Source organism: Aquarana catesbeiana, linkage group LG04 (genome assembly GCF_042186555.1).
Source record: "Aquarana catesbeiana isolate 2022-GZ linkage group LG04, ASM4218655v1, whole genome shotgun sequence".
Lineage (NCBI taxonomy): Eukaryota > Metazoa > Chordata > Amphibia > Anura > Ranidae > Aquarana > Aquarana catesbeiana.
Genome location: NC_133327.1, coordinates 122383060 through 122455148, shown reverse-complemented (window position 1 = coordinate 122455148; position 72089 = coordinate 122383060). Strand labels below are relative to the sequence as shown.

The window sequence follows — 72089 nt, the reverse complement described above, 5'->3', positions numbered from 1 at the left end:
CTTTCCAAAACTCATTAAATAAAGCTTGAAGAAAAGATGTACAATGATACAATATATAGATGTTCAATCTAAAAACTGCTAATGGGGAATGCTTATTTTTTAAACCTGTACTAAGTGAAATGCATAAGCTTTAATTGCTGCTCTGACAATGCAACATTTCTGTCTGTCTCTACTTTTATTACTTTGAATAACTAAAGTAAAGCATGCATGCAGCATATATGGTCAACAAGAATCCAAAAATCCTGACGTGCATATTTGTACCAGAAAAGTGATTCAGAAGAGAAAAAGGCAACTGGATCATCATGGTAACCAGGTAACCATGATTTTCAATGGGAGAGATCAGCAGCGAAAGGCTACTTATTCTCTAGGGCAGATTTCATTGAAAGAGAAAAATTCTTTGGAAAGAGAAAATTAGAGAGAAAAAAAAATCCCCTCTTTGGCCCAAGCTGATTTAACAACTCGCATAAACAACAAAGGTTTTTTTTCTTGTTGTCTGAAATGTTTTGTGGACTGAAGTCCAACCATTTGTTTGTTTTTTTTTGCCATTTGGCAGTGTTTTTCAAATCTGACCCACCAACAGTTTATGCTTTTGAGATATTCAGGTAAGGAGATAAATTGCAATACAAACAATCATAGGGACAGTTGAAGGATCCAGCAGTCTCAGATAAGAGATAGAATGTGAAGGGGGGGAGGCACTTCCTGTGCATGAAGGATGGGGGGGGGTGGGAGTGATTTGGGCTGCTGATTGGGTGTGACCAAGAGGCATGTGATCACTGAGCAGTGCACACTGATGGCATCCTAGGTACTGATGCTCCTGACGGTGCTTGAAATTGAAAAACCGCTCTGGGAAATTTATTGTTTGTGACTCTGCGTGTCAAGTGGTGTTTCAGCTCCTTCCTATACCAAAATTATGGATGCATACAAGATTGATAAAAACTCAACATGTTTTATGGATATTTCTAAGTATGCAGGGTATTATTATAAAATCAATAAAACATGCTATGTTATAATAATGTACACAGGAATTACTGTCGTTGTTTCCAGCTGTCAATCCTCTGGATGCAAGTCCAACTTTTTTTCACCTTTTTCATAAATTTGATGACACATGGAAACAAAATAAATAATCAAGTCTGTGCAGTGCATTATTATTCTGTCTAGCTTAGCCTATATAATTTCTTGAAGCATCTATTCTGTTCAGCAGATATTATGTGCATTTGCTGCTTATTTCCATGGAAATCTAGGCACATTGGGATTTTTGTCAATGTGAATACTCCAAAATCAGTGGATGAGGTTCTCCAAAATGAGGTTCTCATTTATCTAGGTCATAGTATAGCTAGCAGTAGCTGCCAAAGATCTTCATAATTACAGAACAAGACTGGTTCAATGTGAAAAATTACTACTAGCTACTCCATACTCAACTGCACACAATTCACAGATATTTGTCACTGTGCAAATTCAAATATCTAATTTTTATACACAACCGTTAAATCAAAAGCCAATATAGAATATTTACAAGCTTAAACTCACTAACCCAATTTTTAAACCCAAACTGATCAGAAGAGCTGAGAGTCGAAGAAATACTTTAAAATGATGGGCAGAGATCTACAGTGAAGACCCCGTGTTTATTTAAAGATTCTATACTGATAGAAGAATAGTTTCATTACCAGCAGATGAATGGGAGAACACATACAGTATTATAGGTGTACTGAAAGTCATATACAGACTCATATATGTAAGTAGAGAGCAGAGGGCTGTCATTTGAAGACAGGCAATTTTCTGGCTCTGTACGAAACAAACTAGAGCCTATAATCATTGACTTGGAGACCAGAAGGATTGTGACGTAAAACTGACATCCATGATACCAGCTTGTTGGAATACAGATTTCCCGTTCCACCATTCTTTTATATCACATATATGGAGAGATAAATCTAAAGAGATAAGTTGAAAGTATATTGTGTGACTATAATAGTATCCTAGGAAATTTGAATGATTCCATTAATGTGTAAAGCTCCCTCAGTTTTCCATTTTACACACAGATGTCTGTTTATTTGGACTCATGGCCTAAAGCTGTCCATACACACGGGTAGATTAGTCTGCCTTAAAACTTACTTTTTTTTATAGCTGTAAGCATCCCAATCTGAACTGGATATAGTTCTCCAATTTAAAAAGAATGCAGTTAGGTACAGTCAGGTCCATAAATATTGGGACATTGACACAATTCTAATCTTTTTGGCTCTATACACCACCACAATGGATTTGAAATGAAACTGGCAAAATGTGCTTTAACTGCAGACTTTCAGCTTTAATTTGAGGGTATTTACGTTTAAATCAGGTGAACGGTGTAGGAATTACAACAGTTTGTATATGTGCCTCACACCCTTTAAGGGACCAAAATTAATGGGGCAATTGGCTGCTCAGCTGTTCCATGGCCAGGTGTGTGTTATTCCCTCATTAATACATTTACAAGGAGCAGATAAAAGGTCCAGAGTTCATTTCAAGTGTGCTATTTGCATTTGGAATTTGTTGCTGTCAACTCTCAATATGAGATCCAAAGAGCTGGCACTATCAGTGAAGCAATCCATCATTACCCTGAAAAAACAAAACAAACCCATCAGAGAGATAGCAAAAACATTAGGTGTGGCCAAATCAACTGTTTGGAACATCCTTAAAAAGAAAGAATGCACCGGTGAGCTCAGCAACACCAAAAGACCCGGAAGACCATGGAAAACAACTGTGGTGGATGCGGAAGAATTCTTTCCCTGGTGAAAAAAACACCCTTCACAACAGTTGGCCAGATCAAGAACACTCTCCAGGAGGTAGGTGTATGTGTGTCAAAGTCAACAATCAAGAGAAGACTTCACCAGAGTGAATACAGAGGGTTCACCACAAGATGTAAACCATTGGTGAGCCTCAAAAACAGGAAGGCCAGATAAGAATTTGCCAAACAACATCTAAAAAAGCTTTCACAGTTCTGGAACAACATCCTATGGGCAGATTAGACCAAGATCAAATTGTACCAGAGTGATGGGAAGAGAAGAATATGGAGAAGGAAAGGAACAGCTCATGATCCAAAGCATACCACCTCATCAGTGAAGCATGGTGGTGGTAATGTCATGGTGTGGGCATGTATGGCTGCCGATGGAACTGGTTCTCTTGTATTTATTGATGATGTGACTGCTGACAAAAGCAGCAGGATTCATTCTGGAGTGTTTCGGGCAATATTATCTGCTCATATTCAGCAAAATGTTTCAGAACTCAGTATGACCAGAAGCATACTGAGAAAGCAACCAAAGAGTTTTTTAAGGGAAAGAAGTGGAATGTTATGCAATGGCCAAGTCAATCACCTGACCTGAATCCGATTGAGCATGCATTTCATTTGCTGAAGACAAAACTGAAGGGAAAATGCCCCAAGAACAAGCAGGAACTGAAGACAGTTGCAGTAGAGGCCTGACAGAGCATCACCAGGGATGAAACCCAGCGTCTGGTGATGTCTATGCGTTCCAGACTTCAGGCTGTAATTGACTGCAAAGTATTAAAAAGTGAAAGTTTGATGGATGATTGTTAATCTGTCCCATTACTTTTGGTCCCTTAAAAAGTGGGAGGCACATATACAAACTGTTGTAATTCCTATACCGTTCACCTGATTTGGATGTAAATACCTTCAAATTAAAGCTGAAAGCCTGCAGTTAAAGCACATCTTGTTCGTTTCATTTCAAATCCATTGTGGTGGTGTATAGAGCCAAAAAGATTAGAATTGTGTCAATGTCCCAATATTTATGGACCTGACTGTATATTGGGCTCCATTCACAAAGCAGTATTTACTGCGTTAAGAAATGCAGTAAAATACTGCATAGTGTTTTTCCAAAAGATTTTGGGCATTCACATAAAAACGCTCCTAAAATACTGCATGCAGTATTTTTCCGAAATATGTGGTATTTATCTCATTAAACCAATTGGTATTTTGGTGTCTGTTTATGAAACAGAGAAAAGCTGTCATCCTCAGGATCATGGCTGATCTCCCGTGTGTATCAGTTTATGTAAGTAAGATGAGGACCAGAGAACATGTTCTCAGCTTCTCATCACAGCACACAACCGTTCTGTCAAAAATGGCCAGTCTATAAAAGTGAGATCTGAAGATCTCACTGGCTGTTTCTCTGAAATAATTCTGTCCCAGATTCTCCAGCTCAGAGGTGAAGAATCTGGGAGAGAAGCTGGTGCGATTAGAGGAAAAAGATTTATTTCTTCATATGTATCAACACCAGTGTATATATTATATATATATATATATATATATATATATATATATATATATATATATATATATATATATATATATATATATACAGTATATATATATATATATATATATATATATACTGTAAAAAAAATAAATATAGAATAAAATATATAAATATTTTATTATATCTTTTCATGTGACAACACTGAAGAAATGTTGTACGCCGATAAATATGGTAAGTAGTGGTCTAGGCATGCTGTATTTAACCACTTGCCCACTGGGCACTTAAACCCCTTTCCTAACCAGACCAATTTTCATCTTTCAGTGCTCTCAGATTTTGAATGACAAATACTCAGTCATGCAACATTGTACCCATATAAAATTTTGTCCATTTTTTCACACAAATAGAGCTTTCTTTTAATGGTATTTGATCACCACTGGGTTTTTTTATTTTTTGCGTTATAAATGAAACAATGACCGAAAATGTAAAAAAAATAATTTCTCTTCGTTTCGGTTATAAAATTTTGCAAATTAGTATTTTTTCTTCATAAATTTTGGCCACAATTTATACTGCTACATATCTGTCATAAACTGGTGCTACCAGAAATGTGTGTACTGCGATAGGGAAGACCAAACGCATTCAAAAATAATAATAATGTGATTTATTACGAGGATAAGTAATACACCAAAGTAAACGCACCTCTGATGTGACAAACAATAACATAAACCAGCAACCAACCACAGTGACACACACAAATAATTACCCAAACCAAAAGTATATACAGTATCTCACAAAAGTGAGTACACCCCTCACATTTTTGTAAATATTTTATTATATCTTTTCATGTGACAACACTGAAGAAATGACACTTTGCTACAATGTAAAGTAGTGAGTATACACCTTGTATAACAGTGTAAATTTGCTGTGCCCTCAAAATAACTAAACACACAGCCATTAATGTCTAAACTGCTGGCAACAAAAGTGAGTACACTCCTAAGTGAAAATGTCCAAATTGGGCCCTATTAGCCATTTTCCCTCCCCAATGTCATGTGACTCATTAATGTTATAAGGTCTCGGGTGTGAATGGGGAGCAGATGTGTTCAATTTGATGTTATCGATCTCACTCTCTCATACCGGTCACTGGAAATTCAACATGGCACCTCACGGCAAAGAACTCTCTGATGATCTGAAAAAAAGAATTGTTGCTTTACATAAAGATGGCCTATGCTATACGAAGATTGCTAAGACCCTGAAACTGAGCTGCAGCACGATGGCCAAGAACATACAGCGGTTAAACAGAACAGGTTCCACTCAGAACAGGCCTCACCATGGTTGACCAAAGAAGTTGAGTGCACGTGCTCAGCGTCATATCCAGAGGTTGTCTTTGGGAAATAGGCATATGAGTGCTGCCAGCATTGCTGCAGAGATTGAAGGGGTGGGGGGTCAACTTGTCAGTGCTCAGACCATACACCGCACATTGCATCAAATTGGTCTGCATGGCTGTCGTCCCAGAAGGAAGCCTCTTCTAAAGATGATGCACAAAAAAGCTAGCAGTTTGCTGAAGATAAGCAGGCTAAGGACATGGATTACTGGAACCATGTCCTGTGGTCTAATGAGATGATGTTGTCATGGAGGAGTTGAAGAGGATTCCAGTGGCAACCTGTGAAACTCTGGTGAACTCCATGCCCAAGATGGTTTAGAGAGTGCTGGAAAATAATGGTGGCCACACAAAATATTGACACTTTGGGCCCAATTTGAACATTTTGACTTAGGGGTGTACTCACTTTTGTTGCCAGCGGTTTAGACATTAATGGCTGTGTGTTGAGTTATTTTTAGGGGACAGCAAATTTACACTGTTATACAAGCTGTACACTCACTACTTTGCATTGTAGCAAAGTGTAATTTCTTTAGTGTTGTCACATGAAAAGATATAATAAAATATTTACAGAAATGTGAGGGGTGTACTCACTTTTGTGAGATAATGTACAAGTGAAAGATACAATCCTAATCATAAACAAGACAGGATCATACACGGTAGAGCTGCACAATTAATAATTAAAAAATCGTGATCTCGTTTCAACACCCTGACGATCTCTATTGCAGAGTTTGCCAATTCTTTCATATAACAAGTGGAGAGACTTATCTGCTCACTCAGCTGTCAAAAGAAAACATCAGGGCAGTCTGCCAATTTTTAACATGAAACATTGTAACTGACTCTTCCTTCTTAGATCAAAGGGAAACTTCTGTGTGTAAAAAAAAATCCAGGCAGTCTGCCAAGTTTTTAACAACATGTAAATGCAGGAAGTTTAACCACTGTGACAGCAGGCAGGTAAAATCACCTGGTTGCATCCAGGATGGAAAATATGTATGCCCTAGATTCAGACTTTATGCTGACTTATACCACTAGGGGGAGTGCTGGGAGTCCTGCAGGGGAAGAGTTAATGAGCCCAGCTGAAGTAAGTGGGCTCATTAAGACCTATACAAAAAACCCTAGAATGCTTAGGGAGATGCTCCATCCTGGAACCAGTTCTGTGTGTGTAGACTGGGGAGTGTGATATCTGTCCTGTGCAGTGAGTTAACGCCTGTGTGGCAAACTTCTAAAAGAGAGATAGAGACTGGGGCAGCACAAGGCTGCACCCAGTTGTTAGATAGGGAATCTACGTGTGTGGTAAGCGGTCAAACTGACCAAGTTGGTGGAGAAGCAGGGACATTTTTTTTTAAGGCCAGCATGGAGGAGATACTGAGACAGCTGGCTCTAGCAAATGCAAATCAGCAGCAGACAAATGTGGGTTTGCAAAAGAGCCTTGCAGCTCAACAGCAGACAAATGCAACTTTGCAACAGAGCCTCGCAGCTCAGCAGCAAGCTCACCAGCAGAGTCTGGAAGCTCAGCAACAAGCCCAGCAGCAATCTGAGACCCGCTTCCTAGACCTGTTGCAGAAGCAAGAGCAGAGACTTCAACAACAAATAGAGACATTAATGCAGCAACGTCCGCAGACCAGTGAGGCAAGTGGTTCCACTAATACCGCATCCTTTGGTGTGAGCCGTTTACTGACAAAAATGACTGGAGAGAATGATCCGGAGGTGTTTTTGACCACATTTGAAAGGACTGCTGAAAGGGAAAAGTGGCCTAAGGAGCAATGGGCTGGACTGGTGGCCCCTCTGTTAACGGGGGAATCGCAGAAAGCCTATTATGACCTAGAGCCTGACCAAGCAAAAGACTATGTGGTGCTAAAAACGGAAATATTGGCACAGCTGGGTGTCACCCTGGCCGTCCGGGCTCAGCGTGTACATAACTGGACTTTCCGACTTGGAAAACCCCCCAGGTCTCAAATGTATGATCTCATTCATCTGAGCAGAAAGTGGCTACAGCCAGAGACTTTGACCGCACCAAACATTGTGGAACGTGTTATTATGGATTGTTTCCTGAGAGCTCTTCCTTCTGCCATCCAAAAGTGGGTAAGCCATGGAGACCCAGAAACTGCAGATAAGCTTGTGGATCTGGTTCAGAGGTACTTGGCTACAGAGAACCTGACCACCTCTTCCAGGGACTCACAGGCTTTCCACCCTAAGACCAGACCATCCCCAGTGGTGGGTAAGATGACTCCAAGGGGTGAGGGTGGAGAGAGTGAGAGGGAGGGGGTTTAACCTAATGTCTAGTGGGAGCAGCCGGGAAGCCCAGGCCGCAAGAGGCAGTGAAAAGGATTATTTGCTACAGCTGCCGGCAAGAGGAACATTGCAGCCAATTGCCCAGTTCTGGATGAACCTATGCAATGCGACTTTGTAAGGGAGAGATGTCAGTCGCTGTTTGCGACAGTTGCATGTACTGCCATTCGGGGACCTGACAAACATTTATGTAAAATGTGTATTAATGGTAGAAATGTTGATGTGTTGCTGGATTTAGGTAGCCTGGTGACATTGATAAAAGCTGAATTTGTTACTACAGAGGTCTCTGGGAATAACGAGGTGGCTGTTATTTGTGAGCATGGGGACACCCGAGAGTATCTTGTAACTTCAGTGGTTTTTGAGACCCACAAAGTTAACCTCTCTCATCAGGTGGGGTTAGTGTCTCACTTGCCACATGATGCCATTGTGGGAAGGGATTTTCCAAATTTCTGGGAACTCTGGGATTGTCCTAAGCCCCCCACTGGTGCCCCTATAGACCAGGAAGATGATGACCAGAATTCCTCTGAGAGTGGTGAGGACTCTCCAGAATTTCCCTTGTCGGTATTGGCGGGGGAACTCGAGAAACTGGGGAGGAGTCAACATCCTCAGATGAAAACATTCCGTCTGTGGAGTTTTCGGATCTCGAGGTTCACAGGGAAAATTTTGCCACAGAACAGTTAAAAAACCCCACCCTAATAAAGGCACAGGAAAATGTGGTGAAAATAGATGGCGAGTTAGTGAACCCAGATAAGACTTGCACTTACCTGTACTTCACTGTGGAAAGGGACCTGCTGTATCGAGTGGCTCAAAGGGCAGAAGTAACCATTGAGCAACTTGTGGTGCCCAAACCTTAAAGGAAGTTGGTGTTAGAATTGGCCCATGGGCACATTCTTGGAGGTCACCAGGGGACAGAGAGAGTATTGCAGAGATTCTATTGGCCTGGGGTCATGAAGGAAACAGAAAATTATTGTTCCTCCTGCCCTGTGTGTCAGAAGCCGGAACCTATGCCACATTTCCGTAACCCCGCTGGTACCTCTTCCTATCATTGAGGTCCCCTTTGAGAGGATCGCAATGGATTTGGTAGGTCCGATAATGAAGTCCGCTAGGGGGCATCAGTACATTTTGGTTATATTGGACTATACCAGCTGTTATCCGGAAGCGATTCCTCTTCTAAATACCTCGGCCAAAACCATAGCCAAAGAGCTATCTCTTGTTTTTAGCCACGTGGGTATTTGTAAGGAACTGCTTACAGACCAAGGTACACCCTTTATGTCCCGGGTTATGAAAGAACTATGCAAGTTGTTCAAAGTGACACAATTACGTACGTCTGTGTATCACCCCCAAACAGATGGGTTGGTTGAAAGATTCAACAAAACCCTAAAACAAATGTTAAGGAAGGTGGTGCGTGAGCTCTCAGCGGAAGACTTTTTTTCGAGGCACTCAGCTCACAGGAAGTGACAAAGACACTGCATTATTGGCAGGATCAGCAGGTGTTTTCTATACTTCCTGAAAATGAAGTAATGAAGAAATAAAAATGAATGCAGCCACCACATCTAATGACTGCATTGTGAGCTGAAGGAAGTGAAGGAGTATCTTACAGATTTATCCATTCAATCCTATAAGCGGTGTGACCTGTTTCAGGTCGAATATCTGAGGTGAGGGGCCATCTAAGAGCGGTGGAGGGATAAAGTCACCATTCAGATATTTATTGTCACCGGTGGTTCCTGCTCTTCTATACTGCTACCACACTACAATTTTATTAGTTGTCTATGAACTTTATTTGCGCAGCACTTTCTATTTATATACATGTCTTTGAGGTATTTTTTGAGTTGACCTTAATGCCTGCTTGCATTTATATTGTTATATTAGTCAGCGCTGAATTTTATCACATTATCTCTACGGTGGATAGAGATGGAAAGAATTGGGACTATCTAATACCCTATTTGATGATTGCCATTAGGGAGGTACCCCAATCCTCTACGGGTTTCTCACCCTTCGAGTTACTATATGGGAGACACCCAATAGGGTTGCTGAATATCGCCAAGGAAACTTGGGAAAATGAGAGTTTTCCCCACAGGAGTGTGATTGAGCATGTCGCCCTGATGCAAGATAGGATTGCACAGGTAATGCCAATCATAAAGGAACCTTTGGCCCAAGCGCAGTTAGCACAGCAGAGACTGTACAAACGTGGGACCAAGATCCGTACTTTTTCCCCCGGGGATAGGCTATTGGTGCTAGTCCCTATGGTTGAAAGCAAATTCATGGCCAAATGGCAAGGTCCATACGAAATCATTGAAAAAGTGAGTAAGGTGAACAACAGGGTCAGACAGCCAGGAAGGCGAAAGCCGGAACAGATATATCACATCAATCTGCTGAAAGCCTGGAGGGATAGGCAATCCCTAGTCGCAGAGACTTTGTCACCGGCCCAGTCTGATTGCTTAGTTCCTGAGGTTGGAATCGCAGTCACCTTATCGAAACCCCAACAACAGGAGGTTAAAGAGTTTGTACTTCGCAACAAAGAGATTTTCTCTGAGCTGCCGGGAGAAACATCTGGCATAGAGCATGACATTATCACCCCGCCAGGAGAAAGGGTAAAACTAAAACCTTATAGAATACCAGAGGCCCGACGGGAGGCAATACATGGGGAGGTTCACAGGATGCTGGAATTGGGTGTGATAGAAGATTCCCAGAGTGACTGGTCCAGTCCTATCGTACTAGTGCCCAAACCTGATGGGAGCTGGGGGTTTGGTAACGATTTTCGACAATTGAATAAAGTTACAAAATTTGACACCTACCCCATGCCGCGTACAGATGAGTTGATCGACCGGCTAGGAACACATGACAACTCTCGATCTCACCAAGGGGTATTGGCAAATTCCCCTGGCCGAGTCGGTCAAGGAGAAAACTGCATTTGTAAACCCAGATGGGGCGTTCCAATACAAGAGAATGCCGTTTGGGTTACAGAATGCACCGGCAACATTCCAGCGGAAAATGGACAAGATTCTGAGGCCCTATCAGAAGTATGCTGCAGCTTACCTGGATGATGTGATTATTCATAGCACAGATTGGGTCTCACATCTGCCAAAACGAAATTTGCGTCCTTTTCTTCCCACAAATAGAGCTTTCTTTTGATGGTATTTGATCACCTCTGCCGTTTTTATTTTTTGCGCTATAAACGGAAAAAGACTGAAAATTTTGAAAAAAAATATTTTCTACTTTTTGTTATAAAAAAAATCCAATAAACTAAATTTTAGTCATACATTTAGGCCAAAATGTATTCGGCCACATGTCTTTGGTAAAAAAAATGTCAATAAGCGTATATTTATTGGTTGCGCAAAAGTTATAGCGTCTACAAACTAGGGTACATTTTCTGGAATTTACACAGCTTTTAGTTTATGACTGCCTATGTCATTTCTTGAGGTGCTAAAATGGCAGGGCAGTACAACCCCCCCCAAATGACCCCATTTTGGAAAGTAGACACCCCAAGGAAATTGCTGAGAGGCATGTTGAGCCCATTGAATATTTATTTTTTTTGTCCCAAGTGATTGAATAATGACAAAAAAAAAAAAAAAAAATTTACAAAAAGTTGTCACTAAATGATATATTACTCACACAGGCCATGGGCATATGTGGAATTGCACCCCAAAATACATTCAGCTGCTTCTCCTGAGTACGGGGATACCACATGTGTGGCACTTTTTGGGAGCCTAGCCGCGTACGGGGCCCCGAAAACCCAGCACCACCTTCAGGATTTCTAAGGGCATACATTTTTGATTTCACTCCTCACTACCTATCACAGTTTTGAAGGCCATAAAATGCCCAGATGGCACAACCCCCCCCCCCAAATGACCCCATTTTGGAAAGTAGACACCCCAAGCTATTTGCTGAGAGGCATGGTGAGTATTTTGCAGCTCTCATTTGTTTTTGAAAATGAAGAAAGACCAGAAAAAAAATTTTTTTTTTTTCTTTTTTCAATTTTCAAAACTTTGTGACAAAAAGTGAGGTCTGCAAAATACTCACTATACCTCTCAGCAAATAGCTTGGGGTGTCTACTTTCCAAAATTGGGTCATTTGGGGGGGTTTTGTGCCACCTGGGCATTCCATGGCCTCCGAAACTGTGATAGGCAGTGAAGAGTGAAATCAAAAATTTACGGCCTTAGAAAGCCTGAAGGCGGTGCTTGGTTTTCGGGGTCCCGTGCGCGGCTAGGCTCCAAAAAAGTCCCACACTTGTGGTATCCCCGTACTCAGGAGAAGCAACAGAATTTATTTTGGGGTGTAATTTCACAAATCCCCATGGCATGTTTGAGCAATATAACATTTAGTGACAACTTTGTGCAAAAAAAAAAAAAAATTTGTCTCTTTCCCGCAACTTGTGTCACAATATAAAATATTCCATGGACTCGACATGACTCTCAGCAAATAGCTTGGGGTGTCTACTTTCCAAAATGGGGTCATTTGGGGGGGTTTGAACTGTCCTGGCATTTTATGCACAACATTTAGAAGCTTATGTCACACATCACCCACTCTTCTAACCAAAGCCCTTTCTGACACTTTTTGATTACATGAAAAAATTATTTTTTTTTGCAAGAAAATTACTTTGAACACCCAAACATTATATATTTTTTTAAAGCAAATGCCCTACAGATTAAAATGGTGGGTGTTTCATTTTTTTTTTCACACAGTAATTGCGCAGCGATTTTTCAAACGCATTTTTTGTGGAAAAAACACACTTTTTTAAATTTTAATGCACTAAAACACACTATATTGCCCAAATGTTTGATGAAATAAAAAAGATGATCTTAGGTCGAGTACATGGATACCAAACATGACATGCTTTAAAATTGCGCACAAACGTGCAGTGGCAACAAAATTTAATACATTTTTAAAAGCCTTTAAAAGCCTTTACACGTTACCACTTTAGATTTACAGAGGATGTCTACTGCAAAAATTACTGCCCTCGATCTGACCTTCGCGGTGATACCTCACATGCATGGTGCAATTGCTGTTTACATTCTACGCCAGACCGACGCTTGCGTTCGCCTTAGCGCGAGAGCAGGGGGGACAGGGGTGCTTTTTTTTTTTTTTTTTTTTTTTTTTTTTTTTCTTTATTATTTTTTTGCTTTTTTATCTTATTTTTAAACTGTTCCTTTCATTTTTTTTTTTTTTAAATCATTTTTATTGTTATCTCAGGGAATGTAAATATCCCCTATGATAGCAATAGGTAGTGACAGGTACTCTTTTTTGAAAAAATTGGGGTCTATTAGACCCTAGATCTCTCCTCTGCCCTCAAAGCATCTGACCACACCAAGATCGGTGTGATAAAATGCTTCCCCAATTTCCCAATGGCGCTGTTTACATCCGGCGAAATCTTAGTCATAAAATGCTCGTAGCTTCCGGTTTCTTAGGCCATAGAGATGTTTGGAGCCACTCTGGTCTCTGATCAGCTCTATGGTTAGCTGGCTGAATCACCGGCTGCATTCTCAGGTTCCCTGTTGAGACAGGAGAGCCAGAGAAAAACACGGAAGATGGTGGGGGGGGGCATTCCCTTCCACTGCTTGTAAAAGCAGTCTAGAGGCTAATTAGCCGCTAGGATTGCTTTTACATGAAAGCCGACCGCTGGCTAAAAAGAATGATACTAAGATGATACCTAAACCTGCAGGCATCATTCTGGTATAACCACTCAAAGTCGTCAATGGCGTACCTGAAGACAAAAAAATGGTTAACAATAAAGCACAGTAAACGGTAAAGTATAAAAAATTGCATACCTGAAAAGCAAACATGATAAAACATAATAACAATAAAACATTGCAGAACAGAATACAGTAAAAAAGAGCAGAACAATAGAGAGAGAATAGAGAGAGAGAGAACAATGAAACGACAACTATTTTTTTTTATTTTTGTTTGTGTTTTTTTTTTTTTTTTTACACTTTTTTTTGTAACTGTAACTTTTATAACTGTAACCGGTTCCAGGTTCGGGTCTCTCAAAATGCGATGGCATCTTGGGAGACCCTGTGAAAGTGTGCCTAGTCTGTGCAATGCTGTACCCTACGCTAATACTCAACTAGTGAATGGTAGCGTTCAAAACATTCACCAATGCAAAAACCAGGATTGTCAGGACAGGAGGGACAATAATAGCGGGTGTCATGCCTATATCTGCGCTTGCTGCAGACACAACATCTTTTTTGGGGGGGTTCGTTGGGTAGGGGTACTCGGGAGGACATAAAGAAAATGCCTCTCATGCAGCCGACTGCATTTGGTTGGGGATGTGAATGGGGGAAGTACGGGCGCTGCAGAAGCGGTGGGTTCCCAATTAGGATTGGCGAATGCAGCAGGAAGGGCATTATGGGCATGACAGGCCTGTGTTTGTCTTTTTGGTGGCAGCGGGACACTACTTGTGCTTGCCACCTCACCAGCTTGAACTGCACTTATGGGACTCGCCACGTCACCAAGTGTTACTGCAGTGCTGGTATGACCACGACCGGGGTGTACTAGGCCGCTGGCGCTTGCCAGTTCACCAAAACGCTACAAAAAAAGTGACAGTGATTGATCGATACTGCACTTGGGTGGGCTGGGCTGGGCCGGGCGGAGGGGCAAAACGCAGGTGCTAGCAGGTATCTGGGCTGATCCCACTAACACTGCGTTTTTGGGAACCCTAAACTGCTGGGGACGCTAGTATAGATCTGATCGGATCAGATATTGATGCGTTCAGATACTATACCACTAAGGGAGGTGTATGCTGCGTGTGTGGGTGTTAGCGGTACTGGCGCTAATCTGACGCTGCCTGGGGCTGGTGCTTGCCAGTTCACCAAAATGCTACCAAAAAAACTGTTAGCGATCGCAGGGATCAGGCCTGACTCTGCGAACGCTGCAGTTATGCGTTTAGTGTTTTGTAAGTGACAGTGATCGATTGATACTGCACTTGGGTGGGCTGGGCCGGGGCGGGCGGAGGGGAAAAACGCAGGTGCTAGCAGGTATCTGGGCTGATCCCGCTAACACTGCATTTTTGGGAACCCTAAACTGCTGGGGACGCTAGTATAGATCTGATCGGATCAGATATTGATGCGTTCAGATACTATACCACTAAGGGAGGTGTACGGTGCGTGTACGGTGCGTGCGTGGGTGTTCGCGGTACTGGCGCTAATCTGACGCTGCCTGGGGCGACGCATATCACCGCCGGGCGATCAGGGGGCTAAACCTTTATTCGGTAATAAACGGCGGGTGCCCTGACACTATAAAAAATAAACGAACTAACCAGCGTCACCTGTAACAGTTATACGGTGATCAGTGGTGAAAGGGTTAACTAGGGGGCCATCAAGGGGTTAAAACATTTATTAGGTAGTATATGGGGGTCCCTGTCGCTATAAAACGCTGACAGCGAACCTAAATATTTACGTTCCTAACTAGCGTCACCAGTGACACTAATACAGCGATCAGAAAAATGATCGCTTAGCGACACTGGTGACAGGGGGTGATCAAGGGGTTAAAACTTTATTAGGGGGGGTTAGGGGGGTACCCTAGACCTACAGGGGGCTAATACTAACTGTCCTACCACTGCTAACTGTCACAAACTGACACTATGCAGTAATCAGGAAAAAAAAAAAAAAAAACCTGCTTGGTGTCAGTTTGTGACTGGGGGGGGGGGTGATCGGGGGGCGATCGGGGGGGGGTCGGGGGTGTTTAGTGTGCCTGGCATGTTCTACTGTGTTGTGTGTGAGTGTTGGTGCACTTACATGTCTTCTCTCCTCGGCGCTGGAACGGAAACTGCCGAGCCGAGGAGAGATGACATCACATCCTCTGCCTCTGTGTACTATACAGAGGCAGGGGATGTTTCTCATTGGCTGGGAGCGATCGCGAGGGGGGGGCCACGATCGGATGGTCTCCCCCTCGTCTCTCATCGCTCCCAACCAAATGCCGACCGCCGATGGCACCGGGGGGGGGTCCAATTGGACCCCCCGCCCGCGGGAAGGCAATCACGTACCAGGTACGTGATTTTGCCTGCCCGTGCCGCTCTGCTCACGTATATAGACGTGAGGCGGTCGGCAAGTGGTTAATTTATAGCCTTTCCTTCCAGGCTTCGCCACAGGGGGTTACGATAGGGTTCTTTAAACCATTTACCATTATCTTGCCCCTTCCCTCTTTTCCCTTTTTCCCTTTTCCTTTCCATGCTTTCTCTCCTTTCTCTACATACCTTCCTTCTTTCTTCCCTTTTGTCTTCTCACCTAGTCCCATGCTTAAAATCTCTGTTTAAACATTAGCTATAGGAAGGTTGCCTATTAGACATATTCTGATATTTCTACCAAGCTAGTATGTTTATTCTCAGTGCCTATTAAGCCATTGTCTTCTCCCTTTCTATGTATCATTACTTAATTGTAATTAAATTATTGTTTCTTTTCTGTGTTTTAGGAAACGATACAATTCTGTACAGGTGGGATCCCCACGCCCTGCTATTGAATATGATGGTGGCAAAAAATCTGCTTTCATTTATACTTCTACCATCCCTTGCAACAATATTTTGGAATTGTTTGGATTCCCCAAAATGCCTAGGGGAGTGGCTCGGCGGTGCTCCCCAACACGGAAAGGCCTCCACTTCCGCTTCACGGTGGCGGAGGCATTCTTTTAGCAGCTCCCAGGCGCGTGCGCTTGATTTTCTGTCTTGCGCATGTGCAATAGGCCCTCCATCCAAGCCCTGGCATGCTGCCCTTCTTCCGTGTCAGCGGCCTCTGTCGACACCAGACGCTGTTGTGTCATTTTGTGCGATGACGTCAGACGCCGCCCAGGCCGGGGAGCCCTGATTGGCGGACGCTTCCAATTCGTCACCACACATTTTTCTTGGTACTTAAAACTCTGCCATACTTACCTCTGAGTAAAACTGATTAAAACTTTTCCCTTTCACCTGAATGCATAATGGATTAAATGAAGTGGGACTAGTTATCTGGCCACAACCACTCCCACACCATCAGGTATTTAACCTCACTCTCAGCAAACACAAAACTCTGCTACACAGCTGAGAGGAGCACAGCTCCCCACACTGGATCTGTTTGCTTTGAGTGGCTAAGGTTAGTTATATATCTATGTATCCCTTTTCATGCTTTGTCTTGATACAATCACGGGGAGAATTATACTTTGTATCTATCTGTATTCTTTCCAATGCACACTATGCTTATGTTCATAGTACATAGATATATACAATATCCCTACTTTCCTTTTTTGGTTTTTAGATGTGCGTCATTCTTGTCTCATGAGCCCTGCCTTGCCGCTACTTCCCCGTTGGCATTGAGGCGAATTCCATACAGAAACGAGATTTATCTGTCTTGTGCATTATCCTGATTTTTGAATCTAACTGGGATGACTGCCTCTATTCACTGATTTCCTGGGCATGGGAGTTCCATCTCGCAACATCACTGTGTACACCTTTGTTATAATAGAGAGTCAGATGTCTTGTAAGTATTGTTTTTGGATTAATATCTAGCTTGTTGTTTTTTCAGTTTTTTTTCTGCGAATTGAAACCTACTGATCAATGTCTATCATGTTCCTTATTTGTTTATGCAGATGAAAAATCTAAATGAATCTTTTTGTGTTTTTCTGAAACATGTAGGGTATTGTGTAGCTATTGCACTACTTCTCTGACCATTTATTGGCCGTTGTAGTTCACCGTCTACACTCTAGCGGCTGTATTTCTGACACCAACTGCTCTTGTTGCACTGTTGATTTTAAATGTCAGTATGTATTTGGCACAATTTGTATTAATAACATTTTGATACTTTTATCTAAGAATTCCTCTGTACTTCATCTGCATTCCTGATCCTTGTTGATCCACTGCCCATATAATCCCCTTGGGGTACCTAGCCTTTTGTGTCCATTGTTTAATGGGATGTGGCAATGACTCTCAGGATCAGCTTAATGTTTGTTCCAATTCTATTATTTCTTTAATACACGGGATATCAATCAGATGTGGCAAGGAGCAAGACAGGACAGGGAGAAGGTAATGGAAGACAGGGGGAGAAGGCGGAAGGGATCAGTCAAGAAACGGATACAGGGTTCAGGATAAGAGGTTACAGGATACAAGAATACGGGAATACAGGTTTCAGGATAGTAACACAGGTCAGGGCTCAAGGAACATAAACTAGGCGATGAGTGCAAGCATCTGCCGGGTATAAGTACACCACCTGCAATCAGTTTCAGGTGACGCCTGATTGCAGGAGATGATGTCGGCTCCAGATTGCCAGGAGACACCTGCTGGTGGACACCAGTACTGCGGCCCATAGATCTGACAGCGTCACCAGCAGATGAAACCTTTCCTGACAGTACCCCCCCTTGAAGGAGCTCTTTCCGGACGCTCCAACTAGTTGTAGCTACAAAAAGTCCATGACATCAAGCCGGGCAGTGGGCAGAGGCACATCAAGCTGGACAGAGGGCAGAGGCACATCAAGCTGAGCAGCGGGCAGAGGCACATCAAGCTGAGCAGCGGGCAGAGGCACATCAAGCTGAGCAGCGGGCAGAGGCACATCAAGCTGAGCAGCGGGCAGAGGCACATCAAGCTGAGCAGCGGGCAGAGGCACATCAAGCTGAGCAGCGGGCAGAGGCACATCAAGCCGAGCAGCGGACAGAGGCACATCAAGCCGAGCAGCGGACAGAGGCACATCAAGCCGAGCAGCGGACAGAGGCACATCAAGCTGGGCAGCGGGCAGAGGCACATCAAGCTGGGCAGCGGGCAGAGGCACAGCAGACTGGATGGCAGACAAAGGCACTGGAACATCAGGCTGGACAGCGGGCACTGGAACATCAGGCCAGATGGCAGGCACTGGAACATCAAGCTTGACATCGGGCATTGGATCATCAGACTGGAGAGCAGGAACTGGATCATCGAGCTGGACATTCGGCATCAGATCATCAGACTGGAGAGCAGGCAATGGAACATCAGGCCAGGCAACGGGCACTGGAACTTCAGGCCGGGAGTCAGGAACTGGATCATCAAGCCGGGCATCAGGTCATCAGGCTGGACAGAGGGCACTGGAACATCAACCCAGGCATCAGGAACTGGATCATCAAGCTGGATATCGGGTTTTGGATCATCAGACTGGACAACAGGCACTGGAACATCAGGCTGGGCAGCGGGCACACGAGCGACAGGCTAAACAGCGGGCACTGGAACAACAGGCTAGGCAATGGCAGCAGCAAGCTGGGCATCAGGAATCGGTTTAGCAAGCACCGTATGAGCAGGCTGGGTAACGGGCACCAACTCAACAGGCAGGGTAAAGGGCACCGGCCCAGGAGGCTGGGAGATGGGCACTGGCTCAGCAGGCTGGGTGACGGGCACCGGCTCAGCAGGCTGGGTGACGGGCACAGCTCAACAGGCTGGGTGACGGCCACCGAATCAGCAGGCTGGGTGACAGACACCGGCCCAGCAGGCTGGGTAACGGACATGGCACATCAGGCTGGAAAACAGGCACCGGGACATCAGGCTGGGCTGTGGGCACCGGGACATCAGGCTGGGCTGTGGGCACCGGGACATCAGGCTGGGCTGTGGGCACCAGAACTTCAGGCTGGACCATGGGCACCGGAAATTCAGGCTGGACCGTGGGCAGCGGAACTTCAGGCTGGATGGTGGGCACCAGAACATCAGGCTAAACAGCAAATACTGGAGCATCAGGCCAGATAGCAGGCAGAAGGTTGCCATGGTTAGGTGGGTCATCAAGTTCAGGACCAACAGAGGCTAGCCTAACCCCATTGGCAATCATAGAGGCAGTCTGGAGCAGATCGGCTGGTGTAGAGGCAGACCGGAGCAGATCTGCTGGTGTGGAGGCATGGCGGAGCATATTGGCTGGCGTGGAGGCAGGCCGGAGCATATTGGCTGGCGTGGAGGCAGGCCAGAGCAGATTGGCTGGTGTGGAGGCAGGCTGGAGCAGATCGGCTATCGTGCAGGCATGCTGTTGCAGATCGGCTGGTGTGGAAGCAGGCTGGAGCAGATCGACTGGCGTGGAAGCAGGCTGGGAACCGATCAGCTGGTGTGGAAGCAGGCTGGAGCAGATCTGCTGGTGTGGAAGCAGTCTGGAGCAGATTGGCTGGTGTGGAGGCAGGCTGGGAAAATGGCAGGATTGTATGGATTGGGAAAAAACTTCCATTTCTTCTTTGGTTTAGCCAGTGAAAGTCTGTAAGTGACTGCAGGGCTGTAAGTAGGGGATGCAGCTAATTGAAGAGAAGGGCTGCAATACGGTAAGGAAGAGGGAGCAGAGGTTAGGGGGAATATTTGTGGGATTGTTGCAGGCAGCAGAGAAGAGGCAGATGGATTAAAGGTAGGGTAGGTGCAGCAAGTGGAATCAGGGTACTGATACTTAGTTGGTAGCAGGGTATATTGGGTTGATACTGGGGTTGCCGTGGGTGATGGAGAGAGAGACACTTGAGCAGGCAGGTGTCTGGCAGCAGGAATGGGTTGTTGCAAGCTGACTGAGTCTGAGTGCAATATATCTGACCATGCTTGTAGTAATGGCGTAACAAAATTCAGTTTACATGCTGCCTGTCTGACAAGAGACTGCACTGAGTTAACACACTCTACTAGCACCTGTTGGAAACATGCTGAATAGTGCTCAAAGAAATACGTAGAGTCATCCCCCAAGAGCCACACTAATGATTCTACCTGAGCCATACTGAAGGGGGGAGAAAAGTCATCACTGCTTTTAGGAATGCTGGACAAAACTAGCTCTGCACATACCTGAATCAAAGCCAGAACATTTTCAAACAGCATACTGCCCTGATCAACTAGAGAATGGGCAATACGGATACACTCTAATGCCTCGTACACACGGTCGGACTTTGTTCGGACATTCCGACAACAAAATCCTAGGATTTTTTCCGACGGATGTTGGCTCAAACTTGTCTTGCATACACACGGTCACACAAAGTTGTCGGAAAATCCGATCGTTTTAAACGCGGTGACGTAAAACATGTACGTCGGGACTATAAACGGGGAAGTGGCCAATAGCTTTCATCTCTTTATTTATTCTGAGCATGCGTGGCACTTTGTCCGTCGGATTTGTGTACACACGATCGGAATTTCCGACAACGGATTTTGTTGTCGGAAAATTTTATCTCCTGCTCTCCAACTTTGTGTGTCGGAAAATCCGATGGAAAATGTCCGATGGAGCCCACACACGGTCGGAATTTCCGACAACACGCTCCGATCGGACATTTTCCATCGAAAATCCGACCGTGTGTACGGGGCATTAAAGTTGATCCCTGGCCCACTCCTTCAATATCTGATGGCAATAATTATTATCCTTCGTCACCAGTGAAGAAAGATAGACAACTAATTCCGAATGCATTTTAGCAAAAACAACAGAACCAGGATGGCTCCTCCATGCAGCCACTTCTGGTCAGGGATGGCCTTGGTATTCTGTCATAAACTGGTGTGACCAGAAATGTGTGGACTGCGATAGGGAAGACCAAACGCATGTAAAGTAATAATAATATTGTTTATTATGAGGATAAGTAATACACCAAAGTAAATGCACCTCTGATGTGACAAACAATAAAATAAACCAGGAACTGACCACAGTGACACACACAAATAACTATCCAAACCAAAAGTATATACAAGTGAAAGATACAATCCTAATCGTAAACAAGCCAGGGTCATACATGGGAGATCAAGCAGTTGGGGGCAAGGAGCAAGACAGGACAGGGAGAAGGTAACAGGAGACAGGGGGAGAAGGCGGAAGGGTTCAGGCTGCAGGGCAGGAGTCCAGGAATGGATACAGGGTTCAGGATAACAGATTACAGGTAAGGATGAGCTTCGAGTTTGAGTCGAATGTAAGTTCGACTCGAACATCGGGTGTTTGCCCATTCACTGAACAGCAAATTTCATGGGGCAAATTTGAGCGCCCCATAATGCACTGCAAGACCGCAGTGCATTGCTGTATGATTATTAGCCAAAGCATACACCTGACCTGCATGCTTTGGCCAATCACAGCACGCTCCTTAGCGAGAGCCATAATTGGCCAAAGGCAGGGAGCCTTTGGCCAATCATGGCTCAGGGGGATTAATTCAACGCCCCATACTATATAAGGCTGCTTAGACAGTGCCCATATAGTGTGTTATAGTGGACGGAGAGCAGTGGTGTATTTAGGTTTTGTGCTGCCCTAGACCTGACTAAACTCATGCACCCTCTTATTTAAATACGACCCACCCCTTCCTGCCAAGGCCACACCCCTTCCTGTTTAAGACCCAACCTATCATCTGTAAACCACACCCCTTCCTCTTTAGGCTCATTTGGCACCTTTCAGGGAGGAGGGAACGGGTACCTGTTTTTGACAGGTACCCTTTCCCACTCCCGGGAGACTGCACTGCCCCCTCTGAAGTTCAGCCCCCTCCTCCTTCCTCCACTGGCCCATTCAGAAAGTGCAAAGCGCTTTGCACATGTGCAGTAGGGAACCAGCCATTTTCCCTTATCATGAAAGATGGTGGCAAAACCCGAGAGCCAATCGGAAAATCGGCTGAGATGTCGACTTTGAGGGATCCCTGGACAGGTAAGTGTCCTAATATTAAAAGTCAGCAGCTACAGTATTTGTAGCTGCTGAGTTTTAATGTTTTCGGGGGTGGGGGGGTGGGGGTGGAATGCCTTTTAATGAGTTTGCATTGACTTCAGCATTGATGGAGCACTTTATTGCAATATCATGATCTGCATATTAATGCACTTTCACTAAATGTGGACAGTTTAATGGGTTTGCATTGATATTAGCATGCATGGAGAACATGGCACATGCCAGTGGTGGCTGGTGCTAAAAATTTTTGGGGGGGCGCAAACAAACTAAAACATTCAGAAAAAAGACATCAATTGCAGCCTCACTCTGCCCATCAATTACAGCCTCACTGTGCCCCATCAAACACAGCCACTGTGCCCATCAATTGTAGCCACTGTGCTATCAAACGCAGCCACTGTGCCCATCAATTGCAGTCACTGTGCCCATCAATTGCAGTCACTGTGCCCATCAAATGCAGCCACTGTGCCCATCAATTGTAGCCACTGTGTCAACAAACTCAGCCACTGTGCCCATCAATTGTAGCCACTGTGCCCATCAATTGCAGTCACTGTGCCCATCAAATGCAGCCACTGTGCCCATCAATTGTAGCCACTGTGCCAACAAACGCAGCCACTGTGCCCATCAATTGTAGCCACTGTGCCCCATCAAACACTGCCACTGTGCCCAAATGCTGCCACTGTGCCCAAATGCTGCCACTGTGCCCTCGAACGCAGCCACTGTGCCCTCCACTGTGCCCTCAAATGCTGCCACTGTGCCAATCAATTGTAGCCATTGTGCCATCAAATGTCACCACTGTACCCATCAAATGCTGCTACTGTGCCCATAACACTGATATAATTTATTCAATAAATTTTACCTACTGCTGTCCTGGGGTTTATCCTTGTGCTCCTCTCTCTCTCCTCCTCCTGACATCACAGCCAGACCCCGCCCTGGTGCTGAGGAAAAGGAAAGCAGTGCGGAGGAGGGTAGGTGGAGCATAAGGCTCCACCTCCGCCAGTCATCGGCCGCTTATGGGGGCGTGAATCACACGCCCCCCACACTCTGCCAAGCACAATCATACACAGTGGCACTGCTACAGCAAGCCTGCCGCCATGGGCTGCATGTGTTTGGGGGCAGCCGCAGGAGCCAGGAATCAGGAAGACGGGTGGGGGGGCATGCGCCGCCCCCCTCAAAGTGCCGCCCAAGCCTAGGACTTGTCGGCCTAGGCCAAAAAATAGCCCTGATGGAGAGAGAGAGATTGAGCTAGATTAGGCAGGCAGGTTAGTTAGTTAGTGGCAGTGTATTACATCTTTTCATGTGACAACACTGAAGAAATTACACTTTGCTACAATGTAAAGTAGTGAGTGTACAGCTTGTATAACAGTGTAAATTTGCTGTCCCCTCAAAATAACTCAACACACAGCCATTAATGTCTAAACCGCTGGCAACAAAAGTGAGTACACCCCTAAGTAAAAATGTTCAAATTATTATTATTATTATTATTATTATACAGGATTTATATAGCGCCAACAGTTTGCGCAGCGCTTTACAACATGGGGCAACAGTACACTTACAATACAAATCAATACAGGAGGGATCAGAGGGCCCTGCTCGTTAGAGCTTACAATCTAGAAGGGAGGGTCAAGTGGAGACAAAAGGTAATAACTGTGGGGGATGAGCTGATGGGAAAAAAAAAAAAGTACAGTTGTTAGGTGTGGGTAGGATAGGCTTCTCTGAAGAGAAGGGTTTTCAGGGATCTTCTGAAAGCTAATAAAGTAGGAGATAAGCGGATAGATTGGGGTAAGGAGTTCCATAGGATTGGAGAGGCTTTGGAAAAGGCCTGGAGGCGAGCATGGGAGGAGGTGACAAGGGAGCTAGAGAGCAGGAGGTCTTGAGAGGAACCAAGAGAGCGAGTAGGTTGGTATTTAGAGACTAAGCAAGTGATGTAGCTGGGGGCGAAATTGTGGATGGCTTTGTACGTAGTTGTTAGAATTTTGAATTTAATTCTTTGGCTGAGCGGAAGCCAGTGGAGGGATTGACATAGAGGAGTGGCAGACACAGAGCGACTGGTAAGGTGGATGAGTCTGGCAGCGGCATTCATAATGGTTTGAAGAGGTGATAGACTATGTAGAGGTAAGCCAATGAGAAGGGAGTTGCAGTAGTCAAGGCGAGAGATGACCAGCGAGTGAATTAAGAGCTTTGTTGTGTCATTGGTTAGAAAGGGGCGTATTTTGGAGATGTTGCGGAGGTTGAGGCGGCAGGATTTGGACAGTGATTGGATGTGTTGCTTGAAGGAGAGTTCAGAGTCTAGGACTACACCTAGAACCTTGGCATGTGGGGATGGGCTTATAGTTGTGCCATCGATTTTGACAGAGAGATCAGGGGAAGAGGCATAGGGGGGAGGGAAAATTAGAAGTTCGGTTTTGGCTAGATTGAGTTTAAGGAAGTGGTGAGACATCCAGACTGATATATCTGAGAGTAAATTACTGATACGTGAGGAGACAGAGGGAGTGAGCTGAGGGGTAGAGAAATAGATTTGGGTGTCATCAGCGTAGAGGTGGTATTGGAAGCCATGGGAGGCTATCAGTTGACCCAGGGAGGCAGTGTAGATTGAAAATAGTAGAGGTCCAAGAACAGAACCCTGAGGGACCCCAACAGAGAAAGGAAGAGGGGAGGAGGAAGTAGAGTTATAAGAAACGCTAAAGGTGCGGTTGGATAAGTAGGAAGAGAACCAGCGAAGTGTACAGTCACGGAGACCAAAGGCGTGTAGTTTTTTGAGGAGGAGGGGGTGGTCAACCGTATCAAAGGCAGCAGAGAGGTCCAGGAGTAGGAGTACAGAATAGTGTCGATTGGTTTTGGCCGTTAGTAGATCGTTTGTTAGTTTTAGGAGAGCAGTTTCTGTGGAGTGTTGAGGACGAAATCCAGACTGAAGGGGATCGAGAAGGCCATTATCAGCGAGGTGGACGCTCAGTCGGTTGTAGACCAGACATTCGAGGAGTTTGGATAAGAAGGGGAGCAAGGAGATGGGGCGTAGGTTGTTAAGATTGGATGGGTCCAGTGAGGGCTTTTTAAGTATGGGTCTGACAAGTGCATGTTTTAGAGAGTTAGGGAAGATGCCAGAAGAGAGGGAGAGATTGTAGTATAGGGCCAGAGGGTGAACGTAGCATTTGTGAGGGAACAGGATCCAGAGGGCAGGTGGTAAGGTGGACATTAGCAAGTAGTTTAGCAAATTCGTCTGTAGTGGTGGGGTTGAAAGAGGGAAATAATGATTGTGCCTGTGGGCATGAAGTGTAAAGCATGGAGGGTGTCGGCACAGTAGAGATCTCAGCGCGAATAGTATCAATCTTCTGTTTGAAGTGATTGGCGATCTCCTGTGCAGTGAGTGAAGCGTTGTACACAGAAGTGGCTAGGTTGGTGCAGGATAGGGGAGAGATTTTGTCGTAGAGGTTGTTGATGGCAGAGTAGAGAAGAGAAGGGTTGAGATGACGTAGGTTTCTGTGGGTAACTTTAAGGTGGTTGGAGGGAGAGGAGGTGAAGGAGAGGGAGAGAGTGAAACTAATAAGGTGGTGATCAGAGAGAGGGGATGGATAGTTAGAGAGGTTGCATGGAGTGCAAAGGCGAGAGAACACGAGGTCAAGGATATTGCCTTCTGAGTGAGTTGGAGCATGTATCCACTGCTTCAGGTCAAAGGAGGATGTTAGGCTGAGAAGTTTGGAAGTGGAAGGAGTGTTAGTATTAATAGGGATGTTGACGTCCCAGAGAATGATAGTGGGGATTTCAGAAGAAAGAAAGTAGGGTAGCCAGGCAGAGAAGTCTTCAAGAAAGGTTGATACTGGTCCAGGGGGCCTGTAGATCACAGCTATCCTTAGAGAAATTAGAGAGAAAAGGCGAATACAGTGTGCTTCGAAAGAGGAGAGTGACAGAGAGGGAGGTGGCTGAAGTACCTGAAAGGTGCTATGTGGGGCTAGCAGGATTCCGACACCTCCTCCTTTACGTCCGCGGGATCTGGGGGAGTGAGTCCAGAGAAGATCACCATGGGATAGGGCAGCAGAAGATGCAGTGTCGGATTCGTGGAGCCAGGTTTCGATAATGGCGAGTAGGTTAAATGAGTTGGCAATAAAGAGGTCATGGAGAGAGGTGAGCTTGTTGCAGACAGAGCGCGAGTTCCAAAGGGCACAGGAGAAAGGGAGTCTGGATTTGGGAAGAATAGAAATGGGAATTAAATTGGTTTGATTGTGGTGGCTGCTGCCAGGGGGTGCAGGGTGATGGGCGCATAGGGTACAGTTAAATGATGGAGGCCCAGGGTTTGGGGATATATCTCCAGAGGTTAGGAGAAGCAAGAGGGTGAGGGAGGTAATATGGGAGTGGGATTTATATGAAGTGACATGCCCCAGGGTCTTGGAGATTTTTAGTGTCTGTGGATTTAGAATTAGCAGGAGTTGGTGGGTGCAGTAATAAGGACAGGACAGGAGTGAGGGTGATATATATATGCTGTGGGGGGGAGAAGAGGGGTGAAGGAGAGATAGTTTAAGGATGGAGGACAGAGTTGTCAAAAGCAGTGGTAGAGAAAGCATGTTCCAAGGAAAAAGAGCTAAAGGAGTAAACAAGTTCACTTGATGTCTGTGTGCTGTTTTTCAGTGTTTATCTTGTGTCCTTTCGCTTTGTGCCTTTGCTGAAGTGCAGAGTCAGAAGTGCATTTCACTTGTAGAAATCGCCACTTTGAGAAAGAGCCAAATTGCAAATGTGTACCCCCTGCAAATGCTTCCCCAAGAGAAACTTAAATATATACTGATAGGGGTAGGGTGTGGGCGGATTTCAATTAGCAATCAAGAGGTTATAAAGCTTGGCTGGTTAATAGGGCAAAATTCTTAAGTCACAAACAGACTAGCAAGAGGGCACTAAAGTTCAGAGGGCCATAATTTTGGGTAAGACAAGGGACATAATAAAGCATTGTAATGTGGACAGGTCTACAGAAAGTTAAGTAAAAATAACATACCAGCATTATTAGAGACACATAAGAAAAAAAAAAAAAAAAAAGAAAAATTGTTTCAGTTTTTGGCTGGAGCTGTAGTAGTAGGAGCATACCAGAGTTAAGAGACATAGGAGACAGATTTCAGATTTCACTACTGCGATTCTGGCTAAATTGGGCCCAAAGTGTCAATATTTTGTGTGGCCACCATTATTTTCCAGCACTACCTTAACCTTCTTGGGCATGGAGTTCACCAGAGCTTCACAGGTTGACACTGGAGTCCTCTTCCACTCCTCCATGATGACATCATGGAGCTGGTGGATGATAGAGACCTTGCGCTCCCCCACCTTCCATTTGAGGATGCCCCATAGATGCTCAATAGGGTTTAGGCCTGAAGACATGCTTGGCCAGTCCATCACCTTTACCCTCAGCATCTTTAGCTGAGCATCAGCATCTTTATTATATAGCATTATCTCATCTTCTCATCTCGTTGTCTTCGAGGTGTGTTCGGGGTCGATACATTGGAATACTACCCTGTGGCCCAGTCTCCGAAGGGAGGGGATCATGCTCTGATTCACTATGTCACAGTACATGTTGACATTCATGGTTCCCTCAATGAACTGTAGCTCCCTAGTGCCGGCAGCACTCATGCAGCCCCAGACCATGACACTCCCACCACCATGCTTGACTGTAGGCGAGACACATTTGTCTTTGTACTCCTTACCTGGTTGCTGCGACACATGCTTGACACCATCTGATCCAAATAAGTTTATGTTGGTCTCATTAGACCACAGGACATGCTTCCAGTAATCCATGTTCTTAGTCTGCTTGTCTTCAGCAAACTGTTTGCGGGCTTTCTTGTGCATCATCTTTTGAAGAGGCTTTCCTCTGGGACGACAGCCATGCAGACCAATTTGATGCAATGTGCGGCATATGGTCTGAGCACTGACAGGTTGACCCCTCACCCCTTCAATCTCTGCAGCAATGCTGGCAGCACTCATACATCTATTTCCCAAAGACAACCTCTGGATATGAGCATGGGCACTCAACTTCTTTGGTCAACCATGGCAAGGCCTGTTCTGAGTAAAACCTGTCCTGTTTAACCGCTGTATTGTCTTGGCCATCGTGCTGCAGCTCAGTTTCAGGGTCTTGGCAATCTTCTTATAGCATAGGCCATCTTTATGTAGAGCAGTGGTTCTTAACTCCTATCCTCAGGACCCACTAACAGGCCAGATTTTAAGTATTACCTTGGGGAGATGCAGACTAGAATACTGCAATCACTGAGCAGCAAATGATATCACCTGTGATGTATTTCAGTTATCTTGCAAACCTGGCCTGTTAGTGGGTCCTGAGGACAGGAGTTGAAAACCACTGATGTAGAGCAACAATTTTTTTTTCAGATCCTCAGAGAGTTCCTTGCCGTGAGGTGCCATGTTGAACTTCCAGTGACCAGTATGAGAGAGTGAGAGTGATAACACCCAATTTAACACATCTGCTCCCCATTCACACCTGAGACCTTGTAACACTAATGAGTCACATGACACTGGGGAGGGAAAATGGCTAATTGGGCCCAATTTGGACATTTTCACTTAGGGGTGTACTCACTTTTGTTGCCAGCGGTTTAGATATTAATGGCTGTGTGTTTAGTTATTTTGAGGGGACAGCAAATTTACACTGTTATACAAGCTGTACACTCACTACTTTACATTGTAGCAAAGTGTCATTTCTTCAGTGTTGTCACATGAAAAGATATAATAAAATATTTACAAAAATGTGAGGGGTGTACTCACTTTTGTGAGATACTGTATATACTTTTGGTTTGGGTAGTTATTTGTGTGTGTCACTGTAGTTGGTTGCTGGTTTATGTTAATGTTTGTCACATCAGAGGTGCATTTACTTTGGTGTATTACTTATCCTCCATAATACATCATATTATTATTATTTTACATGCGTTTGGTCTTCCCTATCCCAGTCCACACATTTCTGGTAGCACCAGTTTATGACAGATATGTAGCAGTATAAATTGTGGCCAAAATTTATGACTAATTTGCAAAATTTTATAACCAAAACGAAGAAAAATGCATTTTTTTTACAACATTTTCGGTAATTTTTTCATTTATAACGCAAAAAATAAAAAACCCAGTGGTGATCAAATACCACTAAAAGAAAGCTCTATTTGTTTGAAAAAAAAATAACAAAATTTTATATGGGTACAATGTTGCATGACTGAGTAATTGTCATTCAAAATCTGAGAGTACTGAAAGATGAAAATTGGTCTGGTTAGGAAGGGGGTTTAAGTGCCCAGTGGGCAAGTGGTTAAATACGGCATACCTAGACCACTACTTACTATATTTATCGACGTATAACAGTCCAATGCTGATGGAGGAGACAGGACTGTGTGTGTGTAACGTGAGAGCCGAGTGGAAAGGAGATGACAGCTCGGTGATTTCCTAATTGAGGCTGCTGGTGAGGGAGATGGTGAGGCTGCAAATGACGGTAGTTTAAAAAAGGCATTAAGCAGGCTGCATTGACAATAATCAGGCTACACTGATGCATTGATCAGGCTGCATTGAGGACTTTATTTAGGCTGCATTGATGCATTGATCATGCTGCAGATGGACATTGATGGGCACTGACCCTTAATTTGTTTATTTTAAAAATATGTTTTTTTCCTGAAACTTCCCTCTTAAAATTAGGATGCATGTTAGTTAGATTAGTTGCCTGGGTTCTTTGCTGCCTGCAGTTATTGTACTCTAGTAATAGAGTTACTTTGGGTAAAACTGGCTGTTCACTTATCAAAATTCAGCTTCAGCAGGGATCGGTATGTGGCTGTCTCCTCTCAACAGAAGTTGATTGCTTAATCAATTTCTGTCAAATGGACTTGTTGAAAAATTTCCTTCAATTAGCAGTTGCAGCCAATAAGATGCAACTGCTGATCAGTGTATTCTGACAATGGTAGGTGCCACTGTCAGAGTACAGTGTCTAAGGAAGGAGGGAGGGAGGTTTCCTTCATTCACCTCATCCCCCACTGGCTGAAAAAAAAAAAAAAAAACTAACTGTATATGGCCAGCTTTAAAGCATATGCAAACCCAATAACTAAAATTGTATATGCACTTCAACATTTATGCAATTTAAAAAATAATTTTTAACATTTTAAATCTGCAACTTTCATTAAAAGAATACTTGGCGATTTGACATAAAGGTACTTGTTGCACCACATCCTGTTAAAGGATCTGCTCATCTCTTAGGTGTGCTTTTGCATTGTCACCTTGTCACATGGGCTTCTCATTGACTACAGGTGGCCCTTTTAGTAGACTTAAGGCAAGCATGGTCCACTGTTGTCACCATTAGGAAACCTACCCAATGCTATGCAGCCATCACTGGAGTGCATGTACAGTATGTAGGCGTTAATTACGTGGCTGCATGAGGTCAATAAAAATGAAAGAAAAGGGAAAACAAGTATTTTATATAGAAATTGTTCATGGTACACAGTGATTTCTCAAACTAAATGTCATTCATTTACAGTTTCATGTTTGTATAATGTAGGGAAGGTGCAGAAGGAAGAATATGTACATGTTATTACACATAGGTTATGAAATGGATATTTTTTCTGAAGTGGAAAATGGCTTCAAAATGTATTGCTTTTACTAATTTACTCTATTGACACCATACTGTTGCCATGTTAACTCAGCTGGCAAAGAAGGAGAGGAAGAATGGTTGAGGGAAAAAAAGCAGGTTAACTACAAACCAGCCATGACAGCAGCTTGTATCTTGCTTGGGACGCACACAGAGTAAATCCATCCAAACTCAGTCATCACGTCTTATGGGCTATTTACCAGTCTATTGTAATGATTGCTGTTCATTTTCACTCTGCTGTCTCACCCACTGGAATGATATCCATTTGGAATCAATTTGCAAGGAGAAATTGCTTGTTCATCTGTAATGCAAGCTAAAATGTATGCAAGCACAGTTCCCTATAATCTTCACATAATAGTTATCCCAATGCAAGGCTGTACATTGTGTTATTGAAAGCAGATTTATATTGAACCTGTACTTTTCCCATGCTAAGAAAAGTAACAGATTCACATTATAGTAGTAGCCCTCCATATCTGCCTTATGACTACCCAAGATTATTGTTCACATTCTTACTAGCTAAACAAGTCTAAACTATAAACTCAGGGTGCATTCACAAAAGCTGCTGCATGGTGGGTGGGATGACAGCAGTGCCAATGTGCCGATCCCAGCTGTGGCAGTACGGTGTTCTTTTATGGTGTTAAAATGCTCTTATGTCACCCAGGATTCTCAAGAAGGCAGGTTGAGGGGCTCCAGGGTGCTTATTTTATTTGTAGAAAACGTTTTTCTCATTTTCCTCCATAGTTGGCATTATCTGGTTTGGGACGTGGAGCCTGGAGATTTCCTAGTGATCTGGGTGGGATGAAATCTCCAGTCCTGGGATCAGATTTTAGAACAAACCAGCACACTGATTATGCAGGTGTGTGCTGGGCTTTTTGGAGGGACATGACCAGGGTTCTGGGCTTCTCCTTGGTGAGGAGTCCATATGAGAACAAGGGAGTAGCCATGAGTGTGGAGGCTGAATCTGTCTTACTTTGTTTTGCGTGTGATGGTGGAAACCCTTGCGTGAGCAATTGTTTGTTTTGATGGACTCTATTCTCTCTCTTTATTAAAAGTGGGCCAGCAGGCCCTTAAACGGCATAACTGGTGTGGACTCTGCTCACTGGTATTCTCTACACTAAGCTAAACACCCTCAAACATCCAAACTTTATTGAAATGTCACACAGTGGATTGCCTTGCACAATGATGCACTGAAAAAAAGTAGTACATGCAGTGCTTTTTTCTGCACACATCACAATGTGGTGGTGTGAACTGGCCAGGTAGTAGACAAGGCATTTTGCCTCCTACCTGGCCGGTTTACACCACCATCATTTTGCCTTGGCTTGCAGTGGGACTGTGCTTGAATAGCCACCTAACACAGTCCTTTCGTACCTGGTGTGAATTTACCCTTATACAGGGCTGAGTGCACTCCCTCCAACCACACATGGCAACACTTTTCCCTGGCATTTGGCCACCCAGGCATTGTAGGTAGGAAGGAGGAATGGCATGTGTTTCTCCATGCCTGAATTTCCTGGATGTTTTTGGTGGGCCTGACAACTGATCAAATAGCAGAGGAGCATGGGGAAAGTAAAACATGACTCCTTAATCCCTCCAAAGAAGTAAACCCTTCACCTTGCTTTGAAGAGTATTTTCACTTTTCAAGTTTGAGAAAACCCCACTGCATGTTTGTTATGTTTTCCCATTCACACAGCATGCCTAAGGAAAAAATTCTCTGGAAGAGATGTCATGGCTGAGCAAGTCTGTCCCATGTCTAAATGCAATATTCCCCACAAACACATTCATGGAAATGGCCATAGTAGTGCAGGGTGCTTTATTGACCACCGGCTGGAAACCACAGACAATCTGAGTGGAGAAATGTCATCAGCACACCAAGGATTCCTCAGAAGGGTCCAAAGCTTTATTCACATACAGCAACATTTCGGAGCCACGCAAGGCCCCTTCGTCAGCCAAGTGTCCCATGTCTGTCTCCAATGAAGATCTGTCTGCACAGTAATATAATATATATATAGTAATATAATATATATATATATATATATATATATATATATATATATATATATATATATATATATATATATATATATATACAGTATCTCACAAAAGTGAGTACACCCTCACATTTTTGTAATTTTTTTTTTTTCAAAATTGTATCTTTATTGTTTTTTTTATTTTAAACAAAAGAACAAGTATAAAATTGTTACATAGTGCACAGTACACAATATTAAAACAAAAAAAATAACATAATGAAATTAAACAAAGGAATAAAAGAAACAAGTAGACAATGTCCATACATACAGAGCACAGTAATGATCTGTACAGCTTGACAACATTTTTGTAAATATTTTATTATAACTTTTCATGTGACAATACTGAAGAAATTACACTTTGCTACAATGTCAAGTAGTGAGTGTACAGCTTGTATAACAGTGTAAGTTTGCTGTCCCCTCAAAATAACTCAACACACAGCCATTAATGTCTAAACCACTGGCAACAAAAGAGAGTACACCCCTAAGTGAAAATGTTCAAATCGTGCCCAATTAGCCATTTTCCCTCCCCGGTGTCATGTGACTCGTTTGTGTTCCATATCTGAGGTCTGAATGGGGAGCAGGTGTGTTAAATTGGGTGTTATCACTCTCACTCTCTGATACTGGTCACTGGAAGTTCAACATGGCATCTCATGGCAAAGAACTCTCTGAGGATCTAAAACAAAAGAAATGTCGCTCTACAGCTCTACATAAAGATGACCTAGCCTATAAGAAGATTGCAAAGACCCTGAAACTGAGCTGCAGAATGGTGGCCAAGACCATACAGCGGTTTAACAGGACAGGTTCCACTCAGAACAGGCCTCACCATGGTCGACCAAAGAAGTTGAGTGCACGTGCTCAGCATAATATCCAGAGGTTGTCTTTGAGAAATAAATGTATGAGTGCTGCCAGCATTGCTATAGAGGTTGAAGGGGTGGGGGTTCAGCCTGTCAGTGCTCAGATCATACGCCGCACACTGCATCAAATTGGTCTGCATGGTTGTTGTCCCAAAATGAAGCCTCTTCTAAAGATGATGCATAAGAAAGCCCACAAACCATTTGCTGAAGACAAGCAGACTAAGGATATGGATTACTGAAACCATGTCCTGCAGTCTGATGAGACCAAGATAAACTTATTTGGTTCAGATGGTGTCAAGCATGTGTCGCGGCAACCAGGTGAAGAGTACAAAGACAAGTGTCTCTTGTCTACAGTCAAGCATGGTGATGGGAGTGTCATGGTCTGGGGCTGCATGAGTGCTGCCGGCACTGAGGAGCTACAGTTCATTGAGGGAACCATGAATGCAAACATTTACTGTGACATAGTGAAGCAGAGCATGATCACCTCCCTTCGGAGGGCTGCATTCCAACATGATAACGACCCCAAACACACCTCCAAGATGACCACTGCCTTGCTAAAGAAGTTGAGGGTATAGGTGATGGACTGGTCAAGCATGTCTCCAGACCTAAACCCTATTGAGTGGAAGAGGACTCCCGTGGCAACCTGTGAAGTTCTGATGAACTCCATGCCCAAGAGGGTTAAGGCAGTGCTGGAAAATAATGGTGGCCACACAAAATATTGACACTTTGGGCCCAATTTGCATTTCACTTTCTGAAGACAAAACTGAAGGGAAAATGCCCCAAGAACAAGCAGGAACTGAAGACAGTTGCAGCAGAGGTCTGGCAGAGCATCACCAGGGATGAAACCCAGCATCTGGTGATGTCTATACGTTCCGGACTTCAGGCTGTAATTGGCTGCAAAGGATTTACAACCAAGTATTAAAAAGTGAAAGTTTGATGGATGATTGTTAATCTGTCCCATTACTTTTGGTCCCTTAAAAAGTGGGAGGCACATATACAAACTGTTGTAACTCCGACACCGTTCACCTGATTTGGATGTAAATACCCTCAAATAAAGCTGAAAGTCTGCAGTTAAAGCACATCTTGTTCGTTTCATTTAAAACCATTGGGGTGGTGTACAGAGCCAAAAAAATTAGAATTGTGTCGATGTCCCAATATATATGGACCTGACTGTGTGTATATATATATGTGTATATATATGTGTATATATATATATATATATATATATGTGTGTATATATATATATATATATATGTATATATATGTATATATATATATATATATATATATATATATATATATATATATATATATATATATATATATATGAGAGAGATATCTCTCTCTCTCTCTCTCTCTCTCTCTCTCTCTCTCTCTCTCTCTCTCTCTCTCTCTCTCTCTCTCTCTCTAAATATCAAATACACTGCCACTAACTAACTAACCTGCCTGCCTAATCTAGCTCGATCTCTCTATCTCCGTCCACTATAACACACTATATGGGCGCTGTAAGCAGCCTTATATAGTGTGGGGTGTGGACTTAGTCCCCATGAGCCATGATTGGCCAAAGGCATCCTGCCTTTGGCCAATTATGGCTCTCGCTGAGGAGCGTGCTGTGATTGGCCAAAGCATGCAGGTCAGGTGTATGCTTTGGCCAATCATCATACAGCAATGCACTGCGGTCTTGCAGTGCATTATGGGGCGCTCTGATTTGCTGTGAACGCCCCATAAAATTTGCAGTTCAGTGAACGGGCGAACACCCAATTTTCGAGTCAAACTTATGTTCGACTCGAAGCTTATCCCTACTGAAGACCTATGAGTGCCTCTACTACTTTTTTTGTCCATAGATATTACGTAGGAACCCTGCCTTAAATTGGAGTGTGGCTATTCCAAATTCAGTTCCTCAGTTCCATCTAAACTATTATTAGGTAGTACACCTGTGTATAGTAGGATTTTAAATACCCTTCCAATAAACACAACCTACACTGCTTGAGTTAAAAATGAACAAATCTTTATTTTATCCCATAAAACATTTTGATAAAAACATATATTTCTTGTGTATGTTTATACATTAATACCCTCAGATAATCTCTCCACTGAATGGATATAATCCATGGTTTGGTGGTCGAGACAGGAAAGATAAGGTTGATGCATTTCACATGGTTGCCGCTTCTTCAGGACCGCCTGTCTCTTACATGGATGCAAAAAAGGTAAAGTACACTCTGAAAGCAAAAATACATATTTACTTTACGATACAACAAAAGCAAACATACATTTTGATACATAATAGCATAATATACAAACTCATATTGTTTCTTTCTACTGTTGTGTTTCTCCTAAGTTTAAGATATTGTTTGCTTGTGCCTGTTTCTGGGGAGTGTATTGAGTAGGGAGAGTAAAAATAAACAATATTCTTGAGTTGAGAATATTTATTTCTCCCTGGCAAATCTGGTTTATTGCTAGTGGAGCATACAGTGAAAGGATGTACAGTAAGTATTCAGGGTGACCTTGGAAAAGGGTTTTTGGCTTCCGGGCTATTGCCTACAGAGGAGGATGTGTTGGAGGTCTTTTGCATCCCAGGCCTGCTGCCTTGGAAGGGTTTTTGCTGAAAGATGGGGCCTATAGAATTTATGTTGCCTTGCCTGAGGGAATTAAATAAATTTAAGTATATCACCATGGCATGGCCACCATGCACATACTGAAGTGCACTGGGTCACGTCCCTGAAAGACACAGGAGAAAAATTGCAATCGCAGGAAGATGGGACTTTATGGGCACCGTATCAACAATAAAGAAACACAAGTATATATTTGAACATGGTATTTTATTTACAAAATCATTAAAACCAAATAAAACATATCTAGAATGGCCTGGACTAGTGTGTGAGTGTATCCACCCTCCCAAAAAATAGGTAGGGAGCCCCCAAAGTACTCTCATTAACAATTATTCAACATAGTAAAGAGCATTACCAGAACACTGATAGTAAACACAAGGCTGTAGTTGTAGGGGGATGAGTGGGCTCACACTAGAACAGGGCTATGTCCAACATGTTTCGCGTTTAGTAGTGCTTCTTCAGGAACATGAAGGGTTACAATACAGTTCTAAACCCTGTACAGGAATAAACACAGAGTTTAATTGGTAACAATTTACAAATATAATCACATACTTTATATGAGATAAGCAGTTTCTTCATACTTACAAACAGGATAGATCAAAGAGAGCAACAAACCAGTGGTGGATATGGCCCCCCCTCTCACAACAAAGGGTAGATATGGGGATACATCTAGGTAAGTAACCTATAGAGTGGTATATTAATAATATATAAAGATATATAGAGGCCCAGGTATGGCTGAACATACACATTAATATAGTCTCCACTCCTAGCTGGTGGACCCCATGAGATAGTATAACACTTACGATGAGTATAGCTGATGCACATATAATGAGAAGCCTGGCTGTATCTGGTAAGTTGTATATATATGTTTGTAACAGATTACTCCTCATACTGTGTACCAATTGAAAGGGAATGACCCATAATTTGGGATTTCTAAACCGGATAAAGACAAGGGAATAACCTGCCTCAGGGAATAACCATAGGAAGTTGAGCAAGAAGATAGATGTCCATGTGGAACATTATGAGAAGAGACTTTTCTGCTGATTAGTGTTCTGGAGAGCTGGGTATAAGCTGCTGCCAGTGGACATTGCAGGAAGCCTTAGAAGGTATTTGTGCTGCCTGGTTCTGTTTAACAGTCTACCAGTGAAAATTGCCCCAGCTTAAAGGCCTGTATTGACTCCCTTAAACATGCAAGTGACAGGCATTACATTTCTTACACCTCACAAAGAGTCAAGGATTCTGCCTTAAGGTTTGAAATGCTAGCCTACCAAAGTATCTGGGGTCCTCTTATATGCATAGGGGTAATGGGGTGCTACAATTAGTTATTGTCACCTATTTTACTGATGCTAGATCTGCCTGCTACAAATATTTTTTCTCAACTTTTTTATTGTATAAATGTGTTAATATCTATCAAACTAGGGCCTAATTCCAGCTAATTTTCTTAGTTTTAGCCAGAGTGGAGAAAAGATAAAGTTTTTCCACCAGCTTTGCTTTCTATGAGCTCATTGTTGAGATTGTCCCTCTCTGGAGGGCCCATACAAGAAATGGGAGGTGCAGTTGTCATGGGAATAAGTGGGTTAGGGACAGCAATGAAACCATTGTCAGAAGTTCTTACTTTCCCCACTGTGCCAAAAATGTGTTTATTTTGTTTCTCCAATAGAAAGACTAACTCATCTTTTCCTGCATAGATAGAAAGTGAGGGGGAAATCTCCCTAATATGAACACATATGCCAAAAAAACCTGATAAAAGTCTTAACCCAGGGGTAGGCAACCTTGGCCCTCCAGCTGTTTTGAAACTACAAATCCCATGAGACATTGCAAGATCCTGACAATCACAGGCATGACTCCTAGAGGCAGAGGCATGATGGGATTTGTAGTTTCAAAACAGCTGGAAGGCAGAGGTTGCCAACCCCTGCCTTAACCCTTCTCCATTCTATCCTAAACAAAATAAAATCTTTTGGCTTTAACTGGGCTTTAAGATGTCATAGGCAGACCTCTTTTATAAATGGTGAGTCTGCGTATCTGTAGACAGTATTTAGCTAAGTATGGACAAAGGACTGCCGACAGATAGATGGCATGATCGAACAGCCAAACATTATTTTAATATATGCGCAGACATACATGCTCCAGTCTCAAAATCATGTTCACTGTCTAATGGAGACCAGTAGGTTCTGGATTCAATATCTCAGTTTAACTCCCTGGAGAAAAACTTGTTGGTGGTGTTTGTGTAAAGTTTGGCAAAGACAACATAATTGTTGTTTGATCAAAGTAAAATAAATCATATTGAACAATAAAGGATAACAACCTAATCTAATAAAGGACTCTGATTCCTGAAGTACAGATGTACCTTCAACTAAACCCTGTCCCCCCCCCCCCCAATCTATTATACTAAACCTCTGATTCAGCATGGTCCCACTTTACAGTACCCAACACTCTGATGCACCAAGCAGTGCTTACATTTATTTTTCTCCCATAGCATATACTGCAGTGCATTGATGCGACTGCAAGCCCCATAGAGATGAATTGGAGAGGCAAGTTTCAAGTCTGATTTTTGGTATATATATGAAGGGTGGATGAACATTTACTTTATGTATTAATTCAATAGCAACAAATCAAAATTAATTGGTTGCGATGAGTTACTACATCTAAGAATCAGCACCTTCATACAACTCTTTATTGAATAAGCCCTTTAGTTTGCTGAGCTAAGGTATAAAGCAAGTTACCCAAATATACTATTTCTTATAAGTTTGGATCTGGGGTATATGGATCCATTTATGTTGCTATAGAAAAGAGTATCAAAAAGATGTACATTTTTTGATCCCCTTTAACACTCCAACACTGAAATTGCAACCGTGAATGAAAGAGTCTTGAACAAAATGGGAAGGCTCCCCCAGGGGGGGTTTAGCAGCAAGGTAAGTGATTCAAGTAAGTAATATATAAAGAAAAATAAATTCTTTATTAAAGTTTACATACGATAATACCATGGCAGTTAAAATATAAGCTCTGATAGGAGAATAAAAACCATTCCAAATACATAAAATGCAAACAGAGATTTATACATAGCATTACATGTCAGAATGTCAGTTGTATATAAGACTGACACGTTTCGACCCGTGCAATTAGGGTCTTCTTCAGAGGTTTGGTTTGCTGCAAAGACATTACATATTCACATGTCAAACTTTAACAAGCGATTCATGAATTATAAAATATGGATGTAACATATATTTACCCAATGGGAGGTGTGTTAGGAAAGACCCTCCTAACCAGAGATCCCTTAAAGACTGTCAAATGATCCCGTGTGCTCCCCGGCCAGAGAGTACCCCAAAAGAAAAAAGCACTCCAAAAGGTACGGCTTACAGGAAGTCACACGTTGAAATGTCCCCCAGGGCATGCCAGGTTGGGTGGTCAGCACCTGCAGCAGATTCCCAGAATATCATTAGATTGTATATTAAAGAAAGGTGTACAAACTCTATGAAATTTGAGGTTTGCAATCAGGAGGTCAGAACATTTGCAGCAAAAACTATATAAATATTATTATATTTTATTGATCCTATAATTATACGATGCAGGGGTAAGGGTTTAATAGAAAATGATGAAAAATAATAATAAATTGTCAGAGCAATCAAAGAGTGTTGCATATTTGGATGGAGAAAGTGAAAATAAATGTGGGAGAGGGAGTGCAAAGGGAGGGTAAAAAAGTGGAGTGAGGAAATGAGGGGAAAAGGAAGAGGGGAGGAGGATAGAGTGATGAAAGGGAAAACAAAAGGAGGTGGGAGGAAAGAGAAAAGAAAAAAAGAGAAGGAAAGGGAAAACGAAGCTGAAGGATGAATGGATGAATGGATATGACCATGAGATGGATGCGTGAATGGTGCAAAGGATGTGAATGGAAGAAAATGTGAATGTGAAGAAAGGGGGGAAGAAAGGGAGGGAAGTGAATGAGAAATGTGATAAATGAGAGAGAAAGGAGTGAAGAAGAGTGAGACACTTCAAAGGAGGGAAAGGAAGGAAGTGGAATGAAAAATGAAAAATAAAAAATGAAAAATGAAATGGATGGGAAGGTACTGGAGTGAAGGAAAAAGGGAAAACAAAATGAGGTGGGAGAAAAGAAAAAAGAGAGAAAAGGGAAAAGGAAGCTGAAGATGAGATGGATGGGTAAATGGTGCAAAGGATGTGAATGGAAGAAAATGTGAATGTGAAACGTGAATGAAAGAGTCTTGTAGAACAAGGGGAATATATGGAAGTCAGCGTCCTTAGCCCATAACACCTGTTACAAAGATAAAAGGTATCTTTTTAAAGTATTGACTACATCACGTGACTGCAGGTTGCTCGCTCAAGCAGATTAATCACCCCAGTAATGTCATTGTCACCCTTGGGTGCAAGGTTATAATGTTACCAGAGAGCCAATGATGTTAGCACTTCTTCCACTTGCAATTCTTCCCCCAGGAAAGATTTCAGCTCTTGAAACAAGCAAGGGAACCTTTGGCTTTTTGCACAGTACAATCAGTTATCTGGTGTGATTTCAGGCAGCATGTTGGAGAGAGATATCTGTGTAATTTACTCAACCTGCTCCGCGTTCCCTTGGTACAAGCTGGCGGTTTCATTTAATAAAATAATAATACAATATTTTACCTACAGCATGTGTAAGCTTCCTGGATATTACAATAAACAACTGACTCTTACTAGACAAGCCACCGCTTACATTGGAAACAGTTGTCTGATTTTTATTACACTGTTATATTAAAAAAAAAAAGATGAAGATGAAACTCATCCCATAACTCCATTTAATTCCACCTCTGCTGGGGAATTGGACTGTAACAGTTGGATCTTAGGAGGGAAGATAAAAAGACAGGAGTAAAAAAGACACAAGAGAGGAGGGAGCTGAGACAGGAAAATATGTAGAATAGCCCTGCCACCTTATAAATATTCCATAAATTAAATAGCATGCTAAAAGTTTGTCTATAGTTATTTACATGACTGGTGACTTATGCCCCGTACACACGGTCGGATTTTCCGACGGAAAATGTGTGATAGGACCTTGTTGTCGGAAATTCCGACCGTGTGTAGACTCCATCACACATTTTCCATCGGATTTTCCGACACACAAAGTTTGAGAGCAGGCTATAAAATTTTCTGACAACAAAATCCGTTGTCGGAAATTCTGATCGTGTGTACACAAATCCGACGGACAAAGTGCCACGCATGCTCAGAATAAATAAAGAGATGAAAGCTATTGGCCACTGCCCCGTTTATAGTCTCGACGTACGTGTTTTACGTCACCGCGTTTAGAACGATCGGATTTTCCGACAACTTTGTGTGACCGTGTGTATGCAAGACAAGTTTGAGCCAACATCCGTCGGAAAAAATCCTAAGATTTTGTTGTCAGAATGTCGGAACAAAGTCCGACCGTGTGTACGGGGCTTTAGAGTATACTGACAATTTCAACAAGCAATATGCATTTCATGTAAAATTGTCAAAAGTTTTAACTCTTCTCCACTTTACTAAAAATGTGTTTTTGTCTTTGTCAACATTGGAGAGATTTCCCATCACCTCCCATCCTGGCCTACAGAGACTAGGATGTATATGAAAATATAACAGTTTTATATAGTCTATTCTGCCTCTAAAATTTAAGCGCTGAAGTGTGATCTCTACATCTCTTCCATCTGTGGCAAGATAGCTGTAACAGTCTCAGGTAAAGTCAATGTGTAACATGATGAATTACATGTTTAAAGTTATAACTGTAACAATTACCTGAAATAAATGTTTAAGGTATTTTTCCATCTTTCCATATCTGATGTTCCATACGTTGATGATTGCATTTCTTATATGTGTTTTTAAATCATCCCTGTATTTGATATCTATTTATTTTGGGGTCTGATTGGCATGAGGCCAAAGACTGAGATAATAGACTGGAATTAAGGTGACCTTGTTAATTTGTAAAAAAATGTAGTTGACTGTCTAATATATTGACCTTTTTGGTGGCCCATGTCTCCAACCTACCTGTAGAAGCCTCTGCAAGTCTCTTGAGCATTTGACACTTTTGGGAGTGTTGCATGCCTGTGTCCCCCACCACTTTCTATTCTCAATGTCGCTACAGGACTGAAACAGGCAGCAGAGAACATAGATATCCAACACTCCCAGTGTTGAATGCTTAAAAGACCAATGGAGGCTGCAATGCTGAAACAAAGAGAAGGTAGGAGACAAGGGATGTAGGTGAGGTGAGGATACTATCTTCTCTGTAGCAGAGGACTTTCAGCTGCATTTTAAGAACCTGCCAGGGTTGTTTTAAAAGAAGGATGCAGTAAAGGACATTCACTGTGTAGTCCCATCTTAAATATACAAATATGCTATATATACAGTATCTCACAAAAGTAAGTACAGCCCTCACATTTTTGTAAATATTTTATTATATCTTTTCATGTGACAACACTGAGGAAATGCCACATTGCTACAATGTAAAGAAATGAGTGTACAGCTTGTTTAACAGTGTAAATTTGCTTTCCCCTCAAAATAACTCAACGCTCAGCCATTAATGTCTAAACCGCTGGCAACAAAAGTGAGTACACCCCTAAGTGAAAATGTCTAAATTGGGCCCAAAGTGTCAATATTTTGTGTGGCCACCATTTTTTTTCCAGCACTGCTTAACCCTCTTGGGCATGGAGTTCACCAGAGCTCCACAGGTTGCCACTGGAGTCCTCTTCCACTCCTCCATGATGACATCATGGAGCTGGTAGATGTTAGAGACCTTGCGCTCCTCCACCTTCCATTTGAAGATGGCCCACAGATGCTCAATAGGGTTTAGGTCTAGAGACATGCTTTGCCAGTCCATCACCTTTTCCCTCAGCTTCTTTAGCAAGGCAGTGGTCATCTTGGAGGTGTGTTTGCATTTGTTATCATGTTGGAATATTGCCCTGAGGCCCAGTCTCCGAAGGGAGGGGATCATGCTCTGCTTCAGTATTTCACAGTACATGTTGAGGGCATTCATGGTTCCCTCAATGAACTGTTGCTCCCCAGTGCCGGCAGTACTCATACAGCCCCAGACCATGACACTCCCACCACCATGCTTGACTGTACTCCTCACCTGGTTGCCGCCATACATGCTTGACATCATCTGAACCAAATACGTTTATCTTGGTCTCATCAGACCACAGGACATGGTTTCAGTAATTTGTGTCCTTAGTCTGCTTGTCTTCAGCAAACTGTTTGCGGTCTTTCTTGTGCATCAACTTTAGAAGAGGCTTCTTTTTGGGATGACAGCCATGCAGACCAATTTAATGCAGTGTGCAACGTATGGTCTGAGCACTGACAGGCTGACCCCTACCTCTTCAACGTCTGCAGCAATGCTGGCAGCACTTATACATCTATTTCCCAAAGACAACCAACCTCTGGATTTGATGCTGAGCATGTGCACTCAACCTCTTTGGCCAACCATTGCGAGGCCTGTTCTGAGTGGAACCTGTCCTGGTTAACCGCTGTATGGTCTGCAGCTCAGTTTTAGGGTCTTGGCAATCTTCTTATAGCCTAGACCATCTTTATGTAGAGCAATAATTCTTTTTTTCAATTTTTTTTTCAGATCCTCAGAGAGTTCTTTGCCGTGAAGTGCCATGTTGAACTTCCAGTAACCAGTATGAGAGAGTGAGAGTGATAACACCAAATTTAACACACCTGCTCCCCATTCACATCTGAGACCTTGTAACACTAAATGAGTCACATGACACCGGGGAGGGAAAATGGCTAATTGGGCCCAATTTGGACAATTTCACTTCGGAGTGTACTCACTTTTGTTGCTAGTGGTTTAGATATTAATGGCTGTGTGTTGAGTTATTTTGAGGGGACAGCAAATTTACACTATTATACAAGCTGTACACTAACTACTTTACATTGTATCAAAGTGTCATTTGTTCAGTGTTGTCACATGAAAAGAAATAAAAAAATATTTCGAAAAATGTGAGGGGTTATATATAGATATATACAGTATATATACAGTGTATATATATATATATATATATATATATATATATATATATATATATATATATATATATATATATATATATATTCATTTGTTTTAATGTTTGCTTATGGTAACCTAGTTACTTCTACATTTTTCCTCTTGGGGATGTATTGTATTGAATCCTGAAAATGTGAAAGGACCTGAAATAAAATGTAACCCATTCCAAGAATATTTTATTTGATTGCCACTGTGTTCGGCTGAAGAGATCTAAATACAAACCCCTTGAAATGGAACTTTGAAAAATAAGAAAAAAAAAACCTCCAACCTCAATAAAAAACGATTTCCACTGTGTAGTTACTATTACACATATTAGAAACAAATGTATACCTCAATGTGGGATTTTTAAGGCAATGTATTGAAAAAAAGGATTTATATTTAAAAAGAATAATTTATTGATACATAGAAAATATATAACACATACAAAATGCTTTTGGTGATTATGCGATTAAAAAGAGAAACCATCAAATAACATGAAATGGACAAGGAGCTAAAGCTCCTACATTGTGATACATCCTGCTACAAGATACAATCACCACCTATGACAGTGCGATGGCGTCAAGTAGCGATATTCCAACGCGTTTCAACTTATAACATCAAAAAAAGTCTTCCTCAGGGAAAGATTGCATCATGTTCTAAGGTTTCAAAAAATAACAACGTTACATACCATATATATATATATATATCACATATATGTCATTCAGCGCATACATTCAATAAATACAACTTACATTTTTCATGTATCTGCAGGAAAAAGTGCATTCCCAATGCTTAAAAGGAAAGGAAGGGCCTCCAACATTTATTGCCCATGCTGTCCCAAATCCTCTACAGGACGACAGGATATATTTTGAGAAAAACACCAATCATAGGCAGCCAAAAAGTGAAGTTTCTAGAAAAACAAAAAGTTTTGGGATAATAGTGATAAGAATGAGATTCTTTCAAAGACCAATATTCTCTGAAGCTCTTACGATTAGCGCATATATAAAATTACCTTCTAGTGTAGTAGAATATGGGTCTTGTAAAAAATGCAGGAAAACCTCTCGGTTGGAAGGTACTGCCATAGGCCGTCCCTGGAGTCCTAATAAAGGGATGTGGGCATGGCTAAGCTCTGGGCGTCGCATCTCCATAGCTACACCCCAACACCATTTGGTGCAGCCATGGGAGGCGCGGTGCCGACAGAGCGGCATCCCGCCCCTCAAATGACAGGTGTGGGTGTGAACGGGCTCCGGGCATCGCATCTCCATGGCGACGCCACATCACTCATTGATACCAACGTAAAGGGCGCGGTGTCCACCAAGCGACATCCCGCCCCTTGATGAGAGCTCCACGCCCCACATCCCCATATCCTATGGGGTGTGGGCGTGGCTCACCAAGACGAGGGAGGGAAGCGTCGCATCACCTAGGCGACGGTGCGCATTTTCACTGTCTCTCGGCGACACGTGTAGCGCCAAAGTCATGTGACTAGACACTGCAGTGACGCCGTTTCTCCTAAGAAAATAAAGAAAAAAGAGGCCCAGATACGGAGAAACAACCAGTGAGCGGAAGCTGATCTGGCTGTGACATGGGGACACAAACTCCACTGCTGAGCAAAAAATCTTAAAGAATTAATTAGTTCGTGCTCCATGGTTTAGTGGAACATAAACAAGATAGGAGACAGTGGGAATAATTATGTCAGCTTCAAACGTTGTATGTCAAAAAGAAAAAAGAAAAATAACACCATTGGGGATTGTTTCCCTATGTGGGATGCCTGGACCATTTGGATGGTCCATGTCTCCCTTTGCTTCAACCCTGGAAGCTTGGGAGAAGGGGACCTAATAGGACTGATAATCACCGACACAGTGAGAAACCCCTGGCTCAGAATAATAATCCGGGGGTATATAGGCCACAGTATTTCTAGCGTGGCCCCCCTGTGCCGGATAGGGATAAGAGGACAGAAAGGACAACCATATATGGAAACCTGTAACCTTAGAAATGAGAAGCAAAAAAATGTTATTGTTATTGATGTTACTATATCCAAGGATTCTGATGGTGGACTATCCAGTAGACTCTATAGAAAAGAAACCGCAGGCATCACATTGTTGCACGCGGATAGTTTCCATCCGGATCCGCTGAAAAGATCTATCCCGTACATCCAGTTTCTTTGCCTCAGAAGAAACTGCAGCACGCATGAAGACTTTCAAAAAGAGGCAGATCTACTTACCATTAGACTTATGGATAGGGGCCTATGATTGGTGTTTTTCTCAAAATATATCCTGTCGTCCTGTAGAGGATTTGGGACAGCATGGGCAATAAATGTTGGAGGCCCTTACTTTCCTTTTAAGCATTGGGAATGCACTTTTTCCTGCAGATACATGAAAAATTTAAGTTGTATTCATTGAATGTATGCGCTGAATGACATATATGTGATATATATATATATATATATATATATATATATATATATATATATATGGTATGTAACGTTGTTATTTTTTGAAACTTTAGAACGTGATGCAATCTTTCCCTGAGGAAGACTTTTTTTGATGTTATAAGTTGAAACGCGTTGGAATATCGCTACTTGACGCCATCGCACTGTCATAGGTGGTGATTGTATCTTGTAGCAGGATGTATCACAATGTAGGAGCTTTGGCTCCTTGTCCATTTCATGTTATTTGATGGTTTCTCTTTTTAATCGCATAATCACCAAAAGCATTTTGTATGTGTTATATATTTTCTATGTATCAATAAATTATTCTTTTTAAATATAAATCCTTTTTTTCATTACATTGCCTTAAAAATCCCACATTGAGGTATACATTTGTTTCTAATCTTCTAAGGGATGATGGCAATGACACATACAACCCTCTGAGCCATCTATTTTCATACTATTACACATATTTTCTTTAGAAACACCAGGCCTTTTCACATTGCATTCATCCTTATTTGCCTTGAAATAGCTCGGCAAAAGTCATGTGCTCATTTAGATCTGTTCTGCAGCTTAACGTATGTATGCTTAAAATTTTCTGTAATGGCAAGCATATTTCCCAGGACAAACCAGTAAGCATGTTCTATACCAGTGAATATACTTTTCCTGTTCTCATAAACACAATTCTAAAACCAGCCATACATAAATCAAAATTTGGCCGGTTCAGCAGGGACCAGCCAAATTTCAATCCATGTATGGGCAGGCTGGTTGTACAGAGGTCGATCTACTCTGTCAGATTTTCCCCATCCAGTCAGCACCGCTGGTTATAGCCTGCAGTGCTGACCAGTGTATCCTGACATTGATGGTAAGTATGTTGGTCATTCAAGGGGTATTAAACCCAAAACCAAAAATGTAATATATTGCAGCTGATCAATCATTAGAAGTGGTGGCTGTAATAGCTTTCTTTTTTTAGGCTTTTTGCATCTGTATTCACCTCCTGATCTGGCCAGTGGAACACTTCCTGTATTAGAGTGCCCCCATTCTGGATGAAGGAGCACAGAGGGTACCTTTGGACAGCAAAATTGTCAGTCTGGAGGGAGGGAAGTGTAAAGGCCCGTACACACGATCAGACTACATCAAACATGCAAATTAGCTGTTTTGGAGCAACATCTGACCGTGTGTACGCTCCATCGGACAAACTTTTTCTGTTTTCATCTGACTTTTGTTGGCTGTGCGAACGGACAAACTTTCCGGCAACAAAAGTCCGATGGAGCAAAGTCCGATCATGTGTACACAAAAGCTACAGTACGCGGCCGCAAGAATGTTTCCAGCACGAACCCATCGCACTGGTTTTCGACGACAGGGTAATGTACATCTCGCGTTGGCTGTAATAGGAAAAACACATTTTCCTATTGCGGGGAGTGCGAGAGGAAATTTCCCTCTGGGGCCATACCAGGCCCTTCGGTCTGGTATGGATTTTAAGGGGAACCCCCTACGCCGAAAAAACGGCGTGGGGTCCCCCCAAAAATCCATACCAGACCCTTATCCGAGCACGCAGCCCGGCCGGTCAGGAAAGGGGGTGGGGACGAGTGAGCCCCTTCTGAGCCGTATCAGGCCCCATGCCCTCAACATGGGGGTGGGTGCTTTGGAGAAGGGGGTGCCCTGCAGCCCCCCCACCCCAAAGCACCTTGTCCCCATGTTGATGAGGACAAGGGCCTCTTCCCGACAACCCTGTCTGTTGGTTGTCAGGGTCTGTGGGCGGGAGGCTTATGGGAATCCGGTAGCCCCCTTTAATAAGGTGGCCCCCAGATCCCGGCCCCCCACCCTATGTGAATGAGTATAGGGTACATCGTACCCCTACCCATTCACCTAGGGAAAAAATGTCAAGTAAAAAACACAGTACACAGGTTTTTAAAGTAATTTATTAGGCAGCTCCGGGGGTCTTCTTCCGACTTCGGGGGTCTTCTTCCGACTTCGGGGGTCTTTTGCCAACTTCGGGGGTCTCTCAGGCCTCTTCTCCCTCTCTCCGGTGTCGTCCCTGGACATTTGGTTCGTCTTCTTCCCTCTTCTCTTCCAGAGATGTTGACACGATGCTCTCTCCGGCTGTAATGCTGTCTGTGCGCTCTGTCATAGGGGGGGTGGTGACCCCGCCCCCTATGACATCACAGTCCCGGGGCATGCTGGGAGTGTGAGGTCATAAGGGGGCATGGTCATGTCATGTTTTTTTCTTGATGCTTTTTTCCCTAGGTGAATGGGTAGGGGTACGATGTACCCTATACTCATTCACATAGGGTGGGGGGCTGGGATCTGGGGGGATTTTGGGGGGACCCCCACACTGTTTTTTTGGCATAGGGGGTTCCCCTTGAAATCCATACCAGATCTAAGGGCCTGGTATGCCCCTGGAGGGGAACCCATGCCATTTTTTTGTTAAAAATTTGGTGTGGAGTTCCCCCTCAAGATTCATACCAAACACAGCGCCTGGCATTGGCAGGGATCCAACTCGCATCCAGTGTGACCCCGGCTCGCAAGGTGTCAATCTCGCCACTAAAAGTGGCGAGATTGACACGATATCAGACAACAGTACAGAAGTTGACCAAAGGGTGGTGGTAAAGAGCTGAAAAACCACGTGATTTGATGAAAGTTGGCTGGAAAAGTCCTGTCATCTGTATGCAAGACAAACTTCTGGCCAACGCCCTTTGTACAAAAATCCAAGGGAAAGTTTGTACAAAGTCCTATCGTGTGTATGGGGCTTTAGATGTACTAGCAGATTTAACAAATTGAAGCCAAACTCTAGCTCACACTGCAGGTTACAGTAATAGGCTTTTTTTTCTTTGGGGATAAAGGTTTTACATGAACAAAAATAAAGCTGGCCATTGTAAGCCCCTCTTGTCAGTGGTAAAAGGTTTGTTTCAACACTCTAACTGCTACATCTGCAGGCGAGCTTGTTCTGTTGAAAAACAACAGGCTTATGGGCCAGAAAGAAGGAAAGAACAAAAATAGAAAACAAAAACAGCCATCACATCCACAAATTGGTAAGCTGTAATATAATACAGGTTACCGTAGCTTTTGGTTTTGATACTGCTTTCAGTTCATTTGTTAAAGCAGCAGACAGGGATCTCTGGGTCTTTGAAGGCAGTGCTGATTTAAAATTTTGGAGAATTATGGGTTGGACCCATCTCAGGTAGGGGTGTCTCTTCCCAACAGTAGGTTAAGTTGGTAACATTGGGTTGTTTATTAGGTTGGATTTGGGGGTATATAGGTGGGTAGCTGTCCCTGAGGCAGTGTAGTAGCGGCTGAGGCCTTCTTCACTGGGTGGCAGATTCAGCAGGTTTGTTGAGATTATATGTGCCTTCAAAGACCTTAGACCTGGTAGGATCATTTATACTGATATTTTATTTCCAAATTTTATGCATTGGATGTGCTTTTCTCAATGTTGTATTTATTTTATTGCTTGTATTAAAATAACAAAGGGCCAATCAACGTAAATGAGTGTGTGCTGTAAATTGCCTCCAGCATTGCTCCTGTATCTTCTTGCTGGAGGCTGCCATTTTGCTGAAGCCCAGAGCCCCTGAACAGCAGTAAACCGTAAAGTGGAACTAAACCCATCAATTTAACAGTTTAATAAAAACAGTTACATTCCTGGAATTGCTAACTGTCACATTTACTTGTGTCCTCAACCAGACTGTCAAACCATCAAATAGCTGGTGTCCTAACTGATCACATGTGCAGCACCATGGCAGCTGCAGATCAAACAGAAGCAGCTTCCTTGGTTGTAAAGGATAGGAGGGTTTAATCCTGCTTTAAGACTGTCAGCAGATCGGATGCTGTGCCTAAAAAGGGAAAGCAACTGGGCATGTGCAGAGCAGGGTTAGACAGTATATTACTGGATTTTAAACAGTATAGGCACTTATTTTTAATGTGTTACATAGCTATACCTGCAAAAGGGGCCAGCCTAAAGTCATCTAGCAGGACTTAATTTTCTGACTAAAGTTCAATTTTTATTCTGATGTTTAACTGAAAAATTGCAGTCTCCGTGTCTAGCACTTGACAGTTGACAGGTTGACAGGATGGAACATAGTGTCAGAAGGGTTGCCATTTAAATGTAACTATGGGCAAAATAAAATTCTAGCTAATGCAATATGTTAGTAAATATAACACAGCAGTTTTTGTTTTTCCCGGTTCCCCCATAATATGGTATTATTGCCTGCTCACCCTGCAGTCAATCCATTATTTTTCCATCTCCTTTAACTGAGTTGAAAATGCTGTTTGTTCAAGTATGAAATCATTGCAGCATCGTACAACTGTGAACAGCATAGTCTTAAGCCCACGATGAGATTATCGGACGAATGATCATTTTTTTTTTCATGCAAATCTCAGATCGAATCTGATGAGTTTACTAAAGTCACGAAAATTCTCGTACGACAGAATAAAAATGTGGAAGTGATGTCATTAGTTGTAATGCATTTGTATTGCATTTTCAAGCGACAGCTTTACTGATTAAACGAAAGTTGTACGATCTGGCATCGTACGAAAATGTTATTAGTTGATGTCCAATCAAATAATATCGGATGAACTGTCCTGATCGGCTCTCAAAAAGCTCTGTACTAACGATCCGATTATTGTACGATCGCTTCAAAAGCGGTATTTTTTGTACGATTTTTTGATTGTTGTACGAGGCATTAGATGGACACAAAGTTTTAAATGGAGTTATGTACTTTAGAGGAAAAGTATCCCACACATTACCCATTGAGCAGTTACAGCAACAGTTTTTTTTTCTTTTTGAAAAAAAAAAATCCCCATATGAATAAAAGCTGACCATTGTGACAGTGGTGTAACTAGAACCTTTACGGCCTCGGGGCAAGAAACCATGAAGGGCCCCCCTGACCCCCAGCTGAGGTTCTTCCCTCAAAGCAGTGGTGGAATGCCAGGGCCAGTTGCAAGTGTGACCTTTGTGACCCTGGTGGTTATGCCACTGGTGTCAGTAGCTTTTTTATTTTGTTTTTTTTTATTATTTTTTACCATTTTTTATTTTTGTTATTTTTTTTACAATATTATTTTTTATTATTTTGTACAATTTTTTTAGGAGCCCTGTTGGGAGGCTTTGGTGAAATATCATGGGTTTAAACAGACCTCTAATGTTCCACCTTTGAAAAAGAGAAGGGAGATTGAGGACACAGCCCTCAATCTCCATTTCTGCAGCCTCAGCTGCGCTGAATGAATGGACAGGAATAGCTCTGTACAGAGCTTCCCATTCATTCACAAACTGAAGCATAGTACTATGTTTAACCACTTCCCGACTGCCTCACGCAGATATACTGTGGCAAAGGGCACGTACAGGTAGAATCACATACCTGTACGTTGCCCTTTAAGAGGCGGGTTGCAGTAACGTGCGTGCCGCCGGGAGCTCCGTGAGTAGGATCGCAGGTCCCGCGGACTCGATGTCCGCGGGGATACCCGCGATCATCTCACTGAGAGGAAGAACGGGGAAATGCTAATGTAAACAATTTCCCCATTCTGCCTAGTGACACTGTCACTGATCACAGCTCCCTGTAATCAAAAGCGGTGACTAGTGTTGTGTCAACACAAACCCCCCCCCCAGTTAGAGTCACTCCCTAGGACACACTTAACCCATACAGCACCACCTAGTGGTTAACCCCTTCACTGTCAGTCACATTTACACAGTAATCAGTGCATTTTTAATCGCACTGATCGCTGTGTAAATGTGAATGGTCCCAAAATCACGCCAAAAGCGTCCGATCTGTCCGCCATAATGTCGCAGTCACAATAAAAATCGCTGATCGCCGCCATTACTAATAAAAAAAAATATTAATAGAAATGGCATAAAACTATGCCCTATTTTGTAAACGCCATAACTTTTGCGCAAACCAATCAATAAACGCTTATTGCGATTTTTTTTTACCAAAAATATGTAGAAGAATACATATCGGCCTAAATTGAGGAAAAAAAAATTTTTATATACTTTTTGGGGATATTTATTATATGGTGATCAAATACCACCAAAAGAAAGCTCTATTTGTGGGAAAAAAAGGGCACGTAAAGGGCAAGGAAAAAAAAAATTATATATTTTTTGGGGATATTTATTATAGCAAAAAGTAAAAAATAATGCGTTTTTTTCAAAACTGTCGCTATTTTTTTGTTTATATTCGCAAAAAATAAAAACCACAGAGGTGATCGAATACCACCAAAAGAAAGCTCTATTTGTGAAAAAAAAAGGACATCAATTTTGTTTGGGAGCCACGTCGCACGACCACGCAATTGTCAGTTAAAGCGACGCAGTGCCGCAAAAAGTGCTCTAGTCTTTGGCCAGCCAAATGGTCCAAGGATTAAGTGGTTAATAAGTTTCAGTTATGACTGGACAGAGTCAGTGTCACTGACTCTATTCATTCAGAACAGTTAGGGGCCAGTAAATGACACATTTACCGGACCCATTACCACTCTCGATCCTGACAGATCCCCACATCAGCTGGCAGAGGTGGGAGGAGTAACCCGGCAGAGTTGCGGACAAGGGGTGGTGAGGAGAGAGCACAGGGTGGGCAGCAGAAAGAAGCAGAGGCAACTGCGAATAGAGGAATCAATCTCTCCATTTTCAGCAAGGAGAGGAGGAGAAGCGGGCATTCAGCGGAAAATGGAGGAATCGTTTCCTCTATATGCAGCTGCTCCTCCTATCCAGATGTACAGGGGACTCACAGGGGCCCCCTGCAGCATGGAGGTGGATCACAATTGCAATACCTATAGGTACACCCCTGTGTTGTGAGCACCCCCAGCAGATTTGTCTCAAAACCTGTAACTTTCAATTTTGCTGGACTACTTGGTCTGTTTGTAAATGCCAACAAAAATATAAATAAAATGTGAAATAAAAAGGATTTCATATACTAAATACTATTGTAGCACTATCCCTGCAAGGGCTGCTGGTAACTGGCTCCCGTATGCCTGCACAGCCAGGCAACACAAATTTCCAACTTGCATCCATACACAAGAAATCAGTCCACAGGCTTGTTTTTATTGTTCTATTGGGAAAACAACTTGGACAGGGTATTAGGATAATGGGATGCCCAAATTGACTTGAAGGACAACTTCCTTCCTATGTACAGTGAAAAGGTTCTGGACTGCTCTCCTTGCTAGAAACATCCAGTCTGTTGGATCAGTGGCAAAGTCCTTCATGAACCAGAAGCTCTTAGCCCCCCTTTGGAAAGTAGCACAAAATGTTGCAAAACTGCATGCAGAAGTATCTCCTCACTTTTTTACCACCTGCAGATACTACCAGCCCTCCTGGCTGCACATCTACCAGTACGACCGGCTGCTTCGAAGATCTCCCAGGACAAGGGATAAAGGGTTAAGCATAGTGCTGTCCTTTGAAAACTTGCTACACCTGGCAGTCTCTCCCGTTGTGTACCCCTGGGTGTGCTAATGTACTCACTCTGTCCTCCTTGCTCCCTGCTGCTCTTTGGCAAGATTCCTTCTTAAACCGGATGAGGAAAGGATTCTTCCAAGGCAGCCTTAGCCCCAGCCTAGAGGCAGAGTCCCCCCCTAGACCTAGGGGGTCCCTCCTAGGCCACAACAGCCTCCTCAGCATGCCATCTTCCACCCAACTCCCTTGCTGCCCATTGCAGATGGAACTGCAACCATCTCACAGAGACATCCAGGTTGTCCATGGAAGTTAAAACCTGGACAGGAGCGTCTTCTGATGAGAAAATCACCATGCAAGTTCACTGCAGTTAGCGAAAGACGTTTTTTGTGGTCCAGTTAATATAATATACAAAAGACAATAATCATTAATCAGTGTGCTAAATTGTCCAACATTACTGTGACATGTGTCGAAAAACATAATCATACAAAACAGTCTTTTAAAAGAAGTCTCTCCAAGCATGAAGTGATTCCCTACATGGGAAATGGCCATCATTGCGCAACTTCCATTTATTATGATGCCCTTTTTTTGCATGAGAATATGAGAGGGGAATATTGCTTCATCTGTTGGGCACCATAGGAATAACCCATACAGGGGATGAGAGCACTATGTACTAAACAGGCTTATCATATACCACTGGTGAGTGTAAATTTCGGAAGGTGGTGGAATAATTAGCTCATTGATGGTATCATGAATTCACAGATGTACTAATCTATATTGAAAGAGAAGATCCTACCATCACTCTGTGCTCTTGGTCGTCATGCACTTTTCCAACATGACAATGATCCAAAACACACATCTAAGACCACTGTTGCATTTCTGAAGAAGGGTGAAAGTGATTCCATGGCCAAGTATTTCTCTTGATCTGAACCCAATCAAACACCTATGGGGAATTCTTATGAGACACATTGAGCATCACTCTTCATCCAGCATCCAGGCTCTAAAAGAGGTCATTCTTGAAGAATGGAAAAAGATAGATGTTGCAATATGTCACCAACTTGTTCATTCCATGCCTTGAAGACTTGGCGCTGTCCTTACAAATCATGGAGGTCATACTAAATACTAAATGTAGTGATTTTTGTTGTGGGGAGCATTCATTTTTGCATCAAATAATTTGAGTAAAACTGAAGATTTTGTAATCTAAGTTATAATATTAACCTTACTTTCATGTAACGAGCTAAACAAATGTTCTGTAAAAGTCAGTTTTGTCAAAATTTTGGAAATAATGCTTGTGTTCATTGAGCTATTGATTAAAATCTTACTTTTCAAATGGGTGTACTCATTGATGCTGAGCACTGTATACTTGCTCAGCATGCTCATTGCCAATGAGTCAGTATCAGACCTGGATCATCCACAAGACAGGATCAGGATCTTAGGGCCCAGAGTATGTCCAGGGGTCAAGCTACAACCTTCATGCTCCTGCAATAAACCAGGTAAAAAGGGTGGTCAAAATTTTGTACCTGCCTTTCGAAGGATGCACTTGTAAGCAGTTGGTGTTCTGACAAAGTGGCCATATCAGCACCTCATAGAAAAGGTTAATCCATCTCACCCTGTCACCTGACTTGATATTCAATGTGATAAAAGCGAGTAATCCACAAGACTGATTAACCGCTTGCCGCCCGCCGGATGTCATATGACAGCCAGGCGGTGCGGCTCACATTCTGGGAGGGAGTCATATGATGCCCTCGCCTTCCCTGCCCACCAGGGAGGCGCGCGAGCCGCCACCGGCAATCGCGCGTGCCCGCCATGTCACTGGGCACCCGATGCGCATGCCCGTCAGCCGCGATGTCTGCCAGGCATCCGCGATTGCCTGGTAACACGCCAGGACCGTGGATCTGTGTATGTGAACAGACAGATCCACGTCCTGTCAGAGAGGAGAGGAGACTGATGTGTGTTCTCAGTATAGAGCAACACTGATCGGTCTCCTCCCCTTGTGAGTCCCCTCCCCCTTCAGTTAGAAACACTCCCTAGAAACATAATTAACCCCTCGATCACCCCCTAGTGTTAACTCCTTCCCTGCCAGTCACATTTACACAGTAATCAGTGCATTTTTATAGCACGGATCACCGTATAAATGTGAATGGTCCCAAAAATGTGTCAAAAGTGTCCGATATGTCCGCCACAATATCACAGTCACGATAAAAATTGCAGATCGCCGCCATTACTAGTAAAAAATAAATAAATAAATAAAAATGCTATAAATCTATCCCCTATTTTGTAGACGCTATAACTTTTGCGTAAACCAATCAATATACACTTATTGTGATTTTTCCATCAAAAATATGTAGAAGAATAGATATTGGCCTAAACTGAGGAAAAAATTTGTTCAAAAAAAAAATGGATATTTATTATAGCAAAAAGTAAAAAATATTGAGTATTTTTCAAAATTGTCTTTTGTTTATAGCGCAAAAAATAAAAACCGCAGAGGTGATCAAATACCACCAAAAGAAAGCTCTATTTGTGGGGAAAAAATAATAAAAATGTCATTTGGGTACAATGTTGCATGACCGTGCAATTGTCATTCAAAGTGTGACAGCGCTGAAAGATGAAAAATGGCCTGGGCAGGAAGGCGGTGAAATGCACTGTATTGAGATGGTTAAACAGAAACACAGATCTTTTGTGCAACAGCTAACATACATGTACTTCATCTGTGTGTTAGCTTTATGCCTATGTGTTGTGTGTAAACAGTGTTCACAAATCATTGACAACACAATATAACATTTAAAAATATCTAATATAAAAAAAAATACTTTGAAAGGTAATATGAGTTAAGAAGACAACATAAAATTTTACTGAGGATGTCTGCAGCAGCACATACCATCAGGGAAGCCTCATTTCCTAACTTGCAGTATAATATGGAAAAGTGAGAAACATTGTATTGTCTGCTGCTACATAAGAACATATTGTTTTTATTGACTGTACTTCAGTCTCTGTAGCTTTCAGAACAGAGCCAGATAAGTTATTCACAACATATTTTATGTGGGATTTACCGCTAAAACAAACACAGTGTTTGTTTACCTCCACGGAAAAAAAAAAACCTGAAAACGTTGATTGCCAGCAAGATCTAAATTTTGTTTACTTTTTATTATTGTTTGCAAACTACCAAATGGCTAGCTTTACAATCTGCGGCCAAGACGCATCTACTTCCTTAAACACTTTCCACTTGACCTGTTCTTTTCTCTGCTGAGAAAATTGAGGTCATTGGGCCATCGATACAAGACTCTAGGGAAAGAGAGCCGAAGCGAGAGGATACACAGGAATGGGAACTGAGACAAGTAAACAGAAAATGCAATTAGAACCAAAGTGGAGGCAAAATGGGGTGATAAAAATACAAACAGGGGATGACTTTTTTTTTGTTTTTACAGTTACTTGGTTACTGTGGTGATAACCACATGAAACAACCTAAAGGAAATAATAAAAACCTAAAGCAAAACTCAAATAGAAGTAGTTAAGTAGTTAACAATTAAAACAATGTAGCTTCATATATAAATACATACAATCAGTGGCCATTATTTTAAGTATACCTGAAAATTAAAGAGAAGTAATTACCAATGGACATTTATAGCCAGCTGTATCTGTGCTCTTAATTGTTTTATTAATACAGGCATACCTCTTAGATATGACTAGATTTTTTTTTTTTACTTGCATTCTCTTCTTGTCAGCAGATGTGTAATGCCCCGTAAACAGGGTCGGATTTTCAGACGGAAAATGTGTGATAGGACCTTGTTGTCGGAAATTCCGACCGTGTGTAGGCTCCATCACATATTTTCCATCAGAGTTTCTGACACACAAAGTTTGAGAGCTTGCTAAAAAATTTTCCGACAACAAAATCAGTTGTTGGAAATTCCAATCGTGTGTACACAAATCCGACGCACAAAGTGCCATGCATGCTCAGAATAAATTAAGAGACGAAAGCTATTGGTTACTGCCCCGTTTATAGTCCCGACGTACGTGTTTTACGTCACTGCGTTCAGAACGATTGGATTTTCCGACAACTTTGTGTGACCGTGTGTATGCAAGACAAGTTTGAGCCAACATCCGTCGGACAAAATCCATGGATTTTGTTGTCGGAATGTCCAATCAATTTCCGATCGTGTGTACGGGGCATTAGGCTATAACACCATCTTATACCCTGCTTGAGCTAGGTGTCAGAAGTGGGGATGCATTCTTTAGCCACTTGCCTACTGGGCACTTTCACACTTCACCTGAACAGAATTTGGAGCATTTTTTTTAGACAGATAGGGCTTTCTTTTGGTGGTATTAAATTACCACTGGGTTTTTTATTTTCTGCTAAACAAATGAAAAAAGACCGACATTTTTGAAAAGAAATAGGTTTTCTTAGTTTCTGTTATACAATTTTGTAAATAAGTAATTTTTCTGCTTGACTGATGTGCGCTGATATGGGTGCACTGATGGGCTTCACTGATGAGCACTGATAGACTGTACTGATGAGCACTGATGAGGCAGCACTGATGGGCACTGATGAGGTGGCACTGATGGGCGCTGATGAGGCTGCACTGATAGCCGGCACCTATGGGCACTAATATGTGGCACTGATAAGCGGCAATGATGGGCACTAATAGGCGGGACTGATGGTAACTGATTGGCAGCACTGATGGGCACTGTTAGAGCTGCACTAAGAATCAGGATATTGATGATCAGTGCCTTGATTATCAATGTAGATGTCCCCTGTGTGGATTGCCAATTACTGGCTCTCCTCTACACTGTCAGCATGAGGAGAGGACTGCCGATAATTGGCAAATCCTGTTTACGCTGTGATCAGCTGTGATTGGACATAGCTGGTCACATGGTAAAGAGCCGCTTTAATTCGCTCTTTACCCCGATTTGTGATTAGCTATGTCCAAAGGATACAGCAATCACAAATAACTGCCGATGTGCACTGCAAGGGTCATGCGACTGCACTGTAGCCATGTTTTGGCTATTGCGCGGTCGTGAAGAGGTTAATTTCAGTCAACATTTTGTAATTGTAATTAAAGAATTAGATCATATCACAGGGGAGCACAGATAATTTAGCAATTTAGATTTTATTTAACCACTTGAGCTCTGGAAGGTTTTACACCCTTCATGACCAGGCCATTTTTTGCTATTCAGCACTGTGCTAATTTAACTGGTAATTGCGCAGTCATGCAACGCTACACCAGAATGAAATGTATATTTTTTTTTCCCACAAATAGAGCTTTATTTTGGTGGTATTTGATCACTGCTGGGTTTTCAATTTTTTGCGATATAAAAAAAAAACTAGAAAAACAATATTTTTTTCTTTCTGCTATAAAACATATCCAATAAAAAAAATAAAATGTATCCATAAAGGTTGGCCAAAGTGTATTTTGCTACATGTTTTTGATAAAAAAAATCCCAACTTGTGTTTATTGATTGGTTTGCGTAAAAGTTATAGTGCCTACAAACTATGGTATATATATTGGAATGTATTTATTTTTTATTTTCTATACTACTATTGGCAGTGATCAGCTACTTATAATGGGTCAATCTGACACTAACTGATGCTGGGGGAACTGTCTAACTGCCACTGACAAACACTGTCACTGTACTAATGACACTAACTGGGAAGGGGTTAACATCTAGGGAGATCAAGGGGTTAAAAGTGTGCCTAACTATGTCTACTGCGGCGGTCAATCTGACACTAACTGACGCTGGGGGAACTGTCTAACTGCCACTGACAAACACTGTCACTGTACTAATGACACTAACTGGGAAGGGGTTAACATCTAGGGAGATCAAGGGGTTAAAAGTGTGCCTAACTATGTCTAATGTGTGAACAGTGTGCTGTTTTTCACTAAGGAACATTAAGATCGCGCCCTTTGTTTAGAGCTCTGTGTTGTTTACCAACACAAGAGCTCTGGGCTGTGATTGCACACAGCTGATCAGTAGGTCCCGGCCATAAATCATTGGCAGGGACTTGCTGACAGGCTCCCACTGTGTACAATCACAGCGGGAGCCGGGCAGGGGATGCGCATGCGTGTGCCCTAAAACCAGAAGTAAGCAGTGACGTACGGGTACTTTGCTTTGCCTACAGCCATTGCATGCCCGCAGTATATTGCAGGCGGGCGAATTGCAAGAGGTTAAAGAACAAATACTTGGTTATTGGTTGTATTGCATTTAAAATATTGAAAAATATTGAAAAAAAGCAATATAAAATAGAGCAATATTTGTTTTTTTTTTATATTGGTTTTAACACTATTTGGGGATAAAAACATGAGATAAGGTATGGCAAATTAGCTGTGCTGCACTTTTACATGTTGGAAACCTTGCACAAAAGAGTTTTATCCCTATTGTGGGGTCACCAGTATGGTATTTGTACATTGAAATCATGTCCCTTAAAAAGCCTCTCTTCTATAGGGAGAATAAGTCCAGTGCTTGCAGTCTTTCCCCATAGCTGACATCCTCCAGTCCCTTTATTAACTTTGTTGCCCTTCTCTGGACCCTCTCCAGCTCCAGCACATCCCTCCTGAGGACTGGTGACCAGAACTGGACGGCATACTCCAGGTGCCGCCGGACCAGAGTCTTGTAAAGTGGGAGAATTATCTTTTTATCTCTGGAGTAAATCCCATTTTTAATGCATGCCAATATTCTGTTGGCATTGCATGCCATTGCTGAGCCTGTCATCTACTAAGACCCCCAGGTCCTTTTCCATCCTAGATCCCCCAGTGGTTCTCCCCTTAGTGAGTAGATTTCATTCATATTTTTGGCACCCAAATGCATTATTTTACATGGTTCAACATTAAACCTCATTTGCCATGTAGTTGCCCACCCCATTAATTTGTTTAGATTTCTTTCAAGGTTTCCACATCCTGCGGAGAAGTTATGCCCTGCTTAGCTTAGTATGGTCTGCAAATACTGAGATTGAGCTGTTTATCCCATTCTCCAGGTCGTTTATAAATAAATTAAATAGGATTGGTCCCAGGACAGAACCCTGGAGGACCCTGCTTTCTACACCGGACCATTCGAGTACTCCCCATTTATCACCACCCTCTGAACTCGCCCCTGTAGCCAGTTTTCAATCTATGTACTCACCCTATAGTCCATGCCGACAGACCTTAGTTTGTACAGTAAACGTTTATGGGGAACTGTATCGAATGCCTTTGCAAAATCCAGATACACTACGTCTACGGGCCTTCCTTTATCTAGATCAGGGGTCTCAAACTGGTGGCCCTCCAGCTGTTGCAAAACTACAAGTCCCATCATGCCTCTGCCTGTGGGAGTCATGCTTGTAACTGTCAGCCTTGCAATGCCTCATGGGACTTGTAGTTTTGCAACAGCTGGAGGGCCGCCAGTTTGAGACCCCTGATCTAGATGGCAACTCACCTCCTCATAGAAGGTTAATAGATTGGTTTGGCATGAATCCATGCTGATTACTGCTAATTATACAGTTTTTATTACTAAAATCTTGTATATAGTCCCTTATCATCCCCTCCAAGAGCTTGCAAACTATTGATGTTAGGCTAACTGGACTATAGTTCCCATGGATATATCTTGGCACTTTTTTAAATATTTTTGCTACATTGGCTTTTCTCCAATCAGTTGCCTCACTCAGCCTTCCGGATAGATCCTGGTGTATACTGAGAAGCTGAATACCACTGGAAGCTGTTCTTGCAATGCACTGCAATGTCTTGTGGGATTTCACCTGCTCTGATTTCTCTAGTAAAATTCATTGTAGGACAGTGACATCATGTCCAGTGATATGGAAAACAGGGGTAAGATAAATATAAATAAATACTGCATTTTTCAAATAGTGGTGCACATTTTTTAGCTCCAAACCCTAAGGAGGGTGGACTACAGCAGAATAAGGACCCACCTGATTCCACTTTTGTTATTTAAAAGAGAAGTATGGGGTTTGAAAAAAAAATTATACTCACCTAGGTGAATGCAGCATTGATCCGATGCTGCATCTGTCCCCCCGCCGGCTCTGATAACTGAGTGATCGCTCAGTTTTTCCCTCCGAGCAGAGAGCAGTGACTGTCAGTCACCAGCTTTCTGCTCTGCCGCTCCATCGCTCACTGGAGTGCCGGGCTGTGGAGGGGGCTGAAGAAGCTGGCTCAGTCTCCCTGAGAGGCTGAACCAGTTGCCAGTCCAAGCAGCTGGGTGGATTCTAACTGGAAAGTCAGGATCTTTCCAGAGCCTGGACCGGCTGAGTGACATCACCTGAAAGCCCACTGTGGGCTGAAAGCAGGTCACAGGAGTGCAGAATTAACTGCACTCCTGTGATCTACAGTATAGTAGGAGTAGAGCTAAAACTACTTCTCCTTTAAGATACAGAAAATGAGCCCACACTGGGATTGATATTACCAAATGTTTTTCTTTTAAGACAACTAGATGTCAGGGTAATAACCTAGCAAAGACAACATGAATCCATAAATCCACCCAGTATTGTTTTTGAATACGCATTTACAAAGAGGATGATATTTCTAAATAGTCAAACATTCTCTGACTCAATGACTTACGTGATTACATTTAAACCTAAGCTACTGAGCTACCGAGGTTCGTAAACAAGAGTTTTTTTTGCCTCCCTGTAAGTAAAAAAGGGCCTAAACCACACCTATTGTCTGGATGTAAGAAAAAATAGTATTATATGCAATATTTTATATTTACCTAACTAAAAAGTGTTTTTTAATTCTATTGTTTAGTCCTGAAAATAAATAATGTACAAAACCACTCTATTCCTGTTGATATTTTTTAGGCGGGAGAGCGTGCGAAGCAGGTGGCCGCTTAGCCCAACAGCTCTGCACAGCAGTGGCTTTCTGGCACGGGACAGCAGCAGATTTGGCCCTAAAGCATCGGGGACTTCAGGAAAGCATGTCTCATAAAAGGCAGGTGGCCGCTTAGCCCAACAGCTCTACACAGCAACAGCTTTCTGGCATGGGACAGCAGCAGATTTGGCCCTAAAGCATCGGGCACCTCAGGAGAGCATGTCCCACAAAAGGAAAGACGCAAGCAGACCAGGCCACATAGCAGACTTTTTTCCACCTCTCACAGCTTCCACACATCTAGGGCTCCAAGAAGGCAGGCATGAAGCACATCAGCAAGGGAGAACTCTCTGGTCCCTTTCACCATAGCAACCCTATATCCCAGGCTTCCTCCATCAGCACAAGTCCTGCTGAATCAAGGCAAAGGTTGTCTCCTGTGCTAGCAAATTCGGCAGAGGTGAGTGCCACAGACTTCTCGCTTGATGACACTAGAGAACTCCATGAATCTATATTCACTTCCCCTTCTAATTATCAGCCTATTCATGCTGATATACTGTCTTTGGCCCAGCAATTTAAATCAGAAATCCAGAAAGCTGGGACAGAGTGTCGTATATTTAAAGCAGAATAGGACAATTCATGCTGATATACTGTCTTTGGCCCAGCAATTTAAATCAGAAATCCAGAGAGCTGGGACAGAGTGTCATAAGCAGAATAGGACAATTTGTATCCAATATTAATGATCTAGTCAATGCGCACAGTGAGAGGGAAGATGATATTTTTTGGATCAAGTCTAAACTAGCAGATCAGGAAGATCGCTTGCGAAGAAACAACTTTAAAATTTGCGGCATTCCAGAATCAATTAAACCGCAAGAGCTGGAGGCCTACTTCTCCAACATCATCAGCGCAGCTCTTCCAGATTCCCCTCCTGAGGATTTGGGCATAGACTGTATTCACAGGCTCCCTAAGCCTAAACATGTGCCTGAACATCACCCTAGACATACTATATTCCGAAGACATTACTACCATGAGAAGGAAAAACTGCTGTCCCTGACCAGAAACAAAGATCACTTGACTGGTTGCCTGCAGGGCCTCAAACTCTTTGCTGATCTGTCCCGTTACGAGGGAGACACATTTGCAGTTACCACAGTGGAAGAAGGCCTGGCCATTTTGAAAAAAATGGTGAATTCTGCATGATGACTCCACACCAGCCCCACTACTTCTCCACATTATCTCAGCGGCCTGATTGGCAAGATGTGGAAGCTGGTTGACAAAGTGCTAATTTGTTATGATTGTTACACCTTTACTCCTTTTCTGAACCCCCAAATAAAGCAGATTTTATTTGCCTGGATTCCTAGTTGAATCACTTTCCTTTTTATTGTTGTTACTGGTGGGCACCTTTGTCTGTCTCCAGAGCATTATGCACATTTTTTCCTCCTTTCTGTATTTGTCTTCATTTTTTAGAAACAGCTGTATTGTATCTAACCATTCCTACCATCCACATTTGCTGAAGTGACACCATCAACCAGCAGTACCCTCAAATGCCTGACATTTCAGATAATCTCACTAGACTCTGACATTTCTCATCAAGTTAACATCCTAGCTTTCTTGTTTTTTGTTGTACTTGTATGCTACCACTGACCCTGCTTCATTATGCTGCTCAAGATTGTCTTGTTTAATGTAAAAGGTCTTAACAGCCCCCCTAAGCAGAGCATGCTATGAACAGTGGTCAAGAAACTTCGGTGTGATGTTATATGTATTCAAGAGACCCTCTTTTGCCAAACCAACTTGCATGTACTATAGCATAAAAATTTCTCTCACATTTCATACTCCAATGCACCTTCCAAAAAGAGAGTGCTCATAGCCATAAAAGATGCTGTGGCCTTCAAATCGACATCCTTGGATAAAGATGATCAAGGACGCTACATCAGTTTAACATGTGAAATTAACAACATTTATACATTGATGAATGTCTACTTGCCAAATGTGAAACCTCTCTCCTTTTTGAAAAAAGGCTTAGAAGAAAGCCAAAGCTGTCAAACAGGACAACGTGATCTTATGTGGAGACTTTAACGCCATTCCGAACCTGCTCCTCAATAAGTCTGACCCTTACAGGTAACTGTTCTTACAGATCACTTCTCAAAGGTTTCATTTCCTCATTCAAACTATTTGACGAATGGTGGTGTCAACACACTTCAGAAAAGGACTATTCCTTTTTTTTAACATGCACACTTAATCCACTCTCGCATTGACCTTTTTCTAGTAGATAAGTTCCTGTTGCATAGTATCAGTGAATCCAAAGTACATGACATCACATGGTCTGACCATGCAACTGTCTCTATTACAATCACAGGGGGTCCCAAAGGAAACTAGGGCCAATAGATGGCGTAATGGTATTTATTTGATGTTATTGCGAGAAAATCATAATATTTTACTTGGCAATGATAAGGAGTTCTTTGCACTGAAAGAAAAGTTGGTCTCAGACCCATTTACTTTATGGAACTCCCATAAAGCCTATATAAGAGGGGTTTTTATTAAAATGCGATCTGTTGCCAAAAAATGCAGGACACAGCAACTTAACGACCTGTTAAAACCCATTCATACTTTAGGGGTGGAAAACAAAAAACAGTCTCCCATGTCTATTAGCTTTTTTAAGGCCAGCAAGGACGTGAGGTTACTACTCATTTCCCAGTACGATAATCATCTTAGAACCCTGAGATCCAACCATTATTGCCTTGGCAATAAGGTCGGCAAACTTCTTGTCAACCAAGTCAAAGAAAAAGCCTTTAAACAAAGAATACCATATCTTTATCCTCTTACAAGTGAGAAACTCATCAACCCAAAATATATAGCGGATGCTTTCAATGCCTACTTTAGTAAATTGTAAAATTTGCAGGATGATACCTCTACCACTCAATCCACACCTGAACTCATTACAGAGTTTTTAGAATCTATTTCTCTACCAACATTGACTCAGACTGAAATGTTCTCTATGAACCAAACCTTTACAATACATAAAATTGAGGCTATAGTCAAAACTCTCCCATGACAAATCTCCAGGCCCAGACAGCTATTCAGCAGAATACTACAAATTATTTTTGAACTCGCTCTCCCCATACATGGAAAAGGTCTTTAATGTGCTGTGTTCTCAGCAATCTTTCCTCAGAGTTGTTATCAGCCACCATTGTGACACTCCATAAGCCAGGGAAAGAGCCAGATTCTCCCAAAATCTTTAGGCCAATTTCCCTCCTCAATGTAGACTTAAAGATCTATGCAAAACTAATTGCCAATAGAATTGCTAGCTTTATACCCTGCTTGATTAAATCAGATCAAGTAGGCTTCATCCCAGGCAGACAAACTCCAGATGCCACAAAACGTATCCTGAACCTTTTACATCATTCAGAATCCTCTGGTCATCATTCTCTCTTTCGCACTCTGGATGCAGAGAAGACCTTTGACAGAATACATTGGGGCTACTTAGACCAAGTATTACATGGCTTCTCAGTTGTGATCCATGCGACCAGCTCTTCATTGTAAACTCAACCATCAGCCTATGTCTTTTCTGAGGGCATGCTGGACTAGTTCTAATAATAAAACATTGTGTACGATAGAGGAAACAGCAGTTCCTTTAGGTAGCTTATGGTCTTTGGTATCGGCTGCTCTTACTCGGCATTGTATGCATTATAACCCACATCTGATTATCTCGGCAACCCTAGCAGTGATAGATTATTATATTAAACACTTCAACCCTGGAAGGGTTTATCCCCTTAATGACCAGAGCATTTTTTTGCAATTTGTCACTGTGCTGCTTTAACTTCCCTGGCAGTAAGATTATGTCAGATTTTTGATGCTGAAAGTGGTACAATTGTTTTACATGGAAATTTGGCATTTTATATTGTAGGCCTGTAACTCTTAGGAATAACTCACTTAAATGTGTCCAAACAGGAGTCTAGTAGACATCTTGGGTATGTTAAAGTTTGAAACACAAAATCATAAATTATAATATAATAAATAACTATAAATAATTACAAATAATAATACATTTCATTCAATAAATTTTAGTCAATAACATAATCAAATCAAAAACACTGATTTTTTTTTTGTCCAAACAAGGGTGCAATATTACTAGTCATATTTCTTCAGTAAACATCCCGGGTATGATACGTTTTGAAATATGAGACTGCCCAAAGTGTAACGTCACAATCAGGACAATGGAACCTGGTTTCCTTTTGGATTTTCTTTCCACTGTCATCATGCTTTGAGCAACAAACCATGCACATCCTTGTGGATGCTGAATTTTTCTCAGTTGGTGGGATGTAGTCCATGAAGTGACGTTGACAGTGGGTTGACAATGCCAGCAGCATGACGTCCAGCTCTATTCACAGCCATTGGTGTTTGGTGGTTCAGAAAAATCAGTTTGGCAACTTTCCAAACAAAGTCAGTGTGAACCACAGGCTTGTCACTCTTTTTTTGTAGCAGAATGTAGGCATTCCACAAGCATTGCTCAAGAAGATGCCTGAAGATCTTCTTGTAATACTGTTGTTGTTTTCTCATTGCTGGATAAAATGTCATTGCTTGATGTTTTTCCCGCCTTTTGTGCATATCATGACAGTGGAGGTATTATGGATTATATTCATTAGGCACACATCTTTTTTGTCACGCCATCGCAGTGCCATCATTTTGCCTTTCTGCCAGGCAACCATTTGTCCAGTCTTGAGCGTCTTATTGCCAAAGATTGGCGGCATGTCACGCCGGTTAGCCCTAACGGTTCCATAGGCATCCGTTTTGTTCTGCAGAGGGAACTCATAAAGTTCAGGAGATGTGTAAAAATTGTCTGTAGTTATACAATAGCCCTGATTTAGCAATGGCTCAATCAGTGAAAGAACGGAAGATGTTGCCATTCCATAATTACTGTATTTTGGGTTGAATTTGGTTCCTTTCCCGCTGTTTAGGACAGAATTCCAAATGTAACCAGTTGTCAATTCACATTGCATGACAGTATAAATAATGAAACAATCAGCGCACACAAATAATGGATATAGGGAAAAAATGCAGCTGAACACTATAAGGCAAATCACAACACTTCAAAAATAGAATATAAAAAGTCAAATTAGTGAAGTGCAATATATGAGTCCATAGGCAATATGGGTACAAAAGAAATTTCTTAGCAATAAAAGGGCAGGGACACCTCGTGAAGGAGGGCACAATTCTGATCCGTGGATATTCTGAATGACTGATCCTCCACCACCAAAATCAAACTCTTAACAGATGGGATGGACCTCTGAACTAACAGAAGGTCATGCAGGCTTGTATCTACAAATGGGATAGAGGCACCTCCCCCCTCGAGGGAGGAGCTATCATGTGGACATCGCAGGATGTCACCCGCAGTCATCTCCGGCAGTGTGCTGTGTCTTACACTGGCGTTGTCACACACGCTGTCTTTACAGTTGTTTTATTGAATGGCGGTTCAGCATTTCTTGCTTGGCTATAAGCCTTTTTATATGCTGTGGATTTTTCAATAAATGAATCTTGCGGAGAACACTTAGATTGTGTTTTTTCTCCATCCAACACACCAGTTCCTGGATCATCTGCTCCATCTGGCTCATTTACCTACTGCCTCTATCCCGTTTGTGGATACAAGCCTGCATGACCTTCTGTTAGATCAGAGGTCCATCCCATCTGGTAAGAGTTTGATTTTGGTGGTGGAGGATCAGTCACTCAGAATATACAGGAGAACAGAATTGTGCCTTGCTACACGAGGTGTGCCTGCCCTTTTATTGCTAAGAACTTTCTATTGTACCCATACTTGCCTATGAACTCATATATTGTGCTGCACTAATTTGATTTTTTAGATTCATATAGCATGAAGGATTTTACGCCAAATCGTGCTCCCTTTGATGCCATATATTGTATCTATCTGAGCCTTCCCTTGTAGGCCATTAAACTTTCATCTATGCTGATTTCTCTATCTGGCACATAGCTTGGTTACAAATTCTTCAGAATCATTTGATATACCGTATTTATCGCTGTATAACACGCACTTTTTTCCCCTTAAAATCAGGGGAAAATCGTGGGTACGTGTTATACACCGATCCCTGCCAATCTCCACTGATTGGGAGCGGAGCGAGCGCGGCTGACATACACAAAGCCAAGTGTATTCGGCTAGTCTCGGTTTCTCTCGTAGTCCCACCCAGTCCCGCCCCTGTGATGGCCATAACACAGGTCCAATGGCGGGACTGGGCGTGACTGTGAGAGGAGCCGAGACTAGCCGAGTATACTCGGCTTTGTGTATGTCGGCGGTGCTCGCTCCGCTCTGCTCACAGTCAGGCTCAGTCCCGCCATTGGAACTGTGTTATGTCCATCATAGGTGCGGGACTGGGCGGGACTGTGAGCGGAGCCGAGACTAGCCGAATACACTCGGCTTTGTTTATGTCGTCGGCGCTCGCTCCACTCCCAATCAGCGGGGATCGGCGCCATATTTAAATTCCTGCAAAGAGACACAAGGCTGCAAAGAGACACAAGGCTGCAAAGAGACACAGGGCTGCAAAAAGACACAAGGCTGCAAAGAGACACAGGGCTGCAAAGAGACACAGGGCTGCAAAGACACACGGCGGCTGCAAAGAGACACAGGGCTGCAAAGAGACACAAGGCTGCAAAGAAACACAGGGCTGCAAAGAAACACAGGGCTGCAAAGAGACAGAAGGCTGCAAAAACACTGGGATGCAGATGGACACTGGACAAGGCTGCATTTATGGGCATTTAAATGTAAGTTTTTTTTCCTTAAACTTCCCTTCAAAAAGTTTTTTTCCTTAAAATTCCCTCCTAAACTTGGGGTGCTTGTTATACGCCAGCGAGTGTTATACGCCGATAAATACGGTATGTCCCAAATTTTATTGAGTTTTAGTGCTGGGTGAGTAGTTTCATTAAATTCTTCATTGTTTTCAAAGTGCAAATACTTCATTATCAGGGAAAATTTGTACTCTGACATGACCATGCCAAAGCATGGAGTGGCAAGTAAGTTATTGGTTGTCCAATACCACTTCCCCACCACTCCCTGAAGAATTATTAGGCCCAGAAATTTCCAAATGTCCTCTTTGGTCACTGGTTCCCACTTTCTACTTCTTGAAAACTTCCAATGCGTAGCAGATTGTTGCTCTTGGTACCGGTTTGTCTCCATAACTATTTTTTCAATAACCTCATCGGTCAAAAATAGTTGTAGGTATGCCAAGGGGTTGTCATCGTCAACATCCAATTTCATACCAGGTGCTCCAGTAAATGGGAATCTTGGGGGCGCTGCGTGATCCGTACCTCAGTCAATAGAGCACCAAGTCTGCACATCACTAAGCTCAGTCACAGGATCGTCGCTGAAATCACTTTCTGTGTCTGATGACAAATTTTCCCAAGAATCACGCTATCACTCAATTCTGCAATTGATTCTGTATCACTATCGCTGTTTTCCAGCAGGTCATAAACCACTTTTGATGTAGAGGCACGCTTTTTGGATGCCAAGGTTTTTCTCCAGTTTCCAGGCAGAAAGAACAGTAAAACTGCAAGCAAGGGCACTGGACAAAGCACTGGGGGGGGGGGGGGGGACTGGGGTCAAATAATTTGATACAGTAATGTAACCCAATAAGATTTCAATGTATTGTGTGTGTTGTGATTTATACATTTTGAATCTGCCGCCGGTTCCACCCCCCTATGTTCGTTACAACGCTCGCAGGGAAGGGAAGCCAGAACACACAGATCATCGGGTGGAAGATCCGCCCGCCGGACACAGCGGGAATACATCATGGGATCCCAGGGACAAGGTAAGTCACCTCTTTTCAGGATCCAGTGATGCCCATGTGGCTCGGGGTTACTGCTAATGTTACTGAAATTTCACTCCGAGCCACACTCGGGAATACCGGCAAGGAGGTTAACTGGTAATTACACAGTCATGCAACACTGTACCCAAACAACATTTACGTTCTTTTTTTCCCCAAAAATAGAGCTTTCTTTTGGTGGTATTTAATCACCACTGGGATTTTTATTTTTTGCGATATAAACAAAAAAAGACAATTTTGAAAAAAAAATTATATTTTCTACTTTTTGTTATCCAAGAAACTCAATTTTTGTCATACATTTAGGCCAAAATGTATTCAGCCACATGTCTTTGGTAAAAAAATATTCAAAAAGCGTATATTTATAGGTTTGCGCAAAAGTTATAGCAGCTACAATACAAACTATGGGTATATGTGAAATTACACCCCAAAATACATTCTGCTGCTTTTCCTGAGTACGGGGATACCACATGTGTAAGACTTTTTGGGAGCCTAGCCGTGTATGGGTACTGAAAACCAATCACCGCCTTCAGGGTGTAAATTGCTCATTTTACTTCCTTACTACCTATTACCGTTTTGGGGGCCCTGAATTGTCAAGATAGCACCTAAACCCCCTAAATGACTCATTTTTGGAAAGTAGACACCCCAAGATATTTGATGAGAGGCATGATGAGTCCATTGATTCTTTTATGTTTTGCCACAAGTTTTGGCAAAATGACCACTTAATGTCACTTAAATGATATATTGCTCAAACATGCCATGGGTATATGTGAAATTACACCTCAAAATACATTCTGCTGCTTCTCATGAGTATGGGGATACCACATGTGTGAGACTTTTTGGCAGTCTAACTGCGCACAGGACACCGGAAACCAATCACTGCCTTCAGGCTTTCTAAGGGCGTACATTGCTAATTTCACTTCCTCACTACCTATCACAGTTTCTGGAAGCCATGAATTGCCATGATAGCACAACCCCCCCCAAATGACCCCTTTTTGGAAAGTAGACACCCCAAGCTATTTCCTGAGAGGCATGTTGAGGGCTTTGGTGCGGTGATCAGATTCGATTCAGAACCAATCAGTCATCAGGTCCAATGATTTATGGCCTGGAGCTGCTGATCAGATCTGACGAATGGCAGAAGGTCCTGTGCTTCAGTAATGTAAACACAGGCACAGGACCTTCTGCCATTCGTCAGATCCGA

At 42.6% G+C, this 72089-nt stretch overlaps 1 long non-coding RNA gene across 1 annotated transcript; it reads left to right on the top strand.

Annotated features, from left to right (window-relative positions):
• Positions 1–16874: 16874 nt before the first annotated feature.
• Positions 16875–64395, top strand: LOC141141407 (uncharacterized). The gene is made up of 3 exons (XR_012244064.1): positions 16875–16958; positions 17121–17342; positions 63065–64395. It is a non-coding gene; the product is annotated as an uncharacterized lncRNA (long non-coding RNA).
• Positions 64396–72089: the final 7694 nt, after the last annotated feature.